The sequence below is a fragment of the Bufo bufo genome, chromosome 4 (genome assembly GCF_905171765.1).
Source record: "Bufo bufo chromosome 4, aBufBuf1.1, whole genome shotgun sequence".
NCBI classification, from domain to species: Eukaryota; Metazoa; Chordata; class Amphibia; order Anura; family Bufonidae; genus Bufo; species Bufo bufo.
In genome coordinates this window covers 611,054,485-611,126,573 of record NC_053392.1, presented here as the reverse complement: position 1 = coordinate 611,126,573, position 72,089 = coordinate 611,054,485, and the positions used below count along the sequence as shown (strand labels likewise).

At 46.2% G+C, this 72,089-nt stretch overlaps 1 protein-coding gene and 1 long non-coding RNA gene across 2 annotated transcripts in view; one reads left to right on the top strand and one right to left on the bottom strand.

Moving 5' to 3' along the window:
* Positions 1–7,844, top strand: part of BABAM2 (BRISC and BRCA1 A complex member 2) — a 203,603-nt gene extending 195,759 nt beyond the window's left edge. Inside the window, exons 8-10 of the mRNA XM_040430235.1 lie at positions 120–273; positions 5,282–5,376; positions 7,411–7,844. Coding sequence (XP_040286169.1) covers positions 120–273; positions 5,282–5,376; positions 7,411–7,474 — 313 coding nt within the window. The 3' untranslated portion in view covers positions 7,475–7,844. The remainder of the gene's footprint in view (positions 1–119; positions 274–5,281; positions 5,377–7,410) is intronic.
* A 12,958-nt stretch (positions 7,845–20,802) lies between these two features.
* On the bottom strand, positions 20,803–47,411 carry LOC120999650. Its single transcript, XR_005778579.1, has 3 exons — positions 47,167–47,411; positions 33,811–33,906; positions 20,803–21,081 (listed from the first exon to the last, which is right to left on the bottom strand). It is a non-coding gene; the product is annotated as an uncharacterized LOC120999650 (long non-coding RNA).
* Between the last annotated feature and the right edge of the window lie 24,678 nt (positions 47,412–72,089).

Below are 72,089 nucleotides of genomic sequence, written 5' to 3'. Positions count from 1 at the left end.
TACGCAATTTGCGGACCGCAAAACACTTGCGGACATGTGAATGCACCCTTATTAGAGGCTTTCCGTTATTCTGATAGCTTCTGTAATATCATGTAGATACGTGTTTTCTCTCATTGCAGCGCTCTCGGGGGTTCCTCTGCTCTTCACATCCCAGCCTTTCCAAGCGGCGGCTGCCTGATCGACTACGTGCCTCTGATCTGCCAGTTACTGACCAATAAGGTAAGCTGGATGATGGGGATGGTGGTCTGTGTGCAGGAGAGACGCGAGAAAAAGGTAGGTGACAGTGATCGGGGAACGCAGTCTATAGTGCTTATTATTCTTCAAATCACAGACCCTTCAGCAGAAGTGCATATTATATAAAAGCCAAAACTACATTTATTGGACATTTGTCTGTTCACTATAGAGACCAAGCAAGGCTGAAGTCTACCCCTTTAGATGTAACCTATTCCCCTTTTCGGAACTTCATACAGACATGTCACTGTGTACATACATTACATTACTGATCCTGAGTTCCATCCTGTATTATACTCCAGAGCTGCACTCACTATTCTGCTGGTGCAGTCACTGTGTACATACATTACATTACTTATCCTGTACTGATCCTGAGTTACATCCTGTATTATACTCCAGAGCTGCACTCACTATTCTGCTGGTGCAGTCACTGTGCACATACATTACTTATCCTGTACTGATCCTGAGTTCCATACTGTATTGTACCCCAGAGCTGCACTCCCTATTCTGCTGGTGCAGTCACTGTGTACATACATTACATTACTTATCCTGTACTGATCCTGAGTTACATCCTGTATTATACTCCAGAGCTGCACTCACTATTCTGCTGGTGCAGTCACTGTGTACATACATTACATTACTTATCCTGTACTGATCCTGAATTACATCCTGTATTATACTTCAGAGCTGCACTCACTATTCTGCTGGTGCAGTCACTGTGTACATACATTACTTATCCTATACTGATCCTGAGTTACATCCTGTATTATACTCCAGAGCTGCACTCACTATTCTGCTGGTGCAGTCACTGTGTACATACATTACATTACTTATCATGTACTGATCCTGAGTTACATCCTGTATTATACTCCAGAGCTGCACTCACTATTCTGCTGGTGCAGTCACTGTGTACATACATTACATTACTTATCCTGTACCGATCCTGAGTTACATCCTGTATTATACTCCAGAGCTGCACTCACTCTTCTGCTGGTGGAGTCACTGTGTACATACATTACTTATCCTGTACTGATCCTGAGTTACATCCTGTATTATACTCCAGAGCTGCACTCACTATTCTGCTGGTGCAGTCACTGTGTACATACATTACTTATCCTGTACTGATCCCGAGTTACATCCTGTATTATACTCCAGAGCTGCACTCACTATTCTGCTGGTGCAGTCACTGTGTACATACATTACATTACTTATCCTGTACCGATCCTGAGTTACATCCTGTATTATACTCCAGAGCTGCACTCACTCTTCTGCTGGTGGAGTCACTGTGTACATACATTACTTATTCTGTACTGATCCTGAGTTACATCCTGTATTATACTCCAGAGCTGCACTCACTATTCTGCTGGTGCAGTCACTGTGTACATACATTACATTACTTATCCTGTACTGATCCTGAGTTACATCCTGTATTATACTCCAGAGCTGCACTCACTATTCTGCTGGTGCAGTCACTCTGTACATACATTACATTACTTATCCTGTACTGATCCTGAGTTACATCCTGTATTATACTCCAGAGCTGCACTCACTCTTCTGCTGGTGCAGTCACTGTGTACATACATTACTTATTCTGTACTGATCCTGAGTTACATCCTGTATTATACTCCAGAGCTGCACTCACTATTCTGCTGGTGCAGTCACTGTGTACATACATTACATTACTTATCCTGTACTGATCCTGAGTTACATCCTGTATTATACTCCAGAGCTGCACTCACTATTCTGCTGGTGCAGTCATTGTATGCTACATCACATTTTCCATGCACATTGCAGTAGATATGTGTCTTCTAAGTAAACTAAAAACCAAACAAGTGGAATATAGTATCACAAAATATCATTCAAGAATATAACTACTATAATACTGCTCCTATGTACAAGAATATAACTACTATAATACTGCTCCTATGTACAAGAATATAACTACTATAATACTGCTCCTATGTACAGGAATATAACTACTATAATACTGCTCCTATGTACAAGAATATAACTACTATAATACTGCTCCTATATACAGGAATATAACTACTATAATACTGCTCCTATGTACAAGAATATAACTACTATAATACTGCTCCTATGTACAAAAATATAACTACTATAATACTGCTCCTATGTACAAGAATATAACTACTATAATACTGCCTCCTATGTACAAGAATATAACTACTATAATACTGCTCATATGTACAAGAATATAACTACTATAATACTGTTCCATGTGTACAAGAATATAACTACTATAAGGCTACTTTCACACAAGCGTTCGGGTGTCCGCTCGTGCGCTCCGTTTGAAGGGGCTCACGAGCGGCCCCGAACGCATCCATCTGGCCCTAATGCATTCTCAGTGGAGGCGGATCCACTGAGAATGCATCCGCCTGCCAGCGCTCAGCCTCCGCTCCGCTCAGTGAGCGGACACCTGAACGCTGCTTGCAGCGTTCGGGTGTCCGCCTGGCCGTGCGGAGGCGAGCGGATCCGTCCAGACTTATAATGGAAGTCAATGGGGACGGATCCGCTTGAAGATGACACCATATGGCTCAATCTTCAAGCGGATCCGTTCCCCATTGACTTTCAATGTAAAGTCTGAACGGATCCGCTCAGGCTACTTTCACACTTAGAAAATTTTCTAAGTAATAATGCAGACGGATCCGTTCTGAACGGATGCAAACGTCTGCATTATCGGAGCGGATCCGTCTGATGAAACATCAGACGGATCCGCTCCGAACGCTCGTGTGAAAGTAGCCTAATACTGCTCCTATGTACAAGAATATAACTACTATAATACTGCTCCTGTGTACAAGAATATAACTACTATAATACTGCCTCCTATGTACAAGAATATAACTACTATAATACTGCCTCCCATGTACAAGAATATAACTACTATAATACTGCCTCCTATGTACAAGAATATAACTACTATAATACTGCCTCCTATGTACAAGACTATACTATAATACTGCTCCTATGTACAAGAATATAACTACTATAATACTGCCTCCTATGTACAAGAATATAAATACTATAATACTGCCTCCTATGTACAAGAATATAACTACTATAATACTGCCCCTATGTACAAGAATATAACTACTATAATACTGTTCCATGTGTACAAGAATATAACTACTATAATACTGCCTCCTATGTACAAGAATATAACTACTATAATACTGCTCCTATGTACAAGAATATAACTACTATAATACTGCCTCCTATGTACAAGAATATAACTACTATAATACTGCTCCTATGTACAAGAATATAACTACTATAATACTGCTCCTATGTACAAGAATATAACTACTATAATACTGCCCCTATGTACAAGAATATAACTACTATAATACTGCTCCTATGTACAAGAATATAACTACTATAATACTGCTCCTATGTACAGGAATATAACTACTATAATACTGCTCCTATGTACAAGAATATAACTACTATAATACTGCCTCCTATGTACAAGAATATAACTACTATAATACTGCCTCCTATGTACAAGACTATACTATAATACTGCTCCTATGTACAAGAATATAACTACTATAATACTGCCTCCTATGTACAAGAATATAAATACTATAATACTGCCTCCTATGTACAAGAATATAACTACTATAATACTGCCCCTATGTACAAGAATATAACTACTATAATACTGCCTCCTATGTACAAGAATATAACTACTATAATACTGCTCCTATCTGCAAGAATATAACTACTATAATACTGCTCCTATGTACAAGAATATAACTACTATAATACTGCTCCTATGTACAAGAATATAACTACTATAATACTGCTCATATGTACAAGAATATAACTACTATAATACTGCTCCTATGTACAAGAATATAACTACTATAATACTGCTCCTATGTACAAGAATATAACTACTATAATACTGCTCCTATGTACAAGTATATAACTGCTATAATACTGCTCCTCTGTACAAGAATATAACTACTATAATACTGCCCCTATGTACAAGAATATAACTACTATAATACTGCCTCCTATGTACAAGAATATAACTACTATAATACTGCTCCTATCTGCAAGAATATAACTACTATAATACTGCTCCTATGTACAAGAATATAACTACTATAATACTGCCTCCTATGTACAAGAATATAACTACTATAATACTGCTCCTATGTACAAGAATATAACTACTATAATACTGCCTCCTATGTACAAGAATATAACTACTATAATACTGCTCCTATGTACAAGAATATAACTACTATAATACTGCCTACTATGTACAAGAATATAACTACTATAATACTGCCTCCTATGTACAAGAATATAACTACTATAATACTGCTCCTATGTACAAGAATATAACTACTATAATACTGCTCCTATGTACAAGAATATAACTACTATAATACTGCTCCTATGTACAAGAATATAACTACTATAATACTGCCTCCTATGTACAAGAATATAACTACTATAATACTGCCTCCTATGTACTAGAATATAACTACTATAATACTGCTCCTATGTACAAGAATATAACTACTATAATACTGCCTCCTATGTACAAGAATATAACTACTATAATACTGCTCCTATGTACAAGAATATAACTACTATAATACTGCTCCTATGTACAAGAATATAACTACTATAATACTGCCTCCTATGTACAAGAATATATTTCTGAACCCTCTAGGATACTTTTAATTTCTTCTCACACTTTTTATTGTTTTTCTTTATGTTGTTGTTGCTCTTCATATATTTATAATATATGGTAGTTTGTGGTTTCTTTGGCGGTGACATCATTTGCTCGATGACAGGGTGCCGGTTTGGACAGTTTTTAGGGTGTTGGAGTCATCGTCATTAACGTGAGCGGCGCTCGGGTGAGACGACTCCTTATTTCAGGTGCACCGGGGATTAGAAGCGTTTACTGCTCCTAATCCGGTTATTACAAGGTGGAAATGCTCTTGTCTCACAAATCTGTAATTCTTCTCATTAATGTGACACTGAACTCTGTTACCCTGATGAGCAGGTGGAAGACGTCCTTACGTTGTTGGGGTGTTTTCTTCTCGCCTCTCACAAGCCGCTCAGTGTGGGATTATGGCTTCGACCTGGGCTGTGGTTACGGTATTCACCTGTTTCCGTCATGTGGAGACCTGAGGGCTCCTTCACGACCGACTCATCCTTCAATGTTAGTCCCAACCTAAAGGGGTTTTCTCATCTCCAACACTGGTGGCGTATAGCTAGGATGTGCCACCACTGGGATCCGCACCTATCTCTAGAGCGGAGTGTCCAAATTAAAGGAGAGTACACAGCACATGCACGGCAGCAATCCATTTATTTCTATGGAAGCCCTGAAAATAGCTAAGTGGCATGCTCGTCTATTTTCTAGAGAAAGGTGCGGGTTCCACCTCTGACATCGGTGACATGTCCTAACCATATGCCACCAATGGAGGTAAGAAAACCCCTCTAACCTTGTGATAACCAGTTAATCTACTGAAGGGTCAAAGGTGTGTGCCATAGACCTTCATGGAGCATCCAACCCCTAAATGTAGCCAACTAAAGTCCATGGAGGTGTCCTCACTGTCCTCTCACATCAGAAGGCAGATGGATGAGTTGTTGGAATGCAGCATGTCCGATCTTTTGATCCTGTGGGAGATAAACCAACCAGTAGCCTTGACGGAGTCCAAGGTGGTCATCTATAGTCGCAGATATTCACAGATGGACCTTCTGCCATGTTAAATGCAGCATGGGTTCCTCCAAGGGGCAATAAACAACTAGTTAGTGGAGGGTGTCTAAGCTCGAATTTTTGTCTAACTACTCTGTTGACTGCATTGGAGTGAACTGCTGATCTGTAGGTGAGGAGATGTATGAATGTGACAACCCTACTGTCCTGGTGTGATATCCCTACAGTCCTGGTGTGATATCCCTACTGTCCTGTTATGACATTCTTACTGTCCTGTTATGACATTCTTACTGTCCTGTTGTGACATTCTTACTGTCCTGGTGTGACATCCCTACTGTCCTGTTGTGATATCCCTACTGTCCTGGTGTGATATCCCTACTGTCCTGGTGTGATATCCCTATTTTTCTGGTGTGACATTCTTACTGTCCTGGTGTGATATCCCTACTGTCCTGGTCTGATATCCCTACTGTCCTGTTATGACATTCTTACTGTCCTGTTGTGACATTCTTACTGTCCTGGTGTGATATCCCTACTGTCCTGGTCTGATATCCCTACTGTCCTGTTATGACATTCTTACTGTCCTGTTGTGACATTCTTACTGTCCTGTTGTGATATCCCTACTGTCCTGGTGTGATATCCCTACTGTCCTGGTGTGATATCCCTATTTTTCTGGTGTGACATTCTTACTGTCCTGGTCTGATATCCCTACTGTCCTGGTCTGATATCCCTACTGTCCTGTTATGACATTCTTACTGTCCTGTTGTGACATTCTTACTGTCCTGGTGTGATATCCCTACTGTCCTGGTGTGATATCCCTACTGTCCTGCTGTGATATCCCTACTGTCCTGGTGTGATATCCCTACACTCCTGATGTGATATCCCTACTGTCCTGGTGTGACATTCTTACTGTCCTGGTGTGATATCCCTACTGTCCTGGTGTGACATTCTTACTGTCCTGGTGTGACATCCCTACTGTCCTGCTGTGATATCCCTACTGTCCTGGTGTGACATCCCTACTGTCCTGGTGTGACAACCCTACTGCCCTGGTGTGACAACCCTACGGTCTTGGTGTGACAACCCCAATGCGCTGGTGTTATATCCCTACTGTCCTGGTGTGACATCCCTACTGTCCCGGTGTGATATCCCTACTGTCCTGGTGTGACATTCCTACTGTTCTGCTGTGACTTTCTTACTGTCCTGGTGTGACAACCCCACTGTGCTGGTGTGGAGCATTTTATTGGTACAGTTTCTCTAAGCGGGGGTGGGCTTAGCAATGGATTTCGTCCTATAGCTTGACAGTGGAGGGACATGCAGGTGTACCCTGTTCTGAAGAGGTCAGTAGAGCAGATTACTCTTCACCCCTTGGTTCCTTCACTGCTCCGGCCGTGATGGACCCAGCCCAGAGCGCCCTCCAGGCCATAGATCATCTCTTCCGGTCTTCTCTGATGGGTAACCCTCCATTTGTTTCCTTTCAGGGCCCATTTCAGAAGTTTTGTGCCTCAGTTCCAAGAAGCCGCATTCGCCAACGGGAAGCTCTAACCAACGAGATGTCCATTGCCAGCCCACTCCTGGGGTCTTCAATGAAATTCATGAAATATTTGATTTTTGACTTATTTTTTTTTTATTTCCTGTGTCCCCTGTAACTCTAAACTATCCTATGACTGCGCAGACCCCAGGGTACTCTTCACCACTGCCATTTAATTATCTGTTGGGGCCCGGGGCCCACATTTTAAGTATCATTTATAACAGCTTGTGTTTTTAACGCCCAGAGTCGTCGGGAAGTCGGTTCTGTGCAGTCATTTGCTGGAACTTCTGTCTTTAGGGTCGAAATGGAAAAACATCGACCACTGAATGTGGGGGGAGGACGGCCCCCGAGGTCTTCCTATGAAATAAAGCTACTTGAAGGAGAGCAGAGCCTGTTTGTTTTATTATACGGATGTAGCAGAGCTGAGTATGACTTAGTGCAGCTCATGGAGATACCCTAATGTGGTAAGTGGTTTTGCACAGGGCTGCAGGTAACTCACCTCTGGGATCCCAGGATTATTGCGCAGGTAGCTCTTGATCTTGGATCCATTAAACCTGCATCATAAGTCCCTAGGATGCTGTGACTTCGGGCCTATGATGTCTCGTCCATCAGTTCCATTCAAGTCCTATACCCAGCATGGCCACTATAGACTGGACGGCGCTGTAGTGGTAAATTATGAAGAGGCTGCCGCGGACTCTTCAAAGAGCTGATTGGTGGGGCGGTCAAACCCAGTCCCCACAATCTGATATTGATTACCACTCCTGAGGATAGGTCATCAATATTTAAGCCTCGGAACACCCCCTTTAAAGAATAGGGTCAAGACGATGCCCGGCAGGCGGAAATCCGTTGTGTTGAGAAAACAGAGTATCATTCCATATGCAGATTAGGGCTTCAGTGCACCAAGGGGCGAGTCCTGGCTGTTCAGTGCACCAAGGGGCGAGTCCTAGCTGTTCAGTGCACCAAGGGGCGAGTCCTGGCTGTTCAGTGCACCAAGGGGCGAGTCCTAGCTGTTCAGTGCACCAAGGGGCGAGTCCTAGCTGTTCAGTGCACCAAGGGGCGAGTCCTAGCTGTTCAGTGCACCAAGGGGCGAGTCCTAGCTGTTCACTGCACCAAGGGGCGAGTCCTGGCTGTTCAGTGCACCAAGGGGCGAGTCCTAGCTGTTCAGTGCACCAAGGGGCGAGTCCTAGCTGTTCACTGCACCAAGGGGCGAGTCCTGGCTGTTCAGTGCACCAAGGGGCGAGTCCTGGCTGTTCAGTGCACCAAGGGGCGAGTCCTAGCTGTTCAGTGCACCAAGGGGCGAGTCCTGGCTGTTCAGTGCACCAAGGGGCGAGTCCTAGCTGTTCAGTGCACCAAGGGGCGAGTCCTGGCTGTTCAGTGCACCAAGGGGCGAGTCCTGGCTGTTCAGTGCACCAAGGGGCGAGTCCTGGCTGTTCAGTGCACCAAGGGGCGAGTCCTGGCTGTTCAGTGCACCAAGGGGCAAGTCCTGGCTGTTCAGTGCACCAAGGGGCGAGTCCTAGCTGTTCAGTGCACCAAGGGGCGAGTCCTAGCTGTTCAGTGCACCTTAGCTCCTCCTTTTTCCTGCATTGCCACGCCCCCTCTCCACCCCTTGGTGCAACGAAGCCCTAATTTGAATATGAAATTCTACTCTCTTTTCTTCTGAATAGCACAACAGATTTTTGCCATCCAGGTATCTGCTTTTAATCAGCATGATCAACCCTAAATTAAAAGGAAAGATGGAACAGGCGCTCTAATGTCCGGAATAGTATAAAAGACTGATTTATTCAAATGACAAGATCACTATATACCTATGCAATTAAAATGTACAAAATCACTATATGATTTAAGATATAAAATGTAATATTGCAAAATATAACACAATAAAAATAACTCAATAAAAACAAATAGATAAAGATGTGACCCTAGACTGTACGCTGGCTGTGTCCTAGCACAGGTATGTATTTCCCCGCTCGAACAGGTGCAGACCGCGGTATAGCCAGAGACTTGACTCTTCCGGTACAGGTTTCCTGGCGTGTCATGTGATGCCCAGCGTGTCACGTGGCGTCCCACATGATTGGATTAGAGGCCGGGTTTCAAAGGTTTTCCAGCGCGCTGGTATTTAGTCCATATCCGATGGTTGTGTTCAATTTTCATCAGGGTAAGGCCTCATGCACACGACCGTTGTTTGGGTCCGGCGGCTCTGATGCGGACCCATTCACTTCAATAGGACCGCAAAAGATGCGGACAGCACTCCGTGTGCTGTCCGCATCCGTTGCTCCGTTCCTTGGCCCCGCCCAAAAAAATAGAACATGTCCTATTCTTGTCTATTTTGCGGACAAGAATAGGCATTTCTACAATGGGCCGCCCGTTCCGTTCTGCAAATTGCGGAAGGCACACGGGCGGCTTCCATTGGCACGGTCGTGTGCATGAGGCCTAACACTAACAACAAGTTTCTTCTTCATTGGCTATCAGTGTTCAACCCTGTAGTCCTATCCTTATATATCCCCACTGGTTCTGATTGGGTAGAAAAAGGGGTTTGGACCAGATTTGTGATTATTGAAGGTCCTTAGGCTACTTTCATGCTGGCGTTTTTCTTTTCCGGCACTGAGTTCCATCCTAGCGGCTCTTCTATACCGGAAAAGAACTGATCAGGTATATCCCCATGCATTCTGAATGGAGTGCAATCCGTTCAGGATGCATCAGGATGTCTTCAGTTCAGTCTTTTTGACTGATCAGGATGGAGATAATACCGCAGCATGCTACCGTTTCATCTCCGGCCCAAAAAACTGAAGACTTGCCAGAATGCCGGATCCGTCATTTTTTCCATAGGAATGTATTAGTGCCGGATCCGGCATTCAAAATACCAGAAAAAAAGGTGATGACACCGGAAAGACGGATCCGGCATTTCAATGCATTTTTCTGACTGATCAGGATCCTGATCAATCTTACAAATGCCATAAGTTGGCATACGCTTTGCCGGATCCGGCAGGCAGTTCCGGCGACGGAACTGCCCACCCCAGAGGAGACATAGAGGTGCTGATAGACAGCCAGACACTCTATGTCGCATCGGAGGGGGGGGGGGACCACCACCCCAGGAGCTATAGAAACCCGAAGATCTCCAATTCTGCATTTAAGCCCTTCGGAATGAGGGTCTCGAATTCATAAATGCTTCTGGATTCGAGTCTAGACATTGCCGCTATTCGCTATATGGTTCCCCTCCCCCCCCCCAGGGTCTCTTTACTTTTTCGATGGCTATGAAAATGAGTGATGTAGGATCTTGATTGTGAAATTCTTTGTAATCTTTAGACAGAGAGTGTTGATCGAAGCCTTTCTTGATTTTATTAATATGTTCGGAGATCCTTTTTTTGAAAACCCTTTTAGTGCGACCAATATACTGTCTATGACATGGGCATTTCAACATATATATATATGACATCTGTTGAATTGCATGTCAAATGATCCTTTATTTCTAAATTGAATGAGTTTTTGGTAGATTGCACATTGGTAGTTCTTTTCGGGAAATTTCGTTATTTTGCAATTGTTGCAAGTGCCGCATCGGAAGAATCCTTTTAAATGCAGCCAATCATTTGCCTTAACTGAAGGTGCAATTTGTAGGCCCAAATTTGGCGCTTTAGTCTATGTAATTCCTGGTGTCTTGATTGTGAACCTATGATTTTGTCTTCCAGGAGGTGGAACCAATATTTTCTTAGAATTTTTTCTACCTTTCTGAAAACACCAGAATAATCTGTAGGGTCTCGTCAGCATCTGTATTAGTATTTTGTTTGACAAAGAAAGATGCCCTTTCCGTGAATCTAACTTTTTGAAGTAATGTATCGATTACTTCTAATGGGTATCGTTTATTTTGTAATTGATCACTTAGTTTTTGTGCCTCTATCTCGAACTGATCATTGTGTGTACAATTCCTAAATTGTCTAGTCGGTATATTTGTTAGGTAGGTGGCAACTTGAAAAGAGTAAATAGCTATTTCTAGTGGTTGGTTTCTGGTAAGTGTTACAAGTTAGACTGTCACCCTGTCTTGTGACTGTTATGTCCAGGAAATTAACCGTTTCCCTACTGATATTGGTAGTAAATTGCAGGTTCCTATCATTGGTGTTAATTTCTTGTATAAGATTGTTCAGATTGTTTCTAAATGAAAATGATATCATCAATATACCTTCGCCAGAGCACCAGGCTTACCCCCAGTTTTAGGAGTATGATCTCTTCCTCCCAATGTGCCATGAATAAGTTTGCATAACTGGGGGGCGAACCTGGTGCCCATGGCGGTCCCTCTGATCTGAAAATAAAAATTAGAACTATAGTAAAAAAAAAAGTTGTGTGATAGAATTTATACCAGAAGGTGTAGAATATATACTATTTGGTCCATATGTATGTTCCCATCACATAACAATCTACTTTTAAGTGAATCAATCCCCTGTTTGTGGTCGATTATCGTATAAAGTGAACATCCATCCATCGTTCCCATGATCCAGTTATCTTCCCAATGGATTTTTTCTAATGATGTGATACTGTCTGTAGCGTCTTTGATATAAGATGGTGTACGAATTACAAAAGGTTGTAGGATTCTGTCCACATATTGGGAAAGATTTGATGAAATAGATCCAATTCCCGAAATGATGAGCCTACCCGGGGGGGTTGGTCAGATTTTTGTGGACTTTGGGGAGGCAATAAAAAAAATAGGGATTCTCTGTTGAGTGTTTGTCATATATGTGTATTCTTTTTCATTCAGGATCCCTTTATCCAAGCCCTTCTTGCTATAGATGGCAATTTTATTTTTTTAGGAAATCCTGGGTGGGGTCTTTCTTTAGGATTTTATAGGTTTTATCATCATTTAATTGCCTAATGCCTTCACGGTCATAGTTATTGAGGTCCTGAATCACAATTGCCCCCCCTTTATCGGCTGGTCTAACGACGATATTTTCTGCTTTTTACAGTTCTGTAATAGCATCAATTTCACATTTGGAAAGATTGTTCCTACCTTTCCGGTTGCTTAATTTCCTCAGGTCTAATTCGACACTTTTACGGAATGTTGACCTTTCCTGGCTTATTTCTTGTTGTGTGAATTTCTCAGATTTCTGTCTCAGGTCTGTATGGATATATTGTGGAGACATTCTCTGTCTTATCTATAGGGTTCTTCATATAGTATTTTTTCAAACAGATTTTTCGGATGAATTTTTCTATACCGATGTACGTGTTGAATCTGTCCAAACCTACCGTAGGGGAAAATTTAAGCCCTTTATTCAATAGTCTTTTTTGTGCATCAGTCAATGTCGTTTTACTTAGGTTTATTACTATATCGTCTATTAGAGATGTGTCCGAAATCTCCTGCGTGTTTTCTTCGTCCCCCCTCTCCGTATCTTTTTCAGTTGTTGTGTGAATATAGTGGTCTGTGGTGATGGTCCTCGTCTCGTGGTTGAATTTGTTTCCGATAATAGTGCGTGGTCTGTGGAGTGTATTGTCCCTGTGTCTTAGATTGTATCCATGTGTTGAGGGTTGGTGTTTCCCAATCCCAGTGTCCCTGGTTAGGTTTCGTTTCGGTCGATTTAGTGTCTGATGATGTGGTGGGGTCCTGTCTAAAAAATGTGGGTCATTAAAGCTAGGGTTGTTGCGGGTATCGAAATTTCGATACCCAATCGATACTTTTGTCCCGGTATCGATACGATACCGGGATTTCCATTTTTTCAATACTGGGCTGCGCAGTCTAGTATCTCTGTACATGAGAGCGCTGCTGTCGGCGCGCTCATGTTCCCTCAGCAGTCTCTCCCTCCCCCCTGTGCTGCTGCAGCTGCCACCAATGGCGAGAGAGGGGTGGAGGAGGGGCGGGCGCACTGCGCCACCAATGATAGGACTTTTCCTACACAGAGCGGCGCCCAGAGATGTCCCTGCACTTACTATTAGTCCTGGGCGCCGCTCCGTTCGCCCGCAGTGCCCCATTACTGTCTCCTCTCCTGCTCCATATGCTAATTACTATCGGAGCAATGGGGAGGAGACATCAGCTTCTCTAGTGGGCGTTCCTTCTCACTGCGCTGCGATTGGACAGCGCTACAGCCAGGGAGAAGGAACCGCCACTAGAGAAGCTGATGTCTCCTCCCCATTGCTCCGATAGTAATTAGCATATGGAGCCTAATACTTAAAGTCTGGACCCATATAAAGTAGTCTTTAACACATAATACAGGAGGCGGGTGCCGGCAGCAGAATCGCATTGCCAGCACCCTGCTCCTGCCAGGGAGCTGCGATCAGCGGCAGTTAACCCCTCAGGTGCGGCACCTGAAGGGTTAACTGCCACTGATCTGCCAGTAACTGCCTCCTGTATTAAGGGGTAATTATCATTGGTGGTGCAGTGCCCCCCCCCCTCAACCCCCCACCCCATTAAAATCATTGGTGGCACAGTGCCCCATCCCCCAGTTTTAAAATCATTGGTGGCAGTGGCCACAGGGTCCCCTCCGCCCCTCCTCATTGGTGGCAGTGGCAGCTTCTGATCGGAGCCCCAGCAGTGTAAGCCTGGGACTCCGATCAGTTACCATGGCAGCCAGGACGCTACTGAAGCCCTGGCTGCCATGGTAATCTCCCTGCTGCTGTGTGTACTATGCACAGGGCAGCAGGGAGAGTGTGAGGTCCTAGTCACCCTGATAGAGCTCTATCAGGGTGAATAGGACAAAAGATGAAAAAAAATCCCAGGTTCTAGCCCCTAAGGGGGGAAATAGTTATTAAATAAAAAGTGTAAAAAAAAAAAACACCAAAATATTAAGTATGAATCACCCCCTTTCCGAATTTCACATATAAAATGTATAAACAAGAAATAAACATATTACATATCGCCACGTCAGAAAAGTCCAAACTATTAAAATATAAAAAAAAAATCCATGCGGTGAACGCCGGAACAGAAAAAATAAATAAAAACTGCGCGATTCGCCATTTTTTAAAATGCGGAATGCACATGGTTTTTTGGTTTATTTTTTTGCGTGGTATCGAATGGTATCGAGTATCGCAATACTTTTTTATGGTATCGAAACCGAATTAAAAATTTGGTATCGCAACAACTCTAATTAAAGGGGTTTTGCACTTTGGATAGATCATCCGCATCTGATCGCCGGGGGTCTGACACCCGGGACCCCCGCCGATCAGCTGTTTGAGAAGGCCGCGGTGCTGCAGGAGCGTCGCGGCCTTCTCGCTGTTTACCACTGGCCCAGTGACGTCACGACTTGTATCAACTGACCTGGGCGCGGCTAAGCTCCATTCAAGTGAACAGAGCTTAGCCGCGCCCAGGCCAGTGGATACTAGTCGCGACGTCACTGGGCCGGCGGTAAACAGCGAGAAGGGCGCGGCGCTCCTGCAGCACCGCTGCCTTCTCAAACTGCTGATCGGCGGGGGTTCACGGAGGATAGATCATCAGTTTAAACAAACTGCAGAACCCCTTTTAAGTGCTTCAAAACGATTAGTTACTGGTATGTCATAGTGCGTCTTAGTTGAGTGTTGATTACATAAGTCTACATCATTCGTGTGTCCGTTTTTTTGCCTTCTCTGTGATTTAAATCCCTCTCTCCCATATTTTAATTGTGTTTCGTCCTTTTAAATCTAAATTTCTTGGGGGTTTTTTGCTGATAATTTCTAATTCCAACTTGTCCCGACTTTTGCAAATCCTAGACGGCCATTCACTATATTCCTCATCTTTGGTGAAAGTGTCAGTAATTGTCCTCATGTTGTTTATGTGATCCATGGTCTCTTGTAGGATCTCTGATCTGGATCAATAGAATGGACCGTTTATGTAAAAAGTTGGTCCGTTCTTTGCTAAACTCTTCATTAGTTAAATCAACCCTACCAGGGTGTATGCGTGATGTCATGGGGTTGATCCTGCTGATGGGTGCTCTTCAAGGCCACCTCCAGCCTTCCAAGTGATAAAACTTTTTGATTTTTTCGTCGACCTAACCACATGAAGGCTGGTGTTTTTTAATTCGGGGGCAAGTTGTATATTTTAATACCATTTAATATTTTATCTATTTTATGGCAAAACTATAAAAAAAAAAATTATCAGTGAGGTGGAACTGGAAAAAAAAATAAAAAACTCCATTCTGCCAGGGTTTTCGGGTTTTGTTTTTACAGCCTTCATTGTGCGGTGCGATTGGCGGGATAGCTGTATAGTTTTTGGGACGTTTATAATGCCGTATTGTGACTTGTGGAGGGCTCATTTTCTGCGAGGCGCCCTGTAGTTTTTATTGGTACAACTTTTTAAGCACTTTTTATTCCATTTTTAGGGAGGCGAGATGACCAAAAACAGCAACCCTGGCACCAGGATTTTTTTTTTTTACATTCAGGGTGAGGTTGAATTTTTGGATTTTTCACTTTTTTTATTTTCTTTTTGACTTTTCCTTGCTTTTAGTCAGCCTACCAGCATCCTGAGGCAGTGTGTAATAGGAGTCCTACCTTGAGTCGCTAGGCCCTGGACTGCCATGACGTCTGACCTGCACTCTGTGATTGAGCCCCCTCCCTCTGTTTTAACCAATCAGATGCTGCAGTTGCTTTTGACCTCAGCATCTTAGGGGTTATTCAACCGGGCTCGGAGTTCTCTCCTATCCTGGCCGCTGCAGACCTAGATCATAACTCCCCTCCATTCATTCCCTTCTGATTTCCACAGTGTATAAATTGATTCTAGGAAGGGGTTAATGGTTGTCGCTTTGGTCTTGCTCCATGCTTTAAACTGCAGCTCTGCTCCACATCGTTGATCAGTGGCTTTAGGTTGGCTATGTAGCGGGAGTCCATTTTGCTTGGAGTCTGCATTGCCATCGTTTGGACTGACCTCACCAACTTTCCATCTGATTCTTGAAAAGAGCCAAGAGCAAAATAAAATTGCAAAAGTTGCACATGTTAGTGCACCAAAATTTGTGACTTTTTTTTATTCACCAGAAAACGGGTGTACAGGGCTTCATAAATCCTACCCATTGTCTACTTGACATCTCTAATCCGTCATGGTTCTCTCCAGAGGGTTAGGCTGCTGCTTTGTCACAGGGGGGATGACATGCTTTACAGTGCAGCTCTGCTCCTTTAGAACATAGCTGTGATCAGTGGCTCCAGACTAGCTGCATTGTCTGTTGGGGTCTGAAGTAGTCCAGAATCCAACTCCTGCCTCATCAGGCTGTTGCTGTGCCCCTCCTCCCTGCTTTACACAGCAGCTCTGCTCGTTTAGATTGGTTCATATGTTCTTAGGCATTTTTGTGCAATTTGAGAGAATAAATATAGATAAATAAATATATACAAAAAACATAAGGAAGGTAATGAAGTGATGTTATACCAACACTGTAGGTGGTACTTACCCCCAATCCCTGCCCTGTCCGCTGCATGACAATAGCCCGGCCATTAAACGTTATTGAGTGCGCGTTCCTTTAATTACTGCGCTCATTACCCGCCCGTAATGTTCGCAATCAAACACTGGCGGCTCTCACGCCCAGCCACAATTACCATAATGAATCCACTTTACCATTCCTCAGATCTTCCCCAGCCGTCTGACCCGATTCCTGGAAGGATCCGGATCCTCATCATCCCTATAGATATTAGCTGGTCGTCTCCGTCCCTGAGAAAGCTGGGTGACGCTATTACAACTCCTACAAGGCTCACCCAGCTTTCCTAGAGTCCTGATAAATCCCATGCCGCTCATTATACTGTATAATCTGCCTCTCAGGAGGTGTAGGACACTTGTACTGCTTTTCCCAGGAATAGATATCCCTTTTAAAGCCACTGAATAAAATTGTCATCCATATCTTTAGAGAGATCGGGTCTGATACAAAGCTCCAAATCCCCTGCAGATACTTCAGTGCTAAAATGATGGTTGCACCTTCAATCACCACTAGAGGGAGCTCATTAGATTACTGCATACTGATTATACATTGAACTCAATAGTAAACCAGTCTGCGGTGAGCTCCCTCTGGTGGCGGCTGCAGGGAGACAGCATTTTGTCAGTTCTGTCCAGGCAGTAGCTCTGTAGCCCCTTATATTGGGAAATAATCTGCACAGAACAGACCCTGAAAGCGACAGGACGACGGCGGAGCAATAGACTTTTCTAGATCTAGAATTGCGATAATCCTACATCCCGCTAATCACCCTTATAAATGTCTTAAATGTCAGCGCGCCTCCCCCGGGCGGCTGATCACCCGCTTTACGAGGGCTTCACCATTTACACAGCAATGCTCGTATTTGGTTTACAGCCTGCAAATAAAACCGGGTGACAACCTCCTAAATTCACTTATTACAGAAGCCGCCCTCTCGTCCGAGGCCTTCGCTGTGACCAGATCTCATCCGGTCTCCGTCCATCTTGTCGGTGATTTTGAGTTTTTCCTGCAATCCCTCAATTAGTGACAACCACTATGGCAATGGTTTTAGCTGCAGTGTGGTTGTCACCTTGGTCATGAAGGCGTCTGCGCCCCCCCCCCCCCCCCCCCCCCCCCAGTGACACATGGCCTGCTCCAATTCTTAAAGGAATTTTCCATCTTCTGCCCACAGAGCACTTTTAGCTTTGGTCACAGTAAGATACATCTTATACATTGGGCTTATCAGATGCAGTAGAGCGGTGCTGGCCATTTGGCAATATGCAAAATGAAATGGATCGGATGTAGCAGAGCCGTGCCTGTCATTCAGTTTATCAGATGTAGCAAAGCTGTGCTGGTCATTTGGCCTTGCAGAATTCAGTTCATCAGATGTAGCACAACTGTGCAGAGCTGTACTTGTCATTTGGCATCGCAGAATTCAGTTTATCGGATGTAGCAGAGCTGAGCTCGTCATTTTCATGCGCAGCATCATACAGACCAGCAAAGTGTATGGGATCAGACAAACGTTGCTTTTTTGGTTTCGTACAAGGCTGAGATCTGAAGACCCAAAAGAGTCCGTGTGAACGACCCGCAGGCTCTAAAAGGACTAAATAAAGACCCAAAATGAAATGATCCATCAACAGCAGCTTGTCGAGGGTCTCCATGCTGCGAAAGCAGCTCTGTGTAAAAACAAAGCTGCAAATGAAGATACGTCACTTTTCAGATAGGACAATTCAAATGTAGCAGTGCTGAATTTGTCATAATGAGCAGGTCCAAGTGACAAACTCCCCTCTGCTGCACATAACCCTCTCAGCTCTGTGTATGTAGATAGGACGTGACTCGGATCTGGATTTAGGGTCACATTGGGATAGCGCCCGCTCCAAATAAATGTCAGCTGTGTGACACGGGATTCACTGGAGGCAGAGAAGCGGCGTGCAGATCTCAGATCGTCACTTCTCCGGTAATCTGATAATTATATTTATTAGCAATTCGGCTTCTGGGAAGGAGCGGAGCGGCGTAGCCTACAGGTCGCCTCCTGCAACTTTGTAACATTTCTTCCTAGTTTGCATTATTATCCAGTTTCCTAGATGCAGCCTGCAGTGTAAAGTAGGGAGGACTGTTGTGACTATGTCCTTTAAATCTGCACTGAATATACAGGAGAATTCCTCCATAATCTATGCGTTTAAGTTGAGTAAAAGATTGGAGGAGCAGTGAAATCATATAGGTAGCGGTAATGAGTTTGTCACTTGGCACAAGTCATTATGGTATCACCTGTAGTTATGACGAGGACTGGATATAACTTGGGCTGTGTTCACATAGGCATTTCTCATCCCTTTAATGGGCAGATCTGTCACATGACGGACCCCAGCGCCGCCCCATATAGTACACCCAGTTTCCATCATGGCATCTGCCATTTTCCGGACAGAATAGCGCAGCATGCTGCAGGTGTGAACACAGCCTTAGGCCTCATGCACATTGCGGTATTTTTTGGTCCGTGTCCAGTCCACATTTTTTGCGGATTGCACACGGCCGCAAACTGTAGAACCTGCTTTCTTACAGTGTGCGAGCGGGATGCTCACGGACCGCATCCGTAGTCCGTGGATCCAGAATTTGCGGACCGCACAATGGATAAGGTGGTGTACAGAAGATTCGGGTCAGCTCTGCTACATCTGAAGTGTAAAGTCTTCGCTGAACGGGCATCTTCTTCTCGGTTGAGTTTGGCATTTATCAGTTTGGTTTCATTTCTAGGTGGAAACCGTCAGCAAGCTGCTGTTGGTGGATCCGTAATTCTCATGATTGGTCATAAAATAGAATACAAGCTGACTTCTATCTCACTGCTCCGATTGTATTACCGTCCAGTAGTCCAGAATATTTGATAATCTGGCATCGGATTGAAGGAGATTTTCTACTGCTTCCTATTAAAATGTCACAATAGAGCAAGTAGAATGACGCCTCCATGCTTTACACTGCAGCCTGCATCTAGAGAAATCAGGCTTCTTTTTTTTTTATTTCCTGACTACACAACTTTATTCATAATTCCACGATAAACAATATAATACTTTAGTGTCGCAATTGTTATCATCTGGGCGACGCCCTCTCCTCGTATCGCACGCAGCTCGCCATCGCCTACGGGCGCCGCAATTCGATACTTCTTAGTTACGGCAGACACTGAGACAAACTCCTGTCAATCAACTAAAGAACATGAAAAAGACCCAAATGAGCGCGAGGAGGCGGAGAGCTGACGCTCGCAGGTTTGGTCGCCACCTGGGAGGACTTTACCGGATTAGGCGAATGCTGCGCTTTGGAAGAACGAGTTTTTCCAGTGGACGGACAAGTTGTGACAGAGACTCCAGTAAATCCTCCTTCCAGACACAGAGTCGAAAAGAGAGATTCCTGCTTGAAGTGAAGGATTTACGGCTTTTATCTCCAGAAAGAATCTGGAGCAGCGTGTGGCCTGCGTACACCAGACGGCAGCTCCTCGGACGACTCCTCCCCGGACACACAGGACTTAGAAATAAAGCTTCATTGTATACCGCAACTGTCTCTACCAATACCTCACTATTGTCAAGATCTCGGCTTGTTGTCAGTGAACAGAAACATCAGTGACACTTAGGAATTCGCTTAAAACTGCGTTTCAATACTGTATGGAGCGAGCGCTCCGTACAGTATTAGAATGTATTGGCTCTGATGAGCCGAAGTTATTTCGCAAAGTCTGCCGAGACTTCATGTAATAACTTCAGAAATTGATTTCTACTGTAAAAACCCATTTCCCTCGGGTTCAGTTCCAAGGTACCACTGCACCAGCAGAATAGTGAGTGCAGCTCTGGAGTATAATACAGGATGTAACTCAGGATCAGTACAGGATAAGTAATGTAATGTATGTACACAGTGACTGCACCAGCAGAATAGTGAGTGCAGCTCTGGAGTATAATACAGGATGTAACTAAATGATTTTCCTATTTCATGACGTAAAGTCATAGTTTTATTAAAGACACGGAGGCGAGTATTGCTATCTCCTTCTTTACTTTCCACCAATAGCAGCAAAGAAGAAATTTACATAATCATAACAATAAAGGACCCTCCCCTGACAGATCCTATAATAAGCAGTGTCCTCCTCAGTATCTTGCTCTTTCTTTGAATCCGCGACACCAACCGCATAACCGTAACTGGAACCGTAACCGGAAACTGGAACTGGACCCGAGAACGACAACCATTCTGGTCCATCGTACTGTAGAAATTCAAGCCAACTTGGCTAACACCTCAGGAAACTTGGAACAATGTAGAAGTCCATACGCCGTGGAACTTTCAACCTGAAACAGAGCAAATGATATAGCCAGTGTAAGAATCAGGCAGAAACTGAACAATATCGACCCTGGAACGGTCGTACATCATAAGGTCGCTGATAAACAGAACCATAAATAGTCATTAAACTAACTATACGTAATAAATAAAAGACAATAAACAGTCCAATAATAATAACACAATAAAAGGGCGGGCAGGAGAAACCCAGGGCGGGCAATACTCGCCTCCGTGTCTTTAATAAAACTATGACTTTACGTCATGAAATAGGAAAATCATTTAGTTTTACAGCAAGACACGGAGGCTCATATTGCAAGTTCAAAGCTGATCAATAATAGATGAAAACACATGAGGTGGCGGACGAAAATAAAATTCTGTGAACGTCGTGGCCCTAGACCAGTCAGCCAGACGCAGAATGTCCTCTAACCGAGCCCCCAAAACAGCCAGGGCAGTGGCAGCCGCGCCCCTGGCCGAGTGAGCGGTAAAGACTGCCGTATCAATCCCCGAAAGGAACATGACCCACTTCATCCAACGTGCCAAGGTGGGACTAGTCACCGGGCCAAAGGGATGGCGAATAGAGAGGAACAGTTGTGGGATGTCCGCAGAGCGGTGAGTCCGAGTGCGCGACTCATATTCCCGTAAGCAAGCAACAGGACAAAGCGCCTGAGAAGACGGGAAACAGGGATAAGACACAGACCGAATATTGGTCTTGGTGCGCCGCATAATGTTAAATGTGACGCCCTCAGGAGTAAAGGATCTAGCATCATGATCCAGAGCCCTGACATCGGAAACCCTTTTACAGGAAATGAGGCAAAAGAGGGTCAGCAATTTGGCTGACAGTTGACGGAGGGAAAGAGCCGCGTTGTCAGGCCACGCAGAGAGGAAAGAAAGGACCGGGGAAACGTCCCACGTAGTGGTGAAGCGTGGTCGAGGAGGCCGAGCCAAGCGTGAGCCACGTAGTAGGCGTGACACCGAAGGGTGTTGACCCGCCGGAACACCATCAAAACCCTGATGAGTAGAAGAAATCGCAGAACGGAACAAATTAATGGTCCGATAAGCTTTTCCTGCTTCAAAAAGAGACGTAAGGAATTGTAATAAATGGGTAACAGGCGCTGAAATAGGATCCAGGTCCCGTTCCACGCACCAGCTAACCCAAGATCCCCAAGCTGCCCGGTAAGACTTTCGGGTGCCGGGAGCCCAAGCGTTGTCCAGGAGACGTCTAGTTGCCTCCGAAATGCCCTCGACCTCTCCGGGAGTCCTGAGATTCGGCACGCCAGAAGTTGAAGGGATCCGTCAACTAGCAGGGGATGTGGAGCACCCAGAGGGTCCGGGAGGAGGAGAGGTACATCCACCAGGAGTTCCAGGAGGATCGGGTACCAGGCTTGAGTCCCCCAGAAGGGGATCACCACCACCAATTCCGCATTCTGACGACGAATCTGTAGTAGCATCCTCGGGATCATGGCAAAAGGTGGAAACGCGTAATGAAGAGCTGAAGACCAGTCCTGGAGAAACACATCCACCGCTTCCGGATCCGGGCGCCAGCTGAAGAACCTGGGTAGGTGAGTATTGAGCCGAGACGCAAAGAGGTCTATGGCGCAAGGACCCCAGGTGTCCGAGATCGTGGAAAACATCTCCGGTGCGAGCCTCCAGTCGCTGCCGTCCGTGAAGCATCTGGAACTCCGATCCGCTCGGTAGTTGTGTAGACCCGGAAGGTACTCCGCTTGTATCATGATGTCCCTGGAAAGACAGTAGGACCAGAACTCTTTCGCCAGTCGGGCCAAGGTAGCCGATTGGGTGCCACCCAGGTGATTGACATAGCCGACCGCCTACACATTGTCCATGCGTAGTCGGATGCATGCATGTGCAATGCCATTTGTAAAACTCCGGATGGCAAACGAGCCCGCCAAGAGCTCCAGGGCGTTGATGTGAAGCTGGGTCTCGGTTTCCGACCATCGATCCCCTGTGGAAATACCCTCGCAGTGGGCACCCCAGCCTTGGAGACTCGCGTCCGACTCCACCGTGAATTCTGGCTGAAATCCGAAGATTGCTCTGCCGTTCCAGGCTTCCAAGTTGCATATCCACCAACGAAGTTCCTCCCGAGCTTCTTGATCCAGAACCACCGCGTCCGCGAAGGAGGCCCCAGCACGAAGGTGGGCAATCTTCAGACGTTGTAGGGCCTGATAATGGAGAGGAGCGGGGAACACCGCCTGGATAGAGGAGGCCAGCAGGCCAATTATGCGAGCCAGGTGGCGTAGGGATAGGGAGGCAGCCGAAAGGGCATGCCTCAATTCTTTGCGGATCGTCCGCAACTTCTCGGATGGGAGACTGAGAGATTCCGCAACCGAGTCCACCGTGAAGCCCAGGAACTCCATCCGTTGAGACTGCGTGAGACAGGACTTCTCGGGGTTTAGCAGAAAGCCAAGAGCCGTAAGGAGGTCCGAGGTCCACTGAAGATGTTGTAGCAGCGTCGACTGACATTGATGCATAATGAGGATGTCGTCTAGATAGATGACTAGACGTACACCCCAACTCCGCAGCCAGGCCATGACCGGGCGCAGAAGTTTGGTAAAGCACCATGGTGCCGAAGAAAGGCCGAACGGAAGGCAAGTGAGGCGCCACACTTCGCCCCTCCACAGGAAGCGCAGGAGATCCCTGGACGAATAGGCAATTGGGACCGTAAGGTAGGCATCTTTGAGGTCCAGCTTCACCATCCAGTCTCCTGGAATCAACAAGTCCCGAAGAAGGTGAATTCCCTGCATTTTGAAGTAGCGATAGCGCACCACAGCGTTCAGGGCACGGAGATTTATCACCGGACGCATTTGTCCACCCTTTTTCTGCACTAGAAAAATGTTGCTGAGTACACCCTCTGGAGTAGGAGGGGCCCTTTCTATTGCCCTTTTTTGAAAAAGGGAATGCAGTTCTAAGTCCACGAGCTCCCTGTCTGGTAGCGCCAGAGGTAGCGGTGGGGGTGGAGGGATAAGATTTGGGGATTCCGTGAGTTCTATGCGGAACCCTTGCACAGTGGTCAGCACCCATGGGTCTGATGTAATGTTGGACCAAACGTGGGAACAAAGACGGAGTCTGCCCCCGACACAGGGAACCAAAGAAGTCCCCACTGGGGAAAGACTTACCGAAGGACTTTCGGAAATTCGGATTCCCTCTAACGGACCTCGAACGCCATTGGCCACCTCTGGCCGGGAAGAATGGAGGAGGATTCCTTTGGTCCTGGAAGGGAGGTCTTTGGGTGAAGGAGCCTCTGCCCGAGCTGCGGGCCTGGAAACTTGAACGGCCGGACAGACGGCCCCTACTACTGCCGGCCCTGGTGGAGACCCGTCCCTGGAAAACCCTACGCATGGAGGACTGGGCCTTGTCCAGGGCAGTAAATGCTCCCACATATCTGCTGAGGTCCTTGATAAAGGAGTCCCCAAACAGTAGACCCTGTGCATCCTTCCCTGCCTCAGTGAGTGCCAGGTTGGCCAGTTTAGGGTCTATTCTGAACAGTATGGCTTTACGCAGTTCAATGGCCAGGGAGGAGTTGGTGCTGCCCGCAATACAAATGGCTCTCTGTATCCAGCCAGTAAGCTCCTCCGGATCTATCGGAGAGCCGTCTGCTCTGGCCGATTCGGCCATTTCAAATATTTTGGCAAGGGGGCCAAAAATGTCAAGGAGCTTGTCCTGACAGCTCTTAATTGCCGAATCCAACCCCTTACGGGGGTTCCAGCCGGACTTCGCCAAGAACTGTGTCATCTTGGGATCCACAGCTGGCGTTTCACAGACCTTGTTGGGAATCAATGGTCTGGGGCACTCAGATCTGAGCTTGTTGCGCGCTTCTTTGCTCAGAGGACGGCGCACCCAATGCTCTAAGTAGGTGCTAACATGAGCAATCGGAAGCCACTCCGCTGACCTAGGGTGGTGGAGGGCATCGGGGTCAAACAATGGGGCCCCAGAGGGGTCCAAAAGGGCCGATGCTGCATTAGGGGCAGTGGAGGTCTGACCCACAGACCCAGAGGTGGAGGGCATAGGGCCAGCGGTACCTGGAAAATCAGATTCCATCTTCTCCTCAGAATGGCAGCTCGCCTCCGCAAAAGCCTCCATATCGGATTCCACATCTGAATCCAGGTCACTAGTTTGTGCTCTAGCACATTTCCACGTGCGCGCCCTTTCTGCCTGGCGCGGTAAGTCTCTTTTGCGCGATCTAAGCGCGCTATCATGGGTGGCTTGCATCACACCAATCAAAGTCTCCTGGGTTGCAGGAGGTTCACAAATGGCAGGCTGCGGATTAGGCCTCACAAGTGACTGATTAGAGGGGCCAGGGGCGTGGGCAGACAAGGCCTGGGAGATTGTCTGGGAGATTGTCTGGGAGATCATGGAGGACATGGATCCCATGGCTTCAATAATAGCGCTGGATACTGAGCGCTGTAACTCAAGGGCCTGTGCATTAGTATTAGGCATACTAGGCTCCCCAGAGGATGGGGGGGGGGGGGGATTAGGCCCAGAGGGGGAGCGATCTGAGGACATGGCCAATAAGTTAATAGAGTGCAGGTATGATAAAACCTAAAGCTAAGGGTAGGACTAATAATAATAATCGATGGAGTAACCAAAGAATCCCACTTAACTAAAGAACGAGGGGTTAATCACCCCAGAAGCCGCAGGACAGGAGCCGACACGTCCGGATCGTACTGCAGCGGTCGCCGAAGTCCCGCGAGAAGACGCGCGGGAGCTCCAAAGTGGCCGCCGAGATCTCACGACCGGCGGGAAAAAACCAGGCCGAAGCCGCGCCGCAGTGAGCTAAGTATCGGAGGGTAGGGGGGGGGATGCGAATGTGGAGGGACGCCTCCAAGACGCAGGAGTAGGCCGTAGGTCGTAGCTAAGAATCGGCAATAGAAGCGCCGAAAATAAAGGGGGGAGACCGGCAATAAACGGGGAGGGGGACCCCGGATATAAACAGGCGTGGGAATAAGCGCCTAGAGTGCAAAAAACTTCAAAATACAAAAGGGGAGACCCTATAAGGCAAAAGGTATAAAGCAATACAGCTCCCCTGAGCAACTGAAGGTCAGAGATTAACCCCTGAACCACAGCAAACATGCACAAAATAAAACGTAATATATATGTTTGTTACTTATCTTTGGTGGAAGCAGCAAAGAAAGAGAAAGATACTGAGGAGGACACTGCTTAATATAGGATCTGTCAGGGGAGGGTCCTTTATTGTTATGATTATGTAAATTTCTTCTTTGCTGCTATTGGTGGAAAAGTAAAGAAGGAGATAGCAATATGAGCCTCCGTGTCTTGCTGTAAAACTCAGGATCAGTACAGGATAAGTAATGTAATGTATGTACACAGTGACTGCACCAGCAGAATAGTGAGTGCAGCTCTGGAGTATAATACAGGATGTAACTCAGGATCAGTACAGGATAAGTAATGTATGTACACAGTGACTGCACCAGCAGAATAGTGAGTGCAGCTCTGGAGTATAATACAGGATGTAACTCGGGATCAGTACAGGATAAGTAATGTAATGTATGTACAAAGGGAATCCACCAGCAGAATAGTGAGTGCAGCTCTGGAGTATAATACAGAATGTAACTCAGGATCAGTACAGGATAAGTAATGTAATGTATGTACACAGTGACTGCACCAGCAGAATAGTGAGTGCAGCTCTGGAGTATAATACAGGATGTAACTCGGGATCAGTACAGGATAAGTAATGTAATGTATGTACACAGTGACTCCACCAGCAGAATAGTGAGTGCAGCTCTGGAGTATAATACAGGATGTAACTCAGGATCAGTACAGGATAAGTAATGTATGTACACAGTGACTGCACCAGCAGAATAGTGAGTGCAGCTCTGGAGTATAATAAAGGATGTAACTCGGGATCAGTACAGGATAAGTAATGTAATGTATGTACAAAGGGAATCCACCAGCAGAATAGTGAGTGCAGCTCTGGAGTATAATACAGAATGTAACTCAGGATCAGTACAGGATAAGTAATGTAATGTATGTACACAGTGACTGCACCAGCAGAATAGTGAGTGCAGCTCTGGAGTATAATACAGGATGTAACTCGGGATCAGTACAGGATAAGTAATATAATGTATGTACACAGTGACTCCACCAGCAGAATAGTGAGTGCAGCTCTGGAGTATAATACAGGATGTAACTCAGGATCAGTACAGGATAAGTAATGTAATGTATGTACAAAGGGAATCCACCAGCAGACTAGTGAGTGCAGCTCTGGAGTATAATACTTGATGTAACTCAGGATCAGTACAGGATAAGTAATGTATGTACACAGTGACTGCACCAGCAGAATAGTGAGTGCAGCTCTGGAGTATAATACAGGATGTAACTCAGGATCAGTACAGGATAAGTAATGTAATGTATGTACACAGTGACTGCACCAGCAGAATAGTGAGTGCAGCTCTGGAGTATAATACAGGATGTAACTCAGGATCAGTACAGGATAAGTAATGTATGTACACAGTGACTGCACCAGCAGAATAGTGAGTGCAGTTCTGGAGTATAATACAGGATGTAACTCGGGATCAGTACAGGATAAGTAATGTAATGTATGTACACAGTGACTGCACCAGCAGAATAGTGAGTGCAGCTCTGGAGTATAATACAGGATGTAACTCAGGATCAGTACAGGATAAGTAATGTATGTATGTACACAGTGACTGCACCAGCAGAATAGTGAGTGCAGCTCTGGAGTATAATACAGGATGTAACCCAGGATCAGTATAGGATAAGTAATGAATGTACACAGTGACTGCACCAGCAGAATAGTGAGTGCAGCTCTGGAGTATAATACAGGATGTAACTCGGGATCAGTACAGGATAAGTAATGTAATGTATGTACAGTCGTGGCCAAAAGTTTTGAGAATGACACAAATATTAGTTTTCACAAAGTTTGCTGCTAAACTGCTTTTAGATGTTTGTTTCAGTTGTTTCTGTGATGTAGTGAAATATAATTACACGCACTTCATATGTTTCAAAGGCTTTTATCGACAATTACATGACATTTATGAGTCAGTATTTGCAGTGTTGGCCCTTCTTTTTCAGGACCTCTGCAATCCGACTGGGCATGCTCTCAATCAACTTCTGGGCCAATTCCTGACTGATAGCAACCCATTCTTTCATCATCACTTCTTGGAGTTTGTCAGAATTAGTGGTTTTTGTTTGTCCACCCGCCTCTTGAGGATTGACCACAAGTTCTCAATGGGATTAAGATCTGGGGAGTTTCCAGGCCATGGACCCAAAATCTCAACGTTTTGGTCCCCGAGCCACTTAGTTATCACTTTTGCCTTATGGCACGGTGCTCCATCGTGCTGGAAAATGCATTGTTCTTCACCAAACTGTTGTTGGATTGTTGGAAGAAGTTGCTGTTGGAGGGTGTTTTGGTACCATTCTTTATTCATGGCTGTGTTTTTGGGCAAAATTGTGAGTGAGCCCACTCCCTTGGATGAGAAGCAACCCCACACATGAATGGTCTCAGGATGCTTTACTGTTGGCATGACACAGGACTGATGGTAGCGCTCACCTTTTCTTCTCCGGACAAGCCTTATTCCAGATGCCCCAAACAATCGGAAAGAGGCTTCATCGGAGAATATGACTTTGCCCCAGTCCTCAGCAGTCCATTCACCATACTTTCTGCAGAAGATCAATCTGTCCCTGATGTTTTTTGGAGAGAAGTGGCTTCTTTGCTGCCCTTCTTGACACCAGGCCATCTTCCAAAAGTCTTGGCCTCACTGTGCGTGCAGATGCGCTCACACCTGCCTGCTGCCATTCCTGAGCAAGCTCTGCACTGGTGGCACTCCGATCCGCAGCTGAATCCTCTTTAGGAGACGATCCTGGCGCTTGCTGGACTTTCTTGGACGCCCTGAAGCCTTCTTAACAAGACTTGAACCTCTTTCCTTGAAGTTCTTGATGATCCTATAAATTGTTGATTAAGGTGCAATCTTAGTAGCCACAATATCCTTAACTGTGAAGCCATTTTTATGCAACGCAATGATGGCTGCACACGTTTCTTTGCAGGTCACCATGGTTAACAATGGAAGAACAATGATTTCAAGCATCACCCTCCTTTTAACATGTCAAGTCTGCCATTTTAACCCAATCAGCCTGACATAATGATCTCCAGCCTTGTGCTCGTCAACATGCTCACCTGAGTTAACAAGACGATTACTGAAATGATCTCAGCAGGTCCTTTAATGACAGCAATGAAATGCAGTGGAAAGGTTTTTTGGGATTAAGTTAATTTTCATGGCAAAGAAGGACAATGCAATTCATCTGATCACTCTTCATAACATTCTGGAGTATGTGCAAATTGCTATTATAAAAACTTAAGCAGCAACTTTTCCAATTTCCAATATTTATGTAATTCTCAAAACTTTTGGCCACGACTGTACACAGTGACTGCACCAGCAGAATAGTGAGTGCAGCTCTGGAGTATAATACAGGATGTAACTCAGGATCAGTACAGGATAAGTAATGTATGTACACAGTGACTGCACCAGCAGAATAGTGAGTGCAGCTCTGGAGTATAATACAGGATGTAACTCAGGGTCAGTACAGGATAAGTAATGTAAGTGCACAGTGACTCCATCAGCAGAATAGTGAGTGCAGCTCTGGAGTATAATACAGGATGTAACTCAGGATCAGTACAGGATAAGTAATGTATGTACACAGTGACTGCACCAGCAGAATAGTGAGTGCAGCTCTGGAGTATAATACAGGATGTTACTCAGGATCAGTACAGGATAAGTAATGTAATGTATGTACACAGTGACTGCACCAGCAGAATAGTGAGTGCAGCTCTGGAGTATAATACAGGATGGAACTTAGAATCAGTACAGGATAAGTAATGTAATGTATGTATACAGTGACTCCACCAGCAGAATAGTGAGTGCAGCTCTGGAGTATAATACAGGATGTAACTCAGGATCAGTACAGGATAAGTAATGTAATGTATGTATACAGTGACTCCACCAACAGAATAGGGAGTGCAGCTCTGAAGTATAATACAGGATGTAACTCAGGATCAGTACAGGATAAGTAATGTATGTACACAGTGACTCCACCAGCAGAATAGTGAGTGCAGCTCTGGAGTATAATACAGGATGTAACTCAGGATCAGTACAGGATAAGTAATGTATGTACACAGTGACTGCACCAGCAGAATAGGGAGCGCAGCTCTGAAGTATAATACAGGATGTAACTCAGGATCAGTACAGGATAAGTAATGTATGTACACAGTGACTGCACCAGCAGAATAGTGAGTGCAGCTCTGGAGTATAATATAGGATGTAACTCAGGATCAGTACAGGATAAGTAATGTATGTACACAGTGACTGCACCAACAGAATAGTGAGTGCAGCTCTGGAGTATAATACAGGATGTAACTCAGGATCAGTACAGGATAAGTAATGTATGTACACAGTGACTGCACCAGCAGAATAGTGAGTGCAGCTCTGGAGTATAATACAGGATGTAACTCAGGATCAGTACAGGATAAGTAATGTAATGTATGTACACAGTGACTCCACCAGCAGAATAGGGAGCGCAGCTCTGAAGTATAATACAGGATGTAACTCAGGATCAGTACAGGATAAGTAATGTATGTACACAGTGACATTTTATGAAGATTAATGTCTCTAATACTAACTGTAGAATAAGTTAAAATGGCTTTTAAGATGTGATGTCACCGGTCCTGGTTTGATGATGTCATTTGCCTTGACCTCTGGTGCTTTGCATATAATAATAATAATCTTTATTTCTATAGCGCCAACACATTCCGCAGCGCTTTACAATCAGGGGGTTCATGTACAAACAGAGTCATAAATAACATAGCAATAAACAAGTGAATGGAGATCTGGCGTTGTGCGGCTGTGCGGGATCCGGTAACGCTGGTAATGTGCTCCTCTGCCGAACAGATTACCGGATTTACCGCCTGGAGATGTGAACGTGGTCTATGTTGCTGGACCATCAGGTTTCCAGAAGTATCTTTGCTTTTTACTCGTATTCATGCTCTGATGAGACTTGTAGTCCCCTCCCCCCCCCCATCCTGACCGTAGCTGCGTCCACTCTTCTAATGAGCCACGATTAGGGCCACAATTTAGTCTTTGTGGTAAAATCTGCGCAGCCGCTCGACCATTCCCCTCCAGTAAGTCCCAGTGTATGAATCAAAGGGACAATTGTGAAACCACCAATGGAAAGAGGAAGGAAAATGTACAGGAGCAGGTCCTGCCAGGGACTTTACTACACGAGCAGTGCCATACAGAATGACACATTCAGCTCTGCTACATCTGTAGTTCTAGAGGGAATGTAGCAGAACTGAGTGGGACTTGTAGACACAATATCTTATCCAGTGAGTACGATTGTGGCCCTTCCGATGTGGGGGCCAAAAAACGAAGCCCCTCCCACCTGAATGAAAGCGGTCTCAGCGCTCTGAGTATCCAGGGGTGCGGCAAAATGTGTGGTGTAACCAGTTACCGCCTCACCCCCTGGGGAATAGGTGTAATACCGTAGTACGGGCTACTTCAGGACATGTGAAAGATGCAGCAAGTGGGCATGCGATGGCGCCAGGCGGTGACCCCGCTCTTACTCATTGTTCCTGCACATTAAAAGTCCCAGAATATTCTCTCTTCTGACATAAAAGCGGGGGCTTTCCAGCAGACGCCTCATGGCGGTATTAACAACCGCAGTTCTTTATTTTATATTGAGCTGTCCAGCCTGCACAGGTGCCTCGTGCCAGTGAAGGTGCCAGCAAGCCTTTGCCAGGGTATTAGGATACAAGGCCAGGGCAACAAGCTGAAGTTTAGCCCTGGGTGAAGGAAAACCGAGCGCCCACGGTGCCAACCTCATATTTTTTGTAGAAATGGTGGACAGAGCAATGTAGACAGTGCTAGCCAATGTGTCACCCGCCATATGCTCTCTTTCCTGTAGGATTGCGCCCAGCTCAGCTACGCCACCCTCCTATTTTCTGCTACCGCTGTTATTCGGACATTCCGTTCTCCATTTGTTGCACCATAGGGCGCTATTATTTAGAAACAGTATGGCAGGATTATTTAGGCACTATTTATATATAGTGCTTTGGGTCGGTGATGTGTTAACTGTCTGGCACTACGATATAGTCAATGTATGGTATTACCTGGACATCGCATGGCGGTATTATCACAGATTGAACGCTGTACAGGACTATGGTGGATCTGCTGTGTGATCCCTGTTTGGCAGTAATATACAGTGTAGGCGGTGTGTCGATTATTATGTGGACACTGTATGGCGGTATAAGAGTATTGAACACTGTACAGCACTAATATTTAGCATGAGCATGCTGGTTCTGTTGTGCGATCCCTATATGGCACTAATATACAGGGTAGGCGGTGTGTAGCAGTATTATGTGGACAGTGTATAGCGGTATTATATTAGAGCAGTATTGAACACTGCACAGAAATAATGAGCATGGTGGTTCTGTTGTGTGATCCATGTACTAATATATAATATAGGCACTGTATAAGAGTATTATGTGGGAATTGTATGGCGGTATTGTATCAGATTTGAATGACAGTATTATTTGTGCACTTTACAGCACTGATATTTAAGGTGAGCGCTGTACATCATTGGTTGTGTTATGTGATCGCTGTATGGCACTAACATGTAGTAGAGGCAATGTGTTGCAGTATTATGCGGGCACTGTATGGTATGTATCACTGCTGGTATTATTTGGGCACTGTTGTATTGCATTGTGCTCACTTTACAATGTATGCACTCTATGGCAGTATTATACTTAGACTGGTTGCATTATTTGAGCACTATATTCCATACTCTGTTATGATATGGCACTAGTATGTGTATTATAGCAGTATTACATGTACACTGATATGGTACTATTATTTGGTATTGTTAGTTGGCAGTATATATGGTGGGAGTTATTCTGCAGGGTCCATCCATAGCTAGGGTGCCTCACACCTCAATAGAACATCTTATCTAAACATGGCGTCCTCCGCCGCTGCCTGTAGGCGACAATGACGGTAAGCACGCCGCCTGCCAATCTATAGCTCCGTATATTACACATCATCAGCAGAGAAGATGAATCACGGGACAACATTTACATGTATGAAATGTCAGCCAGCTTTCCCGGTAATCACTCGCCCATGCTGCATTATTAATATCACGTGTTTGTATGGTAAGTGCAGATGCCACAGCTGCTGCAGCACCTCTTAAGGGGGGGTAGGCACTGTACAGACTTCTTTCAGTGGAGGCCTAGAGATCTGATAGTTGGGGGCATTGCCCCCAATGCTGACAGAGGACGCGTCCCACCTCTCGGTGACATCTCCTGACTTGTTCCTCACAATCAGTCTCAAGGTGTCAAGTGAACTCCCCAGGAGCACCCTGCAACTTTAAGGGTTCTTTAGTTACTGTGATGCCCTAATTCACAAGGATACATTTTACCTGCACTGACACATTGTAACAAACTAGGACAGGAGAGAGATCCTGCTGATGATGTGTGCAGCTCACAGAGGACTTGATACAATTGGAACACACCCTCAGCTGTGCAAAGTGTTAGATTTGTTCAGGTTTGCAGCCCCTGGATGTAAAACCATGACAGTAATTATTTTCGCTGGCAGCAAGCAGAGATCTTGAAAATGCAAAAACAATATTAGAAAGTTTCAGAAACGTTCATTACACAATAATTAATACAGAGGAACAGCATTTGTGTCTGTGAACCAATGACTTACAGAACCTGCTGCTGCCAGCGATGTCTCTCCAGATGAAGCAGACTTTAGTGGTACGAGGCGAGCCGCACTCTATTGTATCCGGCCCCATCTTGTTTCCTGTAAGTGAAATGGTGCAATACAGGTCACTGTGTTATATGTGATTCATGCTCCAGGATTCTGCAGTGAAGCATCTCTGAGCTCAGGGAGTGGGATACTCTGCCAGATGTTCATACTACACCTTATCTGTAGCAGATGAAAATATACCGGAGAGGGGTCATTCTGCTTCCAGTTATTGCATCATCACTTTCCGATCTTACATACATTACATTACTGATCCTGAGTTACATCCTGTATTATACTCCAGAGCTGCACTCACTATTCTGCTGGTGCAGTCACTGTGTACATACATTACATTACTTATCCTGTACTGATCCTGAGTTACATCATGTATTATACTACAGAGCTGCACTCACTATTCTGCTGGTGGAGTCACTGTGTACATACATTACATTACTTATCCTGTACTGATCCTGAGTTACATCCTGTATTATACTCCAGAGCTGCACTCACTATTCTGCTGTTGGAGTCACTGTGTACATACATTACTTATCCTGTACTGATCCTGAGTTACATCCTGTATTATACTCCAGAGCTGCACTCACTATTCTGCTGGTGCAGTCACTGTATACATATATTACATTACTTATCCTGTACTGATCCTGAGTTACATCCTGTATTATACTCCAGAGCTGCACTCACTATTCTGCTGTTGGAGTCACTGTGTACATACATTACATTACTTATCCTGTACTGATCCTGAGTTACATCCTGTATTATACTCCAGAGCTGCACTCACTATTCTGCTGGTGCACTCACTGTGTACATACATTACTTATCCTGTACTGATCCTGAGTTACATCCTGTATTATACTCCAGAGCTGCACTCACTATTCTGCTGGTGCAGTCACTGTGTACATACATTACTTATCCTGTACTGATCCTGAGTTACATCCTGTATTATACTCCAGAGCTTCACTCACTATTCTGCTGGTGCAGTCACTGTGTACATACATTACATTACTTATCCTGTACTGATCCTGAGTTACATCCTGTATTATACTCCAGAGCTGCGCTCACTATTCTGCTGGTGGATTCCCTGTGTACATACAGTACAGACCAAAAGTTTGGACACATCTTCTCATTCAAAGAGTTTTCTTTATTTTCATGACTATGAAAATTGTAGATTCACACTGAAGGCATCAAAACTATGAATTAACACATTTGGAATTATATACATAACAAACAAGTGTGAAACAACTGAAAAGATGTCATATTCTAGGTTCTTCAAAGTAGCCACCTTTTGCTTTGATTACTGCTTTGCACATTCTTGGCATTCTCTTGATGAGCTTCAAGAGGTAGTCCCCTGAAATAGTTTTCACTTCACAGGTGTGCCCTGTCAGGTTTAATAAGTGGGATTTCTTGCCTTATAAATGGGGTTGGGACCATCAGTGGCGTTGAGGAGAAGTCAGGTGGATACACAGCTGATAGTCCTACTGAATAGACTGTTAGAATTTGTATTATGGCAAGAAAAAAGCAGCTAAGTAAAGAAAAACGAGTGGCCATCATTACTTTAAGAAATGAAGGTCAGTCAGTCAGCCGAAAAATTGGGAAAACGTTGAAAGTAAGGGCTATTTGACCATGAAGGAGAGTGATGGGGTGCTGCGCCAGATGACCTGGCCTCCACAGTCACCGGACCTGAACCCAATCGAGATGGTTTGGGGTGAGCTGGACCGCAGAGTTAAGGCAAAAGGGCCAACAAGTGCTAAGCATCTCTGGGAACTCCTTCAAGACTGTTGGAAGACCATTTCAGATGACTACCTCTTGAAGCTCATCAAGAGAATGCCAAGAGTGTGCAAAGCAGTAATAAAAGCAAAAGGTGGCTACTTTGAAGAACCTAGAATATGACATATTTTCAGTTGTTTCACACTTGTTTGTTATGTATATAATTCCACATGTGTTAATTCATAGTTTTGATGCCTTCATAGTCATGAAAATAAAGAAAACTCTTTGAATGAGAAGGTGTGTCCAAACTTTTGGTCTGTACTGTACTGTATATATATAGTGACTGTTACAATGTCTGGGATTTTGAGAAGATTACTGGAGAAGTTTAGTTATTTTTCCTTCTGCAGTTTTTGTAATTCCCCTTTAAGTTGCTTGGGCATGATTTTTGCCCGGGTATTTGAGGTTTTTATTTTTGTGTAATTTGGGACTTTGAGGATGTTGCCGCCATGACGCACGCCTGGTGTAATATTTTCCATCTGATGCCCCTCTGCCACAATCATTATATTTATAATAGGAAAGTCCCTGAAATGTAAGAGGACAAAGTGCAGCTCAGCAGGAAGACCTGAACCCCACACCCCGTGCAGACTCCTCCACAGACGTCTTCTGCATTTCCAGGTGGAGTAATAGAGTCTCATTCATCCTGAATGATATTCTCAGTAGTCACCTCACTCCTCCACACAACTATCAGGGGCCATAGAGCTCTCCACTGCCTCAGAGCAAGACCTCATGGTAAACCCAGGGCCGGCGTTAGGGAGGGGGGGGGCAAACTGGGCAGTTGCCCAGGGGCCCCCTTCCAGTCAGTGGCAGATGACATTTGGGTCGGCAGCCCCGGGCCCAACGCTAACCCCAACACCCGCATATTGCGGCGGAGCACGGGAGCGCATGGTTCCCTGCCCCGCCGCCGATCCCTGCCATAGGCTTCAAGCCTAATATGCATGAGGCCTATGTGGTAGTGAAATCCCGGCGCAGGCGTGCGTGTTGACATCATCGCGCGCCTGTGCCGAGACGCAGTACAATGAAGTGTACGTGCCTGGACATATCTGAGTATGTAGCTTTTTTTTTTCTTTTTTTTTTTATGTGCCAACTTTGGGGGACAAACAGGAGGACATGTGAAGAGACAGTACATCGGGGGGAAATTGCAGTATGGGGCAAATTATTATATGGGGCAAATTATTATATGGGGCAATGTGGGGGAAATTACTGTGTGGGGGCAACTACTGTGTGGGGGCAAACTACTGTTTGGGGTAAACTTCTGTGTGGGGGCAACTACTGTGTAGGGTAAACTGCAGTGTGGGGTAAATTACTGTGGGGGGGCAAATTATTATGGGAGGGATTACTATGTGGGGGAAATTACTATATGGGGCAGTGTGGGGGAAATTACTGTGTGGGGCAGTGTGGGGGAAATTACTATATGGGAGCAGTGTGGGGGAAATTACTATATGGAGCAGTGTGGGGGAAATTACTATATGGAGCAGTGTGGGGGAAATTACTATATGGGGCAGTGTGGGGGAAATTACTATATGGGGGCAGTGTGGGGAAATTACTATATGGGGCAGTGTGGGGAAATTACTATATGGGGCAGTGTGGGGGAAATTACTATATGGGGCAGTGTGGGGGAAATTACTATAAGGGGCAGTGTGGGGAAATTACTATATGGGGGCAGTGTGGGGGAAATTACTATATGGGGCAGTGTGGGGAAATTACTATATGGGGCAGTGTGGGGGAAATTACTATATGGGGCAGTGTGGGGGAAATTACTATATGGAGCAGTGTGAGGGAAATTACTATATGGGGCAGTGTGGGGGAAATTACTATATGGGACAGTGTGGGGGAAATTACTATATGGGGGCAATGTGGGGCAAATTACTGTATGGGGCAGTGTGGGGGAAATTACTATATGGGGCAGTGTGGGGCAAATTACTGTATGGGGCAGTGTGGGGGAAATTACTATATGGGGCAGTGTGGGGGAAATTACTATATGGGGCAGTGTGGGGGGAATTACTATATGGGGCAGTGTGGGGGAAATTACTATATGGGGCAGTGTGAGGGAAATTACTATATGGGGCAGTGTGGGGGAAATTACTATGTGGGGCAGTGTGGGGGAAATTACTATATGGGGCAGTGTGGGGGAAATTACTATATGGGGCAGTGTGGGGGAAATTACCATATGGGGCAGTGTGGGAGAAATTACTGTATGGGGCAGTGTGGGGGAAATTACTATATGGGGCAGTGTGGGGGAAATTACTATATGGGGCAGTGTGGGGGAAATTACTATATGGGGGCAGTGTGGGAGAAATTACTATATGGGGCAGTGTGGGGGAAATTACTATATAGGGGCAGTGTGGGGGAAATTACTATATGGGGGCAGTGTGGGGGAAATTACTATATGGGGCAGTGTGGGGGAAATTACTATATGGGGGCAGTGTGGGGGAAATTACTATATGGGGCAGTGTGGAGGAAATTACTATATGGGGGGCAGTGTGGGGGAAATTACTATATGGGGCAGTGTGGGAGAAATTACTGTATGGGGCAGTGTGGGGGAAATTACTATATTGGGCAGTGTGGGGGAAATTACTATATGGGGGCAGTGTGGGGGAAATTACTATATGGGGCAGTGTGGGGGAAATTACTGTATGGGGCAGTGTGGGGGAAATTACTATATGGGGCAGTGTGGGGGAAATTACTATATGGGGGCAGTGTGGGGGAAATTACTATATGGGGGCAGTGTGGGGGAAATTACTATATGGGGGCAGTGTGGGGGAAATTACTATATGGGGGCAGTGTGGGGGAAATTACTATATGGGGGCAGTGTGGGGGAATTACTATATGGGGCAGTGTGGGGGAGATTGCTATATGGGGCAGTGTGGGGGAAATTGCTATATGGGGGCAGTGTGGGGGAAATTACTATATAGGGCAGTGTGGGGGAAATTAATATATGGGGCAGTGTGAGGGGGAAATTACTATATGGGGCAGTGTGGGGGAAATTACTATATGGGGCAGTGTGGGGGAAATTACTATATGGAGCAGTGTGAGGGAAATTACTATATGGGGGCAGTGTGGGGGAAATTACTATATGGGGCAGTGTGGGGGAAATTACTATATGGGGCAGTGTGGGGGAAATTACTATATGGGGGCAGTGTGGGGGGGAAATTACTATATGGGGGCAGTGTGGGGGGGAAATTACTATATAGGGCAGTGTGGGGGAAATTACTATATGGGGCAGTGTGGGGGAAATTACTATATGGGGCAGTGTGGGGGAAATTACTATATGGGGGCAGTGTGGGGGAAATTACTATATGGGGACAGTGTGGGGGAAATTACTATATAGGGCAGTGTGGGAGAAATTACTGTATGGGGGCAGTGTGGGGGAAATTACTATATGGGGCAGTGTGGGGGAAATTACTATATGGGGCAGTGTGGGGGAATTACTATATGGGGGCAGTGTGGGGGAAATTACTATATGGGGGCAGTGTGGGGGAAATTACTATATGGGGACAGTGTGGGGGAAATTACTATATAGGGCAGTGTGGGAGAAATTACTGTATGGGGGCAGTGTGGGGGAAATTACTATATGGGGCAGTGTGGGGGAAATTACTATATGGGGCAGTGTGGGGGAATTACTATATGGGGGCAGTGTGGGGGAAATTACTATATGGGGGCAGTGTGGGGGAAATTACTATATGGGGCAGTGTGGGGGGAATTAATATATGGGGCAGTCTGGGGGAAATTACTATATAGGGGCAGTGTGGGGGAAATTACTATATAGGGGCAGTGTGGGGGAAATTACTATATGGGGCAGTGTGGGGGAAATTACTATATGGGGGCAGTGTGGGGGAAATTACTATATGGGGGCAGTGTGGGGGAAATTACTATATGGGGCAGTGTGGGGAAATTACTATATGGGGCAGTGTGGGGAAATTACTATATGGGGCAGTGTGGGGGAAATTACTATATGGGGCAGTGTGGGGGAAATTACTATATGGGGCAGTGTGGGGGAAATTACTATATGGGGCAGTGTAGGTGAAATTACTATATGGGGCAGTGTGGGGGAAATTACTATATGGGGCAGTGTGGGGCAAATTACTATATGGGGCAGTGTGGGGGGAATTACTATATGGGGCAGTGTGGGGGGAATTACTATATGGGGCAGTGTGGGGGGAATTACTATATGGGGCAGTGTGGGGGAAATTACTATATGGGGCAGTGTGGGGGAAATTACTATATGGGGCAGTGTGGGAGAAATTACTGTATTGGGCAGTGTGGGGGAAATTACTATATGGGGCAGTGTGGGGGAAATTACTATATGGGGCAGTGTGGGGGAAATTACTATATGGGGCAGTGTGGGGGAAATTACTATATGGGGCAGTGTGGGAGAAATTACTATATGGGGCAGTGTGGGGGAAATTACTATATGGGGCAGTGTGGGGGAAATTACTATATGGGGCAGTGTGGGGGAAATTACTATATGGGGCAGTGTGGGGGAAATTACTATATGGGGCAGTGTGGGGGAAATTACTATATGGGGCAGTGTGGGGGAAATTACTATATGGGGCAGTGTGGGGGAAATTACTATATGGGGCAGTGTGGGGGAAATTACTATATGGGGCAGTGTGGGGGAAATTACTATATGGGGCAGTGTGGGAGAAATTACTATATGGGGCAGTGTGGGGGAAATTACTATATGGGGCAGTGTGGCGCAAATTACTATATGGGGCAGTCTGGGGGAAATTACTATATAGGGGCAGTGTGGGGGAAATTACTATATGGGGCAGTGTGGGGGAAATTACTATATGGGGGCAGTGTGGGGGAAATTACTATATGGGGGCAGTGTGGGGGAAATTACTATATGGGGCAGTGTGGGAGAAATTACTATATGGAGCAGTGTGGGGGAAATTACTATATGGGGGCAGTGTGGGGGAAATTACTATATGGGGCAGTGTGGAGGAAATTACTATATGGGGGGCAGTGTGGGGGAAATTACTATATGGGGCAGTGTGGGAGAAATTACTGTATGGGGCAGTGTGGGAGAAATTACTATATGGGGCAGTGTGGGGGAAATTACTATATGGGGCCGTGTGGGGGAAATTACTATATGGGGGCAGTGTGGGGGAAATTACTATATGGGGCAGTGTGGGGGAAATTACTATATGGGGCAGTGTGGGGGAAATTACTATATGGGGCCGTGTGGGGGAAATTACTATATGGGGGCAGTGTGGGGGAAATTACTATATGGGGCAGTGTGGGGGAAATTACTGTATGGGGCAGTGTGGGGGAAATTACTATATGGGGCAGTGTGGGGGAAATTACTATATGGGGGCAGTGTGGGGGGGATTACTATATGGGGCAGTGTGGGGGAGATTGCTATATGGGGCAGTGTGGGGGAAATTGCTATATGGGGGCAGTGTGGGGGAAATTACTATATAGGGCAGTGTGGGGGAAATTAATATATGGGGCAGTGTGGGGGAAATTACTATATGGGGCAGTGTGGGGGAAATTACTATATGGGGCAGTGTGGGGGAAATTACTATATGGGGCAGTGTGGGGGAAATTACTATATGGGGGCAGTGTGGGGGAAATTACTATATGGGGCAGTGTGGGGGAAATTACTATATGGGGCAGTGTGGGGGAAATTACTATATGGGGCAGTGTGGGGGAATTACTATATGGGGGCAGTGTGGGGGAAATTACTATATGGGGACAGTGTGGGGGAAATTACTATATAGGGCAGTGTGGGGGAAATTACTATATGGGGCAGTGTGGGGGAAATTACTATATGGGGCAGTGTGGGGGAAATTAATATTTGGGGCAGTGTGGGGGAAATTACTATATGGGGACAGTGTGGGCGGGAAATTACTATATGGGGCAGTGTGGGGGAAATTACTATATGGGTAGTGTGGGGGAAATTACTATATGGGGCAGTGTGGGGGAAATTACTATATAGGAGCAGTGTGGGGGAAATTACTATATAGGAGCAGTGTGGGGGAAATTACTATATGGGGGCAGTGTGGGGGAAATTACTATATGGGGGCAGTGTGGGGGAAATTACTATATAGGGCAGTGTGGGGGAAATTACTATTTGGGGCAGTGTGGGAGAAATTAGTATATGGGGCAGTGTGGGGGAAATTACTATATGGGGCAGTGTGGGGGAAATTACTATATGGGGCAGTGTGTGGGGGAAATTACTATATGGGGCAGTGTGGGGAAATTACTATATGGGGCAGTGTGGGGGAAATTACTATATGGAGCAGTGTGGGGGGAATTACTATATGGAGCAGTGTGGGGGAAATTACTATATGGGGCAGTGTGGGGGGAATTACTATATGGGGCAGTGTGGGGGAAATTACTATAAGGGGCAGTCAGGGGGAAATTACTATATGGGGCAGTGATGGGAAATTACTATATGGAGCAGTGTGGGGGAAATTACTATATGGAGCAGTGTGGGGGAAATTACTATATGGGGCAGTGATGGGAAATTACTATATGGAGCAGTGTGGGGGAGATTACTATATGGGGCAGTGTGGGGGAAATTACTATATGGGGCAGTGTGGGGGAAATTAATATATGGGGGCAGTGTGGGGGAAATTACTATATGGGGGCAGTGGGGGGGAAATTACTATATGGGGGCAGTGGGGGGGAAATTACTATATGGGGGCAGTGTGGGGGGAATTAATATATGGGGCAGTGTGGGAGAAATTACTGTATGGGGCAGTGTGGGGGAAATTACTATATGGGGGCAGTGTGGGGGAAATTAATATATGGGGCAGTGTGGGGGAAATTACTATATGGGGCAGTGTGGGGCAAATTACTATGTGGGGGAAATTACTATATGGGGCAGTGTGGGGGAAATTACTATATGGAGCAGTGTGGGGGAAATTACTATCTGGGGCAGTGTGGGGGAAATTACTATATGGGGCAGTGTGGGGGAAATTATTATATGGAGCAGTGTGGGGGAAATTACTATATGGGGGCAGTGTGGGGGAAATTACTATGTGGGGGAAATTACTATATGGGGCAGTGTGGGGGAAATTACTATATGGGCAGTTTGGGGGAAATTACTATATGGGCAGTTTGGGGGAAATTACTATATGGGGCAGTGTGGGGGAAATTACTATCTGGGGCAGTGTGGGGGAAATTACTATATGGAGCAGTGTGGGGGAAATTACTATCTGGGGCAGTGTGGGGGGAATTACTATATGGAGCAGTGTGGGGGAAATTACTATATGGAGCAGTGTGGGGGAAATTACTATATGGAGCAGTGTGGGGGAAATTACTATCTGGGGCAGTGTGGGGGGAATTAATATATGGGGCAGTGTGGGGGAAATTAATATATGGGGCAGTGTGGGGGAAATTACTATATGGGGCAGTGTGGGGGAAATTAATATATAGGGCAGTGTTGGGGAAATTACTATATGGGGGCAGTGTGGGGGAAATTACTATATGGGGCAGTGTGGGGGAAATTACTATATGGGGCAGTGTGGGGGAAATTACTATATGGAGCAGTGTGGGGGAAATTACTATCTGGGGCAGTGTGGGGGGAATTAATATATGGGGCAGTGTGGGGGAAATTACTGTATGGGGCAGTGTGGGGGAAATTACTATATGGGGGCAGTGTGGGGGAAATTACTATATGGGGGCAGTGTGGGGGAAATTACTATATGGGGCAGTGTGGGGGAAATTACTATATGGAGGCAGTGTGGGGGAAATTACTATATGGGGGCAGTGTGGGGGAAATTACTATATGGGGCAGTGTGGGGGAAATTACTATATGGGGCAGTGTGGGGGAAATTAATATATGGGGCAGTGTGGGGGAAATTAATATATGGGGCAGTGTGGGGGAAATTACTATATGGGGGCAGTGTGGGGGAAATTACTATTTGGGGCAGTGTGGGGGAAATTACTATATGGGGCAGTGTGGGGCAAATTACTATATGGGGCAGTCTGGGGGAAATTACTATATGGGGCAGTGTGGGGGAAATTAATATATGGGGCAGTGTGGGGGAAATTACTATTTGGGGCAGTGTGGGGCAAATTACTATATGGGGCAGTCTGGGGGAAATTACTATATGGGGCAGTCTGGGGGAAATTACTATATGGGGGCAGTGTGGGGGAAATTACTATATGGGGCAGTGTGGGGGGAAATTAATATATGGGGCAGTGTGGGGGAAATTAATATATGGGGCAGTGTGGGGGAAATTAATATATGGGGCAGTGTGGGGGAAATTACTATATGGGGCAGTGTGGGGCAAATTACTATATGGGGCAGTCTGGGGGAAATTACTATATGGGGCAGTCTGGGGGAAATTACTATATGGGGGCAGTGTGGGGGAAATTACTATATGGGGCAGTGTGGGGGGAAATTAATATATGGGGCAGTGTGGGGGAAATTAATATATGGGGCAGTGTGGGGGAAATTAATATATGGGGCAGTGTGGGGGAAATTACTATGTGGGGGAAATTACTATATGGGGCAGTGTGGGGGAAATTACTATATGGGGGCAGTGTGGGGGAAATTACTATATGGGGCAGTGTGGGGGAAATTACTATATGGGGGCAGTGTGGGGGAAATTACTATATGGGGCAGTGTGGGGGGAATTACTATATGGGGGCAGTGTGGGGGGAATTACTATATGGGGGCAGTGTGGGGGAAATTACTATATGGGGGCAGTGAGGGGGAAATTACTATATGGGGGCAGTGTAGGGGAAATTACTATATGGGGACGTTGGGGAAGCACTGTAGGGGAAATTCTATTATTTTTGGGGACACTATACAGGGATTATTACCTGGAGCACAATATAGGGTGGTATTATTACTCGGGGTACTCTAGGGGACATTATAGCTGCTGTGGACACTATAGGAACATTTGGGGTAATTTATCAAACTGGTGTAAAGTAGAACTGGCTTAGTTGCCCATTGCAACCAGATTCCACCTTTCATATTTGACAGCTCTTTTGGAAATCCAGTTCTACTTTACACCAGTTTGATAAATGACCCCAATTATGTCTACTGGGGTCACTGTTTTTTCAGCAGTATAGTACCTGGGGCATTGGGGGGCACAATGGGCACAGTATTGGGGGTGGCAGCAGGATGACACTGTGGGAACACCAGGACGGGGAGGTTGATTGGAAATACGAAGAAATCTAACGCGTCTGTTACAAACTCTGTAGAGACGAGATGCGGCTGATAGAATTAGTCATGGCGGTCTGGGTCAGACGGAGGAGAAGAGGAAAGAGAAGATCTACATGACAGCAGATGTCCCTGGATGTAAGAGGTATGTGGTCACTATGACATGCAGTAAACAGTTACACTTTATGTGTTTGTCTTTCCAACCTGCTTCTTGTTTTTTTCAGTAAAAGGTTTACCTGGGAATATAATATGGACGGTCTATCCTCAGGGTAGGTCCTCAGTATCAGATCAGTGGGGATCCGACTCCTGACATCGCTGCCGATCAGCTGTTTGAAGAGGACACGGCGCTGAGCAGAGCTCCGGTATAGCTCACCAAGCCCAGCGCCGTACATTAGACAGCAGCCATGCTTGGTACTGCAGCTCATCTCCTTTCACTTGAATGGGACTGAACTGCAACTAGTCCTTGTGACTGATCGGCAGGTGTGCCGGGGGAAGGACGCCGGCCGATCTGATATTGATGACCTATCCTATAGGTAATCTTATACGCCTTGCTGGCACTGTATTATACTGCAGGTGTAATCCGCAGTCGGTGCAGGCTGTGTGTGAATGTGTTGTCTGTGCAATATTTATTTTGGGGCCCCACTTTGTCTAAAACCGGCACTGGATAAACCCCCGGTAAATACAAAGCAGAGTCTCTGTGTCAGGCCCCGCCCCCTCAGGTTCGGCACTAGGGATAACACAGGGCACACGTTTTGCTTGGAGAATTCCTTTAAAAGCATCCTTAATGCCATATTCACACACTGCTGCTGATTCCAACCATATACAGACCTGTAGACTTGCCCTTTAAATGGATATCCCTTGCTGATGGTAGTCACAAAAAATGTATTCACCTTGCAATTTATTTTCTTTGTTACCACAATTTCATGCCTTTTTACAGAACTCCACGGACAGGAGCTGTGTTCATCAGGTAGTTTTTCGGGTTTAGGAATAGAATGCCAAAACTACAGTAAAGACTGACACAGAAAGAGAGCATTATGAAATTGCATACCACACAAGTAGAGGACCCTCATTGGGTCGGTGCCTAGTTTGGGATCATGTTGAGGGATTGCATTATTAGCAATTTCTGAAGAGAGTTTATATCCCCTGCCCTGACTGACACCCTGACAACCTACACGCGGCTCCGTGGACAGCAGTGTTCTTGTGGGATCACTGCTAGACATGCGATTTTCTAATCTAGACCTCTGTATGAGCCGATGGACGTCATATGATCCATCTTGCGCGTAGGTGTACCGCAGATGTAGCAGTGCTGGCACTGCTCGTGGCGATATCACAATGGTTTACAGTTTTTTTTTTACATAGGACTGCAGATGTACCTTCCGCATTATTTGTATGACAATATCAGCTCTGCTACATCTGCAGAAGATTTCCAGAATATTGACTATCATTGCCATGCCAAGATATTGTCCATTCCAACTCTGCGCAGAATCAAAATTGTGTTGGCACAGTACCTGGAAACGGTCAATGTGCTGCTGTTGACGGATCCTGTTATTATGGCCTTGGAGATAAAATTCAAGAACATAAGAGTAACCAGTGCTGACTGTGGGAATTTATGGGTTAATGATAAGGGGCGCAGGGGGCAAAGGTTCTTCATCTTTGAACAATCCCCCGATTACAGGGCGTCCCACTCCCAGCTGTACTCTACATGGGAACCTGTTCAATTCTTCAGCGCCCCCCAAAGGGGAAGTAAAGCATTACACTGGGTCCTCCAGCGCCAGCGGAAAGCTCTGCTGAGTTCCCTTTAGCCCAGGCCTGCTCAACCTGTAACCCTCCAGCTGTTGCAAAACTACAGCTCCCAGCATGCCCAAACAGCCTACAGCAGGGCATTGTGGGAGTTGTAGTCCTACAACAGCTGGAGGGCCGCAGGCTGAGCATGCCTGCCTTAGCCCGTTCACAGCAGGGCATCATGATGGACTTAAAACACCAATCAGAGGCACATAAGAAAACCAGGTCCATCAACAGCAGCTTGATGACGGTTTCCATGGATGGAATATAAGTGAAAAGCTCTGGACTCGCTAGTTTTACATGTTCTTTTTAGTGATTTTAGAGGCACGTCAGATGCCGGGGGCCCGCTCGGTTTGGGAGTCCGCAGAAATTTGGGTAAAATTTGCTCTATGCTTGTTACGCCAAGGGTGGGGTGGACCTGTGACCCACAATGACCTGAAACTGTCCCTGACAGGACCTGGACCATCTTGTGGGAGTCAGGCCACGGCCAACAGTTGGATAATGAGGGGACGGGCAGGACATTCAGCTAGATAGGAGACTGCCCCTCCTGTCCGCACAGACTTGTTTCTGATGGTTGTAGAAGAAATCCTGCAGGTTCCTGGACCCGGTGGGCTCCTCCTGGTACCTACCTCCAGGGGCAGCACACAATGCCATCTCATGATTTGCATACTCTTTGGCTTCTGGCCTCCCTGTTCACGTGCTCCTCCATGTTTTGATCTTCTCCTTGGTGGCTCCCAGGAAGAAAGAAGCTGACGGGGCCCCGGGGCCTCTGGGTTGGAAGATGTAGGAACAAGCCCACAGACAAGAACTGGATGTTTTCCTCCTTTGTTCTAGTTCTTCTGCCAACACCCTGAGATAATTAGGTTACAGAGTTACCAAGAAACAGAAGATTCCTCCTGCAGGTTGAGAAATCGTGTCCTCTCCGCAGGCCGGCTGAGCGCTCGCTTGGCAGACAACTATTCCTCCCAGAACCCCATGCAGGTGCATGCTTGGTTCAGCCGGGCATGCGTGTGTCGTGACTAGGTAGAAAGAAGAAAGCCCCTGGCAGCAGAACACAAAGATCAGGCCTGTTGAGATCCAACAGCCCAATCCTTCCTGCATCTGGAAGAGTCGGGTGGTACCCCATACATGTTAGATCAGGGGGTCAACAACCATGTCCTATTATTGTCTGCATTACGGAGATGGATGGTACTGTTCTGTTAGGGGTCAGCCGTTCCGTTCCGCAAAATACGGAATGCACACGGACGTCATCTGTATTTTTTGAGGATCCGTTTTTTGCGGACCGCAAAATACATACGGTTGTGTGCAAGAGGCCTAATACAAAGTGTAGCACAAGATAGAGATGAGGGAGGAGCCGACAACTCGAAACTTGCAAGGTTGTCAAGGAACAAACCGCTGCAAGGAAAAAGGGTGGGGCTGACAACTTCAACACACAAACGGTTGTCAAGGAGAAACCACAATAAGGAAGATACAGGGCTGACAAAGCAGAAGAGAATGGGGATGATACCGTGCAAGTGTCTGACAACCACAGCAAGGCAGAGGGTGAGGCTGACAACTTTAGTATGCATACTCTTTAAGGCCTCGTGCGCCCGGCCATGGTCGTATTGCACTTGAATGGGTCCGCAATTCAGAGCTGCGGTGCGGAACGGAGACACGGAACCCCACGGAAGCACGTGGTGTTTCTGTCTGGGCCTCAGCACCGCAAAAAAATAGAACATGTTCTATTTTTTTGTGGTGCGGACGGATCACGGACCCATTCAAGTTGAATGGGTCTCGATCCGTCCTGGCCGCCGCACGGACGTTGCCTGTGCATTGGGGACCGGAAATTGCGGTCCCCAATTCACGGAACGGCCGTGTGCATGAGGCCTAAAGAAGAGGGTAAGGTCAATAACTTTGGAGGGGCTGACAACGGGGGAGGATCCGGTCTCCTGTATGATGTGGATGACATTTGTTACAATGTCTCATCTGATGTCGACCACCTGACAACCGCACGGCTGCCATTACAGCTCCCAGAAGGGTTGTCAGCCAGCTTTCCCAAATGGCAACTAGGTATGCAGCACCGCATGACCTTACTGGTTGTCAGACAGCTTTCCCAGGTATAAAGTGGATGTAGGATATTTAATGGAGGGTTTATATGGCCTATATAAAGGTGTGTGCAAAAGTTTAGGCGCCCCTTGAAAATCATTCTGTGTCATCTACTTATCTGCCTGACGCTGCCTCGTAGTCCTGGCCTTAAAGGGGCATTACGGTAAGGGCTCATGCACACGAGCTAGTATTCCCCGTGTTGCAGACTGTAAATTGCAGTCCACAGTGCATGGGCACCGTCCGTTTGCACAGCATTTGCGGATGTGGACCCCTTGAATGGAATGGGTCCGCAATCTGGAAGAGACGGTCATGTTTTGCATTTTTTGCGGTACGCTCTTCAGTGCTTCCGATCCCTGCCTCCTGCAGTGCTGTGGTCTCCAGGTTGCAGTGCTGTGGTCTCCAGGTTGCAGTGCTGTGGTCTCCAGGTTGCAGTGCTGTGGTCTTCAGGTTGCAGTGCTGTGGTCTCCAGGTTGCAGTGCTGTGGTCTCCAGGTTGCAGTGCTGTGGTCTTCAGGTTGCAATGCTTGTGGTCTTCAGGTTGCAGTGCTGTGGTTTCCAGGTTGCAATGCTTGTGGTCTCCAGGTTGCAGTGCTGTGGTCTTCAGGTTACAGTGCTGTGGTTTCCAGGTTGCAATGCTTGTGGTCTTCAGGTTGCAGTGCTGTGGTCTCCAGGTTACAGTGCTGTGGTTTCCAGGTTGCAGTGCTTGTGGTCTTCAGGTTGCAGTGCTGTGGTCTCCAGGTTACAGTGCTGTGGTTTCCAGGTTGCAGTGCTGTGGTCTTCAGGTTACAGTGCTGTGGTCTCCAGGTTACAGTGCTGTGGTTTCCAGGTTGCAGTGCTGGTGGTCTTCAGGTTGCAGTGCTGGTGGTCTTCAGGTTGCAGTGCTTGTGGTCTTCAGGTTACAGTGCTGTAGTCTCCAGGTTACAGTGCTGTGGTTTCCAGGTTGCAGTGCTTGTGGTCTTCAGGTTACAGGGCTGTGGTCACCAGGTTGCAGTGCTTGTGGTTTACCGGTTGCAGTGCTGTGGACTTCAGGTTGCAGTGCTGTGGTCTCCAGGTTGCAGTGCTATGGTCTTCAGGTTGCAGTGCTGTGGTCTTCAGGTTGCAGTGCTGTGGTCTTCAGGTTACAGGGCTGTGGTCTCCAGGTTGCAGTGCTGTGGTCTCCAGGTTACAGGGATGTGGTCTTCAGGTTACAGGGCTGTGGTCTTCAGGTTACAGGGCTGTGGTCTTCAGGTTACAGGGCTGTGGTCTCCAGGTTGCAGTGCTGTGGTCTCCAGGTTGCAGTGCTGTTGTCTCCAGGTTGCATTGCTGTGGTCTCCAGGTTACAGTGCTGTGGTCTCCAGGTTGCAGTGCTGTGGTCTCCAGGTTGCATTGCTGTGGTCTCCAGGTTACAGGGATGTGGTCTTCAGGTTATAGGGCTGTGGTCTTCAGGTTACAGGGCTGTGGTCTTCAGGTTACAGGGCTGTGGTCTCCAGGTTGCAGTGCTGTGGTCTCCAGGTTGCAGTGTTGTGGTCTCCAGGTTGCATTGCTGTGGTCTCCAGGTTGCAGTGCTTGTGGTCTCCAGGTTACAGGGCTGTGGTCTTCAGGTTACAGGGCTGTGGTCTCCAGGTTGCAGTGCTGTGGTCTCCAGGTTGCATTGCTGTGGTCTCCAGGTTATAGTGCTGTGGTCTCCAGGTTAGAGGGATGTGGTCTTAGGTTGCAGTGCTTGTGGTCTCCAGATTGCAGTGCTTTTATCTCCTGGATGTATTACCCATGGTCCATGTTGCAGAGTTTGCTGGTATAGTTAGTGCACGGCTGCCTGGAAGTTTGTGGGTTCCTGTGGATTCTTTGGGTCCCGCACTGTATGGACCCTCTGACTCAGTAAGTGACTCTACAGGTGCAGTGTGTTTACATGAGACGTAAGCTGTAAGGACAGAGCGGGAACAGGCGGAAAGGAAGGGGCTGATTGCAGGTGCAGAACCCGAGCAGGAACCCACACAATACAAGGAAACAGCAACAAGAAACAACTTGGACGCCTGAAGCTGAATGAATAAACAGGGGAACGGGCAAGAACGGACACAATCATCACATGTTTTATTGCAAGGTCAATGTCACAGATCCGGGACAGGAGGTGGCGGCATAATGGACATCACACACTGAGCCATCCATGGCCGAGGATGCGGATAAGGGTTGCAGTGTATATATTAATTATAAAAAGTGGATTTCACAGTTAATTTTTTTCTGATACAGAGCAACAAATCCCCTGAAGAGACAGTTACATGAAAATATAGTCTTTCTGCAGCCTCCACTAGAGGGAGCTCACTGCAGACTGAGCTATTATTGAGTTCAATGAATAAACTGTATGCGATCAGCTCCCCCTAGTGGTGGCTGCAGACAGACAGAATGTAATCATTAATGCTATACGTGTCAGTTCGTCTCAGGGTGGAGCACAGATTTTATATTCTCTCCCCCCGGGGAGCAGCTGTTACCTCATGGTCGCCCCCTGCTGGTCGATGTACTTTGATAGGAGTGGGAGAAGGGACATGACAACTTCACTGACCTCATGAAATGTACTGACTAGAAGAGGGGCTATAGGCAACTCTTTGGAGTTGCCATGTTGAGGACAGTGAAGAGTTAATGCTAACTATACTACTATACACCCCCATCCAGGAGAGCCACGCATAGTGCTCACGTGTTTGTTATAGACCACCACACAAACATCTTCCCCGTCCAAAATACATGTAAATGAACAAAGCAGCGAAGCTGGAACATGGCGTAATCCTCAGATAAACATCTCCTGCAGACTGCGCCAGCGTGCCACATGTACCCGGCTCATTATATGAAACACGAGGACCGAGGCGTAGATTATGCGAAACACGAGGATGAAAATAACTCCACGGCTCCATACACTGACTACGGAGAAACGGATCACATTTCTGAACGCAGAACGCCGTTTTTACACAGAACACAAAACAACTTTGTGCCAAATATATTGTGCTGCAAAAGTGTAAAGATGTTGTTCCTTTCCGCCATCCTTGACCTGTGGTCGCAGAAACTTCCTGGGTCCAAAAGTGTCACGAAAAGTGTTGTCACCTCCCCTCCCCCATACGGCAAAGAGAATGGAGGCCCCACTCACTAGTGGGAGGTGTTTGAGGCATCGTTGTGGTCACGGTCTCATTAGGGCTTGTCCAGTATTAGAAAACATGGCTGCTTTCTTCCATGAAACAGCGCCACACCTCTCCACAGTCTGTTTCTGGTATTGCAGCCAGGGGTAGAGTTGGCATTGGCAAAATGCGGATTGCACACGGACGTCATCTGTATTTTTTGCGGATCCGTGTTTTGTGGAGCGCAAAATACATATAGTCGTGTGCATGAGCCCTTAGGGTCACACCACGTTCTTGTATCCTGCAGTAAAAAAAATCTTATACTTTTTTTATTTTTATACAATGGAACTCTATGGTGAATGGATGCCAGTGTATGGTATGAGTTTTGGGAAAAACGCGATGTGACCCCAGCCTTTAGTCATCTTTTTCAGCTAACCAGCAGGGGGCCCCCTGATCTCTGGGGCCCCTAGTATTTGCTTGGTTTGCATGGTGGTATACTCCACCACTGGCTGCAATACCGCACATCAACTGTGGACAGGGGTGGTGCTGTTTTTGGAAGGAAGCAGCCATGTTTTTCTAACCCTCTTTAAATATTAACTCTTATTCCATATCTGGACACAGATGCTGGTGGCCACCACTTATAAATACATTTGGGGGGGAGTTGCCCTTTAAAGGGAACCCGTCATCAACTTTATGCTACCCATACTTACGGCAGAATAAAGTACAGACAGATGAGTTGATTTCAGCGGTCTGTCATTTAAATGTTAAAAGTAAGTGGTTGCCGAGAACCGACATCACAATCATCGCAGATTAGGCCTGGAAAAGAGTCCCGGCCACCGGAGAAGAGTCCTGGTTATTCATGACTTCCTGCTCTCCTGCTGGTGACTGACGTCTTCTACCTAGTTTTCTCCCTTTCCCTCTAGGAGAGAACTGACAACCATCAGCAGATGGGCGAGAGTCCAGGAGATTATAATAACCAGGGCTCTTCTCAGGTAGATCTGACTCTTTTCCAGGCCCAGGCAGCGATGATTATGATGCTGGTTCTCGGCAACCACTTACTTTTAGCTCATGAGTGACGCACCGCTGAGATCAGCATTTCTGTCACTATTTTTGCTGCCCTCAGTGAGGTCGGCATAACGTTGATGACGGGTTCCCTTTAAAAGTTCCTTCCCCTGTATCTGATGCTGTTGCCACTGACGTAACATTCTGCAATAACCTGACAGGAAGTGCGTGGAAACAATGTTTCTTTAGAAATGAGTGCAGAGAGGTCACATGGGCTCTGATGTGAGGTCATGTGACATCACACCTATCATTGCCTTAAAGGAGCCAAGCGTTCAGGTGATATTTTGGCTGTAGGTAGAAACGGTGATAAAGGGACGGGAACGCGGTCACACCTAGACTGAAGCGAGAATTAAAGGGGAAGAGTTGCCTGATATGATTAAGGGCGGATACCATGCGGGTAATCCGCTGCGTGAAAGAGTGCCAAGCCCCACTCTGATTGATAATGCTCCGTACTTCTCTGTGATTTTGTAGTAAAAAGGTCACGGAGCATTATCAATCATGTTAATGCTCCGTCCGGATTGGGGCTTGGCACTCTTTCACGCAGCGGATTACCCGCATGGTATCCGCTCGTGTGAAAGAGCCTTAACTCCTCGACTGCCAGAGATCAGATGTAAACGGTTGCTCGGGATGAGAAACAGCACCACACCTGTGTATAGGTTGACTGTAGTATTTCAGTTCAGTCCCATTCCCTTCCATAGATCTCGGCTGCAATGCTAGACACAACCTGTGGACAGGGGTGGCGCTGTTTCAGCAAGAAAGCAGCATGGTCCTTTTAAAGGGGTAGTCCACTTTGGAAACCCTTTTGCATTTGAAGTGATCCCTGCTTGAGTGCATGGGTTGTTCAAAGTGGACAATTCCTTTAAGACACAAAACTATCAAAGGATTATACACTCACCTAAAGAATTATTAGGAACACCTGTTCCATTTCTCATTAATGCAATTATCTAGTCAACCAATCACATGGCAGTTGCTTCAATGCATTTAGGGATGTGCTCCTGGTCAAGACAATCTCCTGAACTCCAAACTGAATGTCAGAATGGGAAAGAAAGGTGATTTAAGCCATTTTGAGTGTGGCATGGTTGTTGGTGCCAGACGGGCCGGTCTGAGTATTTCACAATCTGCTCAGTTACTGGGATTTTCACGCACAACCATTTCTAGGGTTTACAAAGAATGGTGTGAAAAGGGAAAAACATCCAGTATGCGGCCGTCCTGTGGGCGAAAATGCCTTGTGGATGCTAGAGGTCAGAGGAGAATGGGCCGACTGATTCAAGCTGATAGAAGAGCAACGTTGGCTGAAATAACCACTCGTTACAACCGAGGTCTGCAGCAAAGCATTTGTGAAGCCACAACACGCACAACCTTGAGGCGGATGGGCTACAACAGCAGAAGACCCCACCGGGTACCACTCATCTCCACTACAAATGGGAAAAAGAGGCTACAATTTGCACAAGCTCACCAAAATTGGACTGTTGAAGACTGGAAAAATGTTGCCTGTTCTGATGAGTCTCGATTTCTGTTGAGACATTCAAATGGTAAAGTCCGAATTTGGCGTAAACAGAATGAGAACATGTATCCATCCTCTGATGGCTACTTCCAGCAGGATAATGCCACAAAGCTCCAATCATTTCAAATTGGTTTCTTGAACATGACAATGAGTTCACTGTACTAAAATGGCCCCACAGTCACCAGATCTCAACCCAATAGAGCATCTTTGGGATGTGGTGGAACGGGAGCTTCGTGCCCTGGATGTGCATCCCTCAAATCTCCATCAACTGCAAGATGCTATCCTATCAATATGGGCCAACATTTCTAAAGAATGCAATCAGCACCTTGTGGAATCAATGCCACGTAGAATTAAGGCAGTTCTGAAGGCAAAAGGGGGTCCAACACCGTATTAGTATGGTGTTCCTAATAATTCTTTAGGTGAGTGTATCTCGCCCAACTTTCCACAGACCCTGAATGGTAGATGTCGAATCACCACAAACCCTAATTGTGGAAGTATCAGCGCAGACTTTGTACCACGTAGCCTGATGTTTCCAGTTCTGCATTTCCAGTGAGCGGCATTTTCCAGTCTGGAAACAAACAAGTTTGAGGGGAAGGTCTGGTCACACTTATCTGTGTCACCCACCCGATCATACACATAGGACCAGGGGTGTCAGCCCCATTGTGGGGCCCATGGCTTCTCAGTGTGAACCTGTCCAGAGGTCACGCATAATGGCATGGGCGACCGGGCCGAGGATCAGGCCGTCCTCCTGCCCTATGACCTGGGCTGGAATATGGCCATTTCTCTGATCCAGACTTTCGTTGAATTTGGATCCGGTTCCCCTGAACAAGTGCTGGGTGCACAGGTCCGTCTACAGCCAATCTATCCTGGCACAGACCAGCACAACGCCTACCGCCTAGATGTATGACCATGATATGACCACTATATGAAAAGTATAACCCCCATATGACATGCAGGACCACTATATGACATGTATGACCACTGTGTGAGAACTTTGACAATATATGGCATGTATGACCACTGCGTGACAAGTAGGACCACTATATGAAAAGTATGACCACTATATGACATGTATGACCACTAAATGACATGTATGACCATGATATGACATATATGACCACTGTATGAAAAGTATAACCCCCATATGACATGCAGGACCACTATATGACATGTATGATCACTATATAACAGGTATGACCACTGCGTGACAAGTATGACCACTATATGAAAAGTATGACCACTATATGACATGCAGGATCACTATATGACAGGTATGACCACTATATGACAGGTATGACCACTATATGACATGTATGATCACTATATGAAAAGTATGACCACTATATGACATGTATGACCACTATATGACAGGTATGACCACTATATGACATGTATGACCTCTGTCGGGGTGTTGAATGCAGACAGTTCCAGCGGTTCTCATGGGTCCTGTGTGGGACTATTCACATTGTCAGTATGTGGCGCTGTATAATATTATGGGGTCTCCATTGTACTCATTATTTGGACTCGTCCGATGGGCACTGCGGCACTATATGGGAACTGTGTGGCACTATAGGATTTGTCATGAAATTTTGTGGGCACTCTTACTCCGGGCACCACGCTCTACAGTACTATGTCATTGGGCATTATGGCAGTAAAGGCCAGCTGATAATAAATGTGACTCCCACCCCTGCCCATAACGTATAGACAGAGGGTCAGATGAGGGGAAGATGAGGGTGGTTTCTGCCTAGGGCACAGCTGGGGGTCGGGTGGTGATGCCCCCTAATGTGAATAGAATCCTGCCAATCACCAGGTAGTCACTGTGTAATGTCTATGCCCAGCTCTATTGCAGTGGATGGGACGGGCGCAGGCTCGGACTGGCCCACAGGGGGACAGGGGAATCCCCCGGTGGGCCCCTGAGCAAGGTGGGCCCCTAGTCTCCCACCCCCTGCACAAGTGGCACCTTACACAGTAGCCTTACTGCACTACAGACATCTATTCTATGTACAGCTCCTCCACCAGCCGATGTTCATATAAAAAACTTGTTAGATTATTTATTGTATTTGAATGTGCCCGTACGGTGGGCCCTAGGTACCCCAGTCCAACACTGGACGGGCGGGCATGAAATCCCTGGAGCCACCCTTATGCGTCTCCGGAGGCGAACCACCCGCACTGTCACAAGGTTGTCACCGGCTTTCCCAGAATCCTGAACGGTAACAGAAATAACCAGCAATGTATTAATGTCATAACTAAGCTGGGTAATGAAGCCTGCAGCGGTGGGATGGCGGCCATGTTGTTTCTCACTCAGCTTTCCCAGGGACTGATAAAACCTTCATAGACAGGACTACACAAAGTGGATGGTTGCGGGCTGCACCAGCCTGCTGGGCCTGTATGAGGACTAGAGACGTGTGCCTGCACCGCCCTGAGATGTATTACTACCCCCATCATCCTGCCGACTCAGCAGATCTGCAGGATCTCAGGACACTTTATGACTGTTTAGTGTAAACCCCAGAACGTGTGTGCACTGGCTTCATGTAGTTCCCAGGGCGGCTGTCGGTGCAGGTTAGTGCCTGCCCCTCGCACAAGGACGGCTGGTCTCACCCTGCAGCAGAAGACAGAGCTCTCAAGACGTCACATTACAGATACTATAACCAGATATCTCTGTGCAGTCTCTTCCTCCTGTGCAGTCACTGAGTGCAGTCTCTTCCTCCTGTGCAGTCACTGTGTGCAGTCTCTTCCTCCTGTGCAGTCACTGTGTGCAGTCTCTTCCTCCTGTGCAGTCACTGTGTGCAGTCTCTTCCTCCCATAGAGTCACCATGTGCAGACAGTCTCTTCCTCCTCTGCAGTCACTGAGTGCAGTCTCTTCTCTCTATGCAGTCACTGTGTGCAGTCTCTTCCTCCTCTGCAGTCACTGAGTGCAGTCTCTTCTCTCTATGCAGTCACTGTGTGCAGTCTCTTCTCCCTATGCAGTCACTGAGTGCAGTCTCTTCCTCCTCTGCAGTCACTGAGTGCAGTCTCTTCTCTCTATGCAGTCACTGTGTGCAGTCTCTTCTCCCTATGCAGTCACTGAGTGCAGTCTCTTCTCCCTATGCAGTCACTGAGTGCAGTCTCTTCCTCCCATAGAGTCACCATGTGCAGACAGTCTCTTCCTCCTGTGCAATCACTGAGTGCAGTCTCTGCTTCCTGTGCAGTCTCTTCCTCCTGTGCAGTCACTGTGTGCAGTCTCTTCCTCCTGTGCAGTCACCGAGTGCAGTCTCTTCCTCCTCTGCAGTCACTGAGTGCAGTCTCTTCCTCCTCTGCAGTCACTGAGTGCAGTCTCTTCTCTCTATGCAGTCACTGTGTGCAGTCTCTTCTCTCTATGCAGTCACTGTGTGCAGTCTCTTCTCTCTATGCAGTCACTGTGTGCAGCCTCTTCTCCCTATGCAGTCACTGTGTGCAGCCTCTTCCTCCTGTGCAGTCACTGTGTGCAGTCTCTTCTCTCTATGCAGTCACTGAGTGCAGTCTCTACTCTCTATGCAGTCACTGTGTGCAGTCTCTTCTCCCTATGCAGTCACTGAGTGCAGTCTCTTCCTCCTGTACTTCAGACGTCTGTCTTCAGTTTCTAGGACAGGAAGTAGCTGTCTTTCTACTAATATCAGTCCTATTAGCTCTCATGGAACTGATAAGCTGTCACTTGGTCGCTCAGTGGACCCTTCAGTCACAATGAGCCCCCCCTATATCTCTCACTGTGCTGAGACATGGTGGCTCTCTGCCTGCACAGACAAATACTATGGTGTCGGTGACCACTGTCATCCTCATTACTTGTCACATTGTGAATAGGAAGTAATGCTGGGAAGTGAGGGAGGAAGTAGCCGACTTCTCCTCCTCTCCTTCCTTACCAGATATTTAGTTTTCCCTAAGGTCCTTAATTCTTTCAGTGTTTGATATTCTGCCAATTTGTATACATTTATTGAAGTACTGATTCCTTAGAAAAACAATGTTTAGGCTACTTTCACACTTGCGTTTTTCTTTTCCTGCTCTGAGTTCCGTCCTAGGGGCTCTTCTATACCGGAGAAGAACTGATCAGTTTCATCCCCATACATTCTGAATGCAGAGCAATCCGTTCAGGATGCATCAGGACGTCTTCAGTTCAGTCGTTTTGACTGTTCAGGACAGAGATAATACCGCAGCATGCTGCAGTTTCATCTCCGGCCAAAAAAACTGAAGACTTGCCTGAATGCCTGATTCCATAGGAATGTATTATTCAAAATACCGGAATGCCGAATCCGTCTTTCCGGACTGCGCATGCGCACAGACTGGTAAAAATGTGGAAGAAAAAATCTAGATGGATCAGTTTGTCCGTATGACAAACGGACAGACGGATCCGTTCTTGCAATGCATTTGTGATCAGTCTTAAAATGCAGTCAGTTGGCATACGTTTTGACGGATCCGGCGGGCAGTTTCGCGGGCAATTGCCGGATCTCTCTGCCGCAAGTGTGAAAGTCCATTCATTCAGAGGCATGATTCCCCAAATGTGGAGAAGAATGTCTCCATTTACTGATCCTGAACATTGTGAAAATATCCTTTTTGTTCCAGTTTTATATATTTAGTAACTTTCTAATATACATGGCATTTTACCATTTACAAGATACCTGCTTGATGTCAATGAATGGTTACACAACAACTCTGATGCTCTGTAAAGATGGTGCAGGACGACCACAGAATTGACCTTTGTTATGGCGTGGTGGACTTCATCTGGAAACACAGCGGCCGACGTCATGTATTACACAACGTCCTGTAATATCCTGTCACTGCTGGTAATATCGCTGCAGTGGACGTCACCGCCGGGGGATAGGATACACAACTCCCACACAGACATAGGGGAAGTGCTCCAGGACAAAATCCCTTCTAGTTGTAACATATCTGACCTGCAGTCACAGGTGAAACGCGAAAAAATTAGAATATTGCGCAAAAGTTAATAAGGCCTCCGGCACACGACCGTGTTTTTTCACTGTCAGTGATTTGGCTTCAGTGTTCCGTGTCCGATTTTGCTTCAGTTGTGTTTCCTTGTGTCTTCCTTTTTATTTGTCTGACGGGGGAAAAAGGAAGGTTAATGAAAAGTGTAATTTTATTGCACCAAAGTCTTGTAGAAAAAAAACGGACACGGACGCGGATGACATACCAGTTGTGCATCTGTTTTTTTTTTTTTTTTTAAGGACCCATTGACTTGAATGGGTCCGTCCTCGGTTTTCCACTGACAAGAATAGGACAGGTTATATTTTTTTGACGGACTGGAATCACGGACGCGGAGAAAAAACGGAGGACTATCATTTTTTTTTCACAGCTCCATAGAAATGAATGGGACCTCCGCTAAACTGTGAAAAATGACGGAACGGACGCGGATGCACACAACGGTCGTGTGCATGAGGCCTAAGGCTACATGTACACGACCGTATGTGTTTTGTGGTCCGCAAATTGCGGATCCGCAAAAAAACGGATGACGTTCCGTATGGCATCCGTTTTTTTTGTGGATCCGTTTTTTGGGCGGATCCATTGTAATTAGGCTCCATTCGCACGTCCGTGGTGTGTTGCGGACCTGCAAATTGCGGATCCGCAACACACCCGCCCGGCACCCCTATAGAAATGCCTATTTCTTGTCCACAAGCTGCGAACAAGAATAGGACATGCTCTATCTTTTGCGGAGCTGCAGACCTGAAGATCGGGGCCGCGCTCCGCAAATGCAGATGCTGAAAGCACACTGTGTGCTGTCCGCATCCATTCCGTCCCCATAGAAAATGAATGGGTCCGCACCCGTTCCGCAAAATTGCGGAACAGATGCGGACCTATTTGCGGACGTGTGAATGGAGCCTTATGCCTATCCTTGTCCGCAAACTAGAAAAAAATAGCAGACATACTGATGCGGACAGCACACGGTGTGCTGTCCGCGTTTTTTGCAGACCCATTGAACTGAATGGGTCCGCATCCTATCCGCAAAAAAAACAGAACGGACATGGAAACAAAATACGGTCGTGTGCATGAGGCCTAATGCAACTTAAAAGGTGAAACTAATACATGAGACTCATTACAGGCAAAGATGCAAGAAGTAGTGTAGAGGCAGCACTATGCGGTATCCAGATAATGCGTCTATGTCAATGCAACAGCCTAGCCGTAGGCCCTTGATCCATCAGGCCATGAAAAACACATATAGAAAAGAAGATGGCTTCGGCAGCATTCCGCAATATCAAAACGATCCTTTATTCGTACCTCCAGACACAATTGGCAACGTTTCGACTGTACACCAGTCTTTGTCAAGCCTAATGACATACATTCTGGTAGGCATATATATACCCCCCACATAAAAGACACACCCCGTTACATCATCAGTACAAATCACTGCACAATAGTATACACATGTTGATATTACAACTCACAGTTAATGATATGTCCACCCCGCTCGTGTTGTTCACCTCGGCGTTCCAATATCTGTAATGCGCAGCCGCATCTCAATGTATTTGCATATCGGAAGTGTCATACGTTGCCATGACTCCCGGCGGCGCACGTGTCTCCAGCCAATGTGCTGCAGGACGCACTCACTGACGTCACAGCTTGTGCGTCCACCCCATGACCCACACTCAAGTGCGCACAACAGTGCGTCAATAGCGTTAGTCACGTGGGGTACGTAGCCAATGAAGACCCGGCGCGAACATCGGCGCCATGGCAACGATGACGCCACGGTCACCACTACTTATTACATGTGTGATCTGTATCTAAAGTGGCCGGGTCTATATATTACAGAACCTCCGCTCACAGCGATAATCACATGACTATAGAGGGAAATTAATCCTGACCCCACATATACACGCACATAACAGCTAATGGAAAAATGCATAACTTCATAAGTGTGGTGCACAATAATCACACATAACCATCATCTGGATGGTGTATCCCATATATACATCACATATGGACCATCAACATGGTCCTTTGACATATAGACTAAAGACTGTTGCACCAGGGATGTGCCACATATATATTTAAAAACATGATGTCACTATACTGAGAGGACAAAACAGTGACAATCATCAATCGATGGATGCGACATTAAACTCTAAATTCAGGCCAAAAGGTTGGAGGGACCTGAGGGTATGGATCCATTTAAGTTCCTTCTTCCTCAGGATTCCCTTCCTGTCCCCACCCCTTCTCAAGTATCCTACACTGTCAATAACTCGAAATCTCAATTGATTAATGGAATGTTTACAGTCAATGAAGTGTTTTGCAACCGGTTTGTCAAGTGCACCTGTTCTAATTGTGCTTTTGTGTTTGTTAATTCTTTCCCTCAATTCCATCGTGGTCTCCCCCACATAGATCAAACTGCATGGGCACTGTATCATGTAAACCACATCCGTGGATTTACATGTAAAATGACCTTTGATCTTAAACCGTTTACCACTATAGGGATGTGTAAAACCATCACCTTTCATGATGCCACCGCAGTTGCAACATGAAAGGCAAGGGAAATTACCATTCCTCAGTGGTGCTAGCCTTTTCTGTCTTTCGATGTCCTTCCCCCCTATATCCGCCTTCACCAATCTATCGCGTAGGTTAGGGCTCCGTTTGTATGCCATCATTGGGGGAACTGAAAATTCAGTGACTGTAGGCAATCCTTTCTGTAGGATCCGCCATTCCTGTCGTAGGATGTTGGCTATATTGCCGCTATCACCCCCATAGATGGATACAAATGGAATGCGGGGGGTCTCCTGTTTTTGGGATTTCCTTACCAGAGTGGCACTACGTTCCATGGATGTAATCCTATGCTTAGTACGGTTGATCAATTTGATGGGATATCCTCTCCTGCTGAACTTATTACACATCTCATCTACCCTAATACCAAAGAGGGTGTCATCCGATACGATACGGCGTACCCTAAGTAGCTGACTCCACGGGAGGGAGCTCACCATGTTCCGAGGGTGACTACTGTCATACATTAACAAGGTATTCCTGTCTGTAGGTTTTTGGAAGAGATCAGTACAGATCCTTCCATTGTGCACCTGAATTCGGACGTCAAGGAACTGCAGCTCACGGGCAGAATGCATCACGGTGAACTGCAGGTCCCGGACCCCAGAATTCAGGTGCGCATGAAACTCATCCAGTTCAGGCACGGTGCCAGTCCAAATCAAGAAAATGTCGTCGATGTAGCGCCACCAGCACAGGACTCTCTCAAAAAATATGGAGCGATACACCAGCCGATCCTCGACCTCCGCCATGAAGATGTTTGCGTAGGTGGGGGCCACATTGGACCCCATCGCCACACCCCGCTTTTGCTGGTAGAAGGTGTCACCGAAGAGAAAGTAATTCCTCCTCAGGACAATCTCCAAGAGGGCGAGGATCAGCCGGCGCGCCCCAAGAGAGAGCCCCGTGCCGGCCAGGGCCACATCGACGACATTTAAACCATAGGAGTGATCAATGGATGTATACAGGGATACAACATCAAAACTCACAAGTAAAAATTCCGCCGGCAAGTCAAGTGAATTCAGTTTAGTCAAGAAATGGCCAGTATCCCTGTATACATCCATTGATCACTCCTATGGTTTAAATGTCGTCGATGTGGCCCTGGCCGGCACGGGGCTCTCTCTTGGGGCGCGCCGGCTGATCCTCGCCCTCTTGGAGATTGTCCTGAGGAGGAATTACTTTCTCTTCGGTGACACCTTCTACCAGCAAAAGCGGGGTGTGGCGATGGGGTCCAATGTGGCCCCCACCTACGCAAACATCTTCATGGCGGAGGTCGAGGATCGGCTGGTGTATCGCTCCATATTTTTTGAGAGAGTCCTGTGCTGGTGGCGCTACATCGACGACATTTTCTTGATTTGGACTGGCACCGTGCCTGAACTGGATGAGTTTCATGCGCACCTGAATTCTGGGGTCCGGGACCTGCAGTTCACCGTGATGCATTCTGCCCGTGAGCTGCAGTTCCTTGACGTCCGAATTCAGGTGCACAATGGAAGGATCTGTACTGATCTCTTCCAAAAACCTACAGACAGGAATACCTTGTTAATGTATGACAGTAGTCACCCTCGGAACATGGTGAGCTCCCTCCCGTGGAGTCAGCTACTTAGGGTACGCCGTATCGTATCGGATGACACCCTCTTTGGTATTAGGGTAGATGAGATGTGTAATAAGTTCAGCAGGAGAGGATATCCCATCAAATTGATCAACCGTACTAAGCATAGGATTACATCCATGGAACGTAGTGCCACTCTGGTAAGGAAATCCCAAAAACAGGAGACCCCCCGCATTCCATTTGTATCCATCTATGGGGGTGATAGCGGCAATATAGCCAACATCCTACGACAGGAATGGCGGATCCTACAGAAAGGATTGCCTACAGTCACTGAATTTTCAGTTCCCCCAATGATGGCATACAAACGGAGCCCTAACCTACGCGATAGATTGGTGAAGGCGGATATAGGGGGGAAGGACATCGAAAGACAGAAAAGGCTAGCACCACTGAGGAATGGTAATTTCCCTTGCCTTTCATGTTGCAACTGCGGTGGCATCATGAAAGGTGATGGTTTTACACATCCCTATAGTGGTAAACGGTTTAAGATCAAAGGTCATTTTACATGTAAATCCACGGATGTGGTGTACATGATACAGTGCCCATGCAGTTTGATCTATGTGGGGGAGACCACGATGGAAATGAGGGAAAGAATTAACAAACACAAAAGCACAATTAGAACAGGTGCACTTGACAAACCGGTTGCAAAACACTTCATTGACTGTAAACATTCCATTAATCAATTGAGATTTCGAGTTATTGACAGTGTAGGATACTTGAGAAGGGGTGGGGACAGGAAGGGAATCCTGAGGAAGAAGGAACTTAAATGGATCCATACCCTCAGGTCCCTCCAACCTTTTGGCCTGAATTTAGAGTTTAATGTCGCATCCATCGATTGATGATTGTCACTGTTTTGTCCTCTCAGTATAGTGACATCATGTTTTTAAATATATATGTGGCACATCCCTGGTGCAACAGTCTTTAGTCTATATGTCAAAGGACCATGTTGATGGTCCATATGTGATGTATATATGGGATACACCATCCAGATGATGGTTATGTGTGATTATTGTGCACCACACTTATGAAGTTATGCATTTTTCCATTAGCTGTTATGTGCGTGTATATGTGGGGTCAGGATTAATTTCCCTCTATAGTCATGTGATTATCGCTGTGAGCGGAGGTTCTGTAATATATAGACCCGGCCACTTTAGATACAGATCACACATGTAATAAGTAGTGGTGACCGTGGCGTCATCGTTGCCATGGCGCCGGTGTTCGCGCCGGGTCTTCATTGGCTACGTACCCCACGTGACTAACGCTATTGACGCACTGTTGTGCGCACTTGAGTGTGGGTCATGGGGTGGACGCACAAGCTGTGACGTCAGTGAGTGCGTCCTGCAGCACATTGGCTGGAGACACGTGCGCCGCCGGGAGTCATGGCAACGTATGACACTTCCGATATGCAAATACATTGAGATGCGGCTGCGCATTACAGATATTGGAACGCCGAGGTGAACAACACGAGCGGGGTGGACATATCATTAACTGTGAGTTGTAATATCAACATGTGTATACTATTGTGCAGTGATTTGTACTGATGATGTAACGGGGTGTGTCTTTTATGTGGGGGGTATATATATGCCTACCAGAATGTATGTCATTAGGCTTGACAAAGACTGGTGTACAGTCGAAACGTTGCCAATTGTGTCTGGAGGTACGAATAAAGGATCGTTTTGATATTGCGGAATGCTGCCGAAGCCATCTTCTTTTCTATATGTCATTACAGGCAAAGTCACAATCTCAGGTCCCCTTTGCTCAGGGGGTATGGATTAATTAGCTGACTGGAGTCTGACACTTTGAGCCTAGAATATTCAACCTTTTCACAAAATTCAAATTTTAAGTTGCATTACTGAAATAAATGAACTTTTGCACGATATTCTCATTTTTCGAGTTTCACCTGTACAGTCGTGGCCAAAAGTTTTGAGAATGACACAAATATTAGTTTTCACAAAGTTTGCTGCTAAACCGCTTTTAGATCTTTGTTTCAGTTGTTTCTGTGATGTAGTGAAATATAATTACACGCATTTCATACGTTTCAAAGGCTTTTATCGACAATTACATGACATTTATGAGCAGGGCTGGGACAAGGCCATTTGGTGCCCAGGGCGAAGATGGCAAACTGCGCCCCCCCCCCCCCCCGTTTTTAAGAAAGAATCAATGTTGTTTCAAAACAAGAATATACTTAAAGCAATAGAACAAAGGACTGTGGGACTTTGAAAGTCACAGACACTATAAAGTTCCCCCCCATCATCATGTGCCAGTATAAAGTCCCCCCCATCATCATGTGCCAGTTTTGTAATAAGCCCCCCCAATGTGCCAGTAACACTATTGTAAAAAAAAACACTTATACTTACCTAAGTGTCAGCGATGCGATGCAGCCTCTTCCTGTGTCCCACGCTGTAATGTAAGGCTCAGGCGGCACGATGACGTCATTGCGCCGGCCTCTGATAGGCTGCCGGCCTAGTGCCTGCAGCCAGGGGCGTACATAAAAATCACTGGGCCCCATAGCAGGAATCTAAATTGGGCCCCCATTCCCCTTTTATAGCCCCTCCCTTTGTTCCATGAACTATTCTTGCTGCTGCGTTTTATAATTTATGCCATCAGGGCCGGAATGGGATTACAAAACAGCCCTGGCACACAAAAGAGGTATAATAGATGCAGATGTATATTATATACAGCAGTGTACAGTTATGTGAGGTACGCGGTATAATAGATGCAGTGTGTACAGGTATATAGTATATTCCCTAGTGTTCTGATATGTGAGGTACAGGGTATAATAGATGCAGTGTGTACAGGTATATAGTATATACAGCAGTGTACTGATATGTGAGGTACGGGGTATAATATATGCAGTGTATACAGTATATACAGTAGTGTAATATGTGAGGTACGAGGTATAATAGATGCAGTGTGTACAGGTATATAGTAAATACAGCAGTGTATTGACACCTCGTACCTCACATATCAGTACACTGCTGTATATACTATATATCTGTACACACTGCATCTATTATACCTCGTACCTCACATATATAGTATATACAGAAGTGTACTGATATCTGTACACACAGCATCTATTATACCTCATACCTCACATATCAGTACACTGCGGTATATACTATATATCTGTACATATTGCATGTATAATACTGTGTAATATATGCAGTGTGTGTGCATGTATGTGTGTGTATATATATATATATATATATATATATATATACAGAGCAGTGTATTGATGTGACACATAGAAGGTATAATACTGTAGATGCAGTGTTTATAGAAATATGTGGTCAGTTATGCATTATAGTCACTGTGAGGTACATGAGGTAGTGGTAACTGTCTGAAGTAGTATACATGAGTGAGCAATGAGTAAAAACAGGGCATGGAGGGGGGGGGGGGGGAAATGATGAAAAGTGGAGGACCTCCTCTTACCTCTCCATTCCAGTCTGTATGGATCAATACAGAGCTGCTTGTGAACTTTTAATACTTGCTGTTAGGGGTTGAAGGACCTGTGATGATGTCATCACAGGTCCTGGCAGATGTACCTTTGAAACCTAGGAACTACACCATTTTTGGTGCAGTTCCTTTGCTAGATTCTGCAGGACCTGTGATGTTGAAGATGATGTCATCACAGGTTCTGGCAGATGCACTGTTCTAACCTGGGAACTACACTTTACACTGTGCAGTTCCCTTACAGGACCTGTGATGACATCATCAAAGGTCCTTTAGCTTTAGAAAGGTAAACAGGAGTAATTAGGGGGCGGGGCCTCTCCTCCACTTCGGTGCCTGCCTGCAGCCTATCAGAGGAAAGGGAAGGGACACGCCTCTCCCTCCCCTGCACCTCCGCTGGCACAGACAGTTTACAATGGAGATGAGCGCAATGGAAGCGCTCATCTCCCTGTGCCCGGCGGCGGCTGCTCACTTGGGGGGGGGGGGGTCATTTTAGTTGGGGGGGCACATGGGGGGGCACAGCATGATGTAGGGGGGGCCGTGGCTGGCACTTCACCTGCGCCCCCCTCCTGTCTGCAAATGGTAGCGCCCAGGGCACCCGCTCCTTCGGCCCCTGCCTTGTACCGGCCCTGTTTATGAGTCAGTATTTGCAGTGTTGGCCCTTCTTTTTCAGGACCTCTGATATCCGACTGGGCATGCTCTCAATCAACTTCTGGGCCAATTCCTGACTGATAGCAACCCATTCTTTCATAATCACTTCTTGCAGTTTGTCAGAATTAGTGGGTTTTTGTTTGTCCACCCGCCTCTTGAGGATTGACCACAAGTTCTTAATGGGATTAAGATCTGGGGAGTTTCCAGGCCATGGACCCAAAATGTCAACGTTTTGGTCCCCGAGCCACTTAGTTATGACTTTTGCCTTATGGCACGGTGCTCCATCGTGCTGGAAAATGCATTGTTCTTCACCAAACTGTTGTTGGATTGTTGGAAGAAGTTGCTGTTGGAGGGTGTTTTTGGTGCCATTCTTTATTCATGGCTGTGTTTTTGGGCAAAATTGTGAGTGAGCCCACTCCCTTGGATGAGAAGCAACCCCACACATGAATGGTCTCAGGATGCTTTACTGTTGGCATGACACAGGACTGATGGTAGCGCTCACATTTTCTTCTCCGGACAAGCCTTTTTCCAGATGCCCCAAACAATCGGAAAGAGGCTTCATCGGAGAATATGACTTTGCCCCAGTCCTCAGCAGTCCATTCACCAAACTTTCTGCAGAAGATCAATCTGTCCCTGATGTTTTTTTTGGAGAGAAGTGGCTTCTTTGCTGCCCTTCTTGACACCAGGCCATCTTCCAAAAGTCTTCGCCTCACTGTGCGTGCAGATGCGCTCACACCTGCCTGCTGCCATTCCTGAGCAAGCTCTGCACTGGTGGCACTCCGATCCCGCAGCTGAATCCTCTTTAGGAGACGATCCTGGCGCTTGCTGGACTTTCTTGGACGCCCTGAAGCCTTCTTCACAAGAATTGAACCTCTTTCCTTGAAGTTCTTGATGATCTTATAAATTGTTGATTGAGGTGCAATCTTAGTAGCCACAATATCCTTGCCTGTGAAGCCATTTTTATGCAACGCAATGATGGCTGCATGCGTTTCTTTGCAGGTCACCATGGTTAACAATGGAAGAACAATGATTTCAAGCATCACCCTCCTTTTAACATGTCAAGTCTGCCATTTTAACCCAATCAGCCTGACATAATGATCTCCAGCCTTGTGCTCGTCAACATTCTCACCTGAGTTAACAAGACGATTACTGAAATGATCTCAGCAGGTCCTTTAATGAATGCAATGAAATGCAGTGGAAAGGTTTTTTTGGGATTAAGTTAATTTTCATGGCAAAGAAGGACTATGCAATTCATCTGATCACTCTTCATAACATTCTGGAGTATATGCAAATTGCTATTATAAAAACTTAAGCAGCAACTTTTCCAATTTCCAATATTTATGTAATTCTCAAAACTTTTGGCCACGACTGTATATCCCAGACTGTATCCAGACTGCTGTTGGGGGAGACGTTAGCTACTTCTTCCCCCTCTAGAATATTTCACTTCCCAGCATCCATTGTATTTTGAGTTATAAAAATGTGTTCAAGTGGTTGCAAACATAAAGGAGAACCCTAAAGGCAGTAACATCTCAGGCTGCAGTTATATTAATTTCTGTTGATATAGGGGGAGCAGTTAGCTACTTCCTCTCCATAATATTACACTTCTCACTCCCAGCATTCCTTCTTTTTTCAAGTTCAGAAATAATTGTTTAACTAGTTAAAAACCTTAATGGCCCCCCATGTGTGCCAGTATATAAATAACGGGCCCCAATAGTGCTCCTCCCCCTCCATAATACCCCGCATGTGTGCGGGGTATTATGGAGGGCCCCCCCCCCCCCCCGTAGTGCTCCTTCCCCTCCATAGTGCCCCCCATGTGTGCCAGTATATAAATAAAGCCACCCAAATAGTGCTCCTCCCCCTCCATAGTGCTCCCCATGGTTGTCAGTATTTAAAATAGGGCCCCATAGTGCTCACCCTCCTCCATAGTGCCCCTCACGTGTGCCAGTACATAAGATATGGCCCCCAGTAGATGCTCCCATGAGTGCCAGATAGGGCCCCTAAATAAAAAAAACAAAAAAAAACACATATACTTACCTCTTTGACTCTTGTGTCCCGCGCTGTACGGCTCAGGCGGCATGCCGGCCTCTGATAGGCTACAAGCACTAGGCCTGCAGCCTATAAGAGGACTGGGGAAGGGAGACGCCTCTCCCCTGCCCCGCTGCAGCATCCATCTGTATCGCCGTCCTAAGGACGGTGGTACAGATGAATATAGAGAGATGAGCGCTTCCACAATCGAAGCGCTCATCTCCCCCTGCCGCCGGTAAGAAGGGGCCCCCTCCTGCACCGAACCAGCTGCACAGGCGGTATGTCCGCCCCTGATGGGAACCCTATGGGCAGTTACATCCCAGGTTGCAGTTATAGTAGGAAGAAAAGTTAGTTACTTCCTCCCTCTCCCACTTATTTTTCAAGTTAGAAAAGACCGTGTGCAACTGGTTAAAAACATACAGTGAATGGGAACCCTGTATCCAGTTACAGGTGAGAGTACAGACATATTCATTTATATTGATAGAAGGGGAGAAGATAGCTACTTCCTCCCACTCTAGAATATTACATTTCCCAGTAATCTTTGTGCTCGTCATTAGAAAAAATGTATTCAACTGGTTAAAACATGAATGAGACTTGTAGGGGCAGCTCCATCTCTGGCTGAGGTTATAGTCATTTCTGTTGAAATAGGAGGAGCAGTTAGCTACTTCCTCTCTAGAATATTACACTTCTCACTCCCAGCATTCCTTCCTTTTTCAAGTTCAAAAATAATTGTTCAACTAGTTAAAAACCTTAATGGGAATCCTATGGGCAGTTACATCCCAGGTTGCAGTTATAGTAGGAGGAGAAGTTAGCTACTTGCTCCCACTTCCACTTATTTTTTAAGTTAGAAAAGACCCTGTACAACTGGTTAAAAACATACAGTGAATGGGAACCCTATATTCAGTTACAGGTGAGAGTACTGACATATTCATTTATATTGATAGAAGGGGAGAAGTTAGCTACTTCCTCCCACTCTTGAATATTACAATTCCCAGTAATCGTTGTGCTCATCATTAGAAAAAAAAGTACTCAACTGGTTAAAATATAAATAAGAATCTTAAGGGCAGCTCCATCTCTGGCTGAGCTTATAGTAATTTCTGTTGGAATAGGAGGAAAAGTTAGCTACTTCCTCTCCAAAATATGTCACAGCCACTTCTGTGAGAAGGTCTGACAGACATCCTTTTCTACCTCTTGCATGATGTTCTTTGTTTTGGTTTCACTTTGTCATCTCATTTCCTTCTCCCAGGTGTCACCTATTTACACTAATACTCTTTCCTTTATATTCCCTCCCTTACTGCCTCACTTTGCGGTTTATACTACTTCCTGGATTGAATGTGTTCACTGCTGGAGACTTCTGCTGCTGCTTGTTCAGATAAGTCCTTTCATGTATTGTGTTTTCTTGCTGGCTTGATTCTAGGTGACCCTGACTCCCTCCGTATTAAGTGCAGGGAGCCGGTGGTCGTGTCCCCTCACTATTATAGGGTTTTCAGGTGTCAGACAGTCTAGGTACGAGGGCATGCAATCGTCTATCTCTGAGACCCTTGTATGTGCTTAGCGGTCAGGGTGAGCTCTTAGGGTTTTATAGGGGTCACCTTTATGCTCCTTAGTTTGGGATCAAGCCAGTCGGATGTTTATCCATAACTTCCAGCTATCTGCAACATCATCCGTGAAAAAAATATTACACTTCCCAGCATTCCTTATTTTTCTAGTTAGAAAAACTTGCTCAATTAGTCATAAATCTAAATGGGAACCCTATAGGCAATTATATCCCAGACAAAGTAGGAGGAGAAGTTAGCTACTCCCTCCTTCCTTGTTTTTCCAGTTAGAAAAGTACATACAAACATGAATGGAAACCCTATATCCAGTTACATCCAAAGCTACAGACATACACATTTCTATTGATATAGGAGGAGAAATTAGCTTCCTCCTCCTTCTCTAGAGTATTCCACTTCTCAGCATCCCTTCTTTTTCAAGTTCAAAAATACCCTATAGGCAGTAATATCTCAGGCTGCTTTTATATTCATTTATTGATATAGGGGGAGAAGTTAGCTACTTCCTCCCTCTCTAGACTATTACACGTCCCAGCATTCTTTATGCTTCATGTTAGAAAAAAAAAACCTGCTCAACTGGTTAAAACATAAATGGGAACCCTATAGGTAGTAACATTTAAGGCTGCAGTTATATTAATTATATTGATATAGGGGGAGAAGTTAGCTACTTCCTCCCTCTCTAGAATATTACATTACCCATCAATAATTGTTTTTCAAGTTAGAAAATAATTGTTCAACCAGTTAAAAAAAAAAAAAAAAAGGGAACCCTATGACCAGTAACATCCCAGGTTGCAGTTATAGTAGGAGGAGAAGTTTGCTACTTCGTCCCTCTCCTTCTGAACATTGGGTCACAGATTTCAGATCATGTCCCAAACTCTACAGGCACAGAGTTAATCAAACATGTCTCCTCACGGTGAAAAGGATCAGCAGGGGAGGGCGTTATAATTGTGATGACCAGGAGGAGCCTTTGGTGACTGGGTGACAGAGAAATTAACTCCACAGCAAATAATATGTTAGACAAACAGCTACCCATTGCAGAAACTATACTCATCCTC